Genomic DNA, 72,089 nt, shown 5'->3' on the forward strand with positions numbered 1-72,089 from the left:
CACATATCCAGTATTTTAAGTTCTCCAGGTGCTTCCCAGGAAAGTGGCCCCTATCTCACCTATCTTGGAGTGCTAACTAGACCCAGCATACACTAGACCCTGTGAGGCTACAGAGAACACTGGCAGCAGTTTGGATTACTGTGTAGGCACTTACCACAGTTCCTTCTCTCCAACTCACTGCAGAGCGAGCAGGCAAAAAGCCCCTCAATCCCCAGCTTCTCCCTGGGGAAGGAAAGAATTGGACAGCATATCTAACATCCCAGCTTTTCAAGATGCTGCGTGAGGGACTGGCTTCTGTTTCACCTTTCTCAGAGTGCTATGGGATCTGGCATACATTAGACCCCTGGGGACTACAGATAACAAAGACAGCCATTTGAATTACCATGAGGGCACTCACCACAGCTCCTCCCCCTGCTCAGCACAGAGTGTGTGGGCAAAACCCCCCCAGCTCCCAGCTTCTCCCTGGGGAGGGAAAGAGTTGCACTGCACATCAATCATTACAACTTTTCTGGTGGCTACCTGAGGGACTGTCCTCTGTCTCACCTGTCTCAGAGTGACAGAACTTGGTGTATTCTAGATGCCCAGGGGTCACTGACAACAAAGACAGTGGTTTGAACTAGCACATGAGTACTTGCCACATCCCTTCTACCCAGCCCAGCACAGAGCAAGTGAGAGAAAAGCCCTAGTTCCCAGCTTCTCAATGGAGAAGGAAAGAGTTGGACCACACATCCAATGTTCCAGCTTCTCTGAGTGCTACCCAAAGGACTGGCTTTTTGTCTCACCTCTCTGAGCACTGATGACATACCCTGTCAGAGGACCTGACATACTCTAGATACCTGGGCACAACTAAGAGCAAAGACAGTGGTTTGGACTAGCACAAAGCTTTGAGGGTCTCATAGAATCTCTTACCAGGCTGATTGGTAAAGGTTTTCTCCTGTAAGAAGCCCATCCATGAAGACTGGGAGAGGTGGCATTTTTTTCTAATATGTAGATACCAACACAATGAATCAAGAAAAATGAAGAAACAGGGAAAAATGATCCAAACAAAGGAACAAGATAAAACTCCAGAAACTGACCCTAATGAAATGGAGGTACACAAGTTACTTGACAGAGAATTCAAAATAACTGTCATAAAAATGCTCAATGAGCTGAGGAGAACAATATACATACAAAGTGAGAATTTTGACAAAGAAATAAAAAGTTTTAAAAGGACCAAACAGTAATCTTGGACCTGAAGAATACAATAACTGAACTAAAAAATTCCATAAAGGAATTCAATATGGAGTAGATCAAGCAGAAGAAAAAATCAGTGAACTAAAAAACAGGTAATCTGAAATTATTCAGACAGAGGAGCAAAAAAAAAAAAAAAAAGAAAAATAATGAAGAAAACTTAAGGAACTATGGATCACCCTCAATTGGAGCAATACAGTCACACATCGCTTAATGATGGAATTACGTTCTAAGAAATGTGTCATTAGCTGATTTCATTGTTGTGTGAACATCATAGAGTGTACTTACACAAACCTAGACGATATAGCCTAGTACACACCTAGGCCGTATGGTACTAATCTGATGGGACCACCGTCATGTATGCAGTGTGTTGTTGGCTGAAATGTCGTTATGTGGTGCAGGACAGTCTGTGCGTTGTGGGACTCTCAAAATGAGAAGAGAGAGAAAGGACCAGAAAGTTTATTTAAAGAAATAGTGGCTGAAAACTCTTCAAATCTAGGGAAAGAATGAATGTCCAGATCCAGGAAGCCCAAAAAATTCTAAGAAAGATGAGTCCAAAGAAAGCCACACTGAGACACATTATAATCAAATTGTCAAAAGTCAAAGACAAAGATAATTTTCAAAGTAGCAAGCAAAAAGGAACTTGCCATGGGCAAGGGAACTCTCATAAGACTATCCATGGTTTTCCTTAGAAACCTTGAAGGCCAGGTAAGAATGGGATGATATATTCAGAGTACTGAAAGAAGAAAATGTGCCAACCAAGAATACTCTAGCCAGCAAAGCTGTCATTCACAAAGGAAAGAGAGATAAAGACTCCCAGACAAACAAAAGCTGAGGGAGTTACCACCAGACTTGCCTTACAATAAATCCTAAAGGGAGTTCAAGTTGAAATGAAATGATGCTAAACAACAACACAATAACATGTGAAATTATAAAACTCATTTGTAAAGGTAAATATGTAGACAAATACAGAATACTGTATTACTGTAACCAGGTCAGCTAAATCACTTTTAATTCAAGTATAAAAATTAAAAGACAAAAGTATTGAAAACAATTATAACTATAAAAATATATTAATGGATACACAATATAAATAGGTGTAAATTGTGACATCAATCACGTAAAGTGTGGGGAGAGAGTAAAAGAGCAGAGTTTTTGCATACAATTGAAGTTAAATTATCAGCTTGAAATAGACTGCTATTACTGTAAGATATTTTATGTAAGCTCCATGATAACCGCAAAGAAAATACCTATAAGAAGTTACACAAAATAAAAAGAGAGAAAAATCAAAGAATAGCAATATCAAACATTAATGAAACATAAAGCAAGATAGCAAGAGAGGAAAAGAAGGACAAAAGAACTATGACAGACAGAAAACAATTTAAAAAATGAACATAGTAGATACTTCCCTATCAATAACTACTTTAAATATAAATGGATTAAATTTCCCAACCAAAAACCATAGAGTGGCTGAATGGATAAAAAAAAACTAGATCCAACCATATGTTGTCTACAAGAGACTCACTTTAGATTTCAGGACATACGTAGGCTAAAAGTGAAGGGGTGGAAAAAGATATTCCAAGCAAATGGTAGCCAAAAGAGATAGGGTTGGCTATACTTATATCAGACACAATAGGCTTTAAGTCAAAAACTCTCATAAGAGGGGCCGGCCCGTGGCCAAGTTGTTAAGTTCATGTGCTCTGCTTCAGCGGCCTGGGTTTCCCGGGTTCGGATCCTGGGCGCGGACATGGCACCTCTCATCAAGCCATGCTGAGGCAGTGTCCCACATACCACAACTGGAAGGACCTAAAACTAGAATATACAACTATGTGCCGGGGGGCTTTGGGGAGAAAGAAAAAAAAGATTGGCAACAGATGTTAGCTCAGGTGCCAATCTTAAAAAACCAAAACGAAACAAAAACTGTCATAAGAGACAAAGAAGGACATTATATAATCATATAAAGGTCAATTCAGTTTTGTGGCTGCCCAGGGTCTCTGGCTAGGCTTCCTGGTCAGGCAGGACTGGAGGCCATGCTCTGCAGTTGTACGCAGCTTGTGGCTTGGCTCTCTGCCTGAGCAGAATTGTAGGATGAGCTCTGTGGCCGGTGTGGACCATTAGCTTGAGACCCAAACCAGGCAGAACTGTCAACTGAGCTCTCTGGCTAATTGGAGACACTAGCTTGGTTCTGCAAATGGGCAGAGCCACTGACTGGGGTATCTGCTTGAGTACTGCTGATAGTAGGAATATAGGTCCATCAAGATCTTTGGGCTCTTTCCTGGTAGCCCCACCCCCTTCTCTATCTCTATTTGATCCATACTGGTCCAGTCTCACCAATTCCCCCAGTGATCCCTGTGAGGCAAGACCCAAATGGACCACCTGAGTGTCCTGCAATGCTGGGAAAGATGAATGTCCACCTTGGGCTCTCTTTTTCCCAGTGGAGAAACCATAGGCCCGGGGGCAGGGGGCCTTCTGGGTGCCACACTGTGCCATCCTGGGAGAGGGTCAATGCAGTCAAAGCACATCTGCTCCTCTTACCCTTTTAATACAGTCCTTCTTGGTCTCTGTGGTCCAAGGGGTTGCTTCAGCCTCACCTCTGGGTTCTGGGATTTTCACAAACGTGTCTTGTCTATGGATAGTTGCTAATTGGTCTTTATGTGAGGGAGACTGAAGTCAGGAATGATCTATTCTGCCATCTTGATCCCTTTCTCTCTCTCTCTCTCCCCCTCTCCCTTTCCTTCCTCCCTTTCTTTGGAGTACTTTCTTACTTTCTGGTACTTGTAAGATGCTCCAGTCTCATCTTGAATGTTTCCTGCCCCAGAATTAGCCATTTCTTCAAAGAGCACTGTTTCTTCTTATTGGAGAATGGCGTTAGAAACCAAGATCTGCATGCTGGATGTGCTCTTTGCTACCAGCTTTTTATTGCTTCTTGGCTCTCTGAGCTGACAGAGCAAAGAAATATATGTGTATATACTAACTTCTGTATGTACACATATTGATAAATATTTCCACATGCAATTTGCCACTTCCTGCTTTAATTTTGCAGTCTAGGAACATCAAACTGCCCTAATCTCACCGTGAACTTACCCTGCTGGTTGTTACCTTTGGGCCCCTGTTTATATTATTACTCTGCTTTGCCTCCTCCAGGAAGCTTTTCCTGACATCTTCAGTCTGGGTTCTCTGTTCTTCATCCGTGCATCCATGGCACACGTACATTCCTGTAAGGCTGCACCATTGTGCAGTATTTCAACGATACTCTCTCTCTCACCTCAATCGACTGTGAGCTCCTTGTGGGAAGGGACTGGGTCTTATCAATTATGATATACTCAGCACTTGTCTCAGGGTTTGTATGTTCACTGTCTCTTGCCAAAGGAAGGTGAACATACACTGGCCAAGTGTGACTAGAATTTTGTTAATGAATCAATTCCTTCAAACGAGGAATTGTATTTATTTGAATTAAATGGTTATTAGATTTTGAAAAACAGAGCTGTAAAGTTATTTTGGCATTGCTTAGCTGGAATTTAATTAGAGAATTCTGGCTTTCAATATTAGAAGAAGCAATGTAAAGTTAAAATTCATCTCAGTCAAAGGAAAGAGAACTCAATGGATGGTGTTCCAATGTCCCTCCCCCTCATGCCCTGCTACACACCAGCTAACAAGCGAGAAAACACCAACTTCCTCCCTGTCCTCGGCAGTCAGCCCTAGATGTCTCCCTCTCCTATGCCAGGTCTTAGAGGGGCCTTTGCCTGGATGTTGTTAATGAAAAACATAGATCCTACCCTCTTCCCACAGACTCCCAGAGTTTGGCTTTGCAAGAGGTCTCACTCAGCCTTTGCCTTTTTTACGTCTTCATGGAAATAGAGCTTAACATTTTTTCTTTAATTTTCAATCAGTTTTGTAAAGACTAATACCAATTAATGCAGCAATATTCTGTTATCTGTCATGCTGAGTGCTGACTAGACAAAATAGGAGATGGCTCCAGCCGGTCATTTTGGGTTGAAAGGATTCTTTTAGGAGCCCCCTTCACTGAGGTGAAGTGGGCTGTGCAATTATCTGCTTTAATGACAAGCCCGGGGCTGAGCCGGGTCAGGGATTTTGGTACCTGCCCACTTTCTCACAACAGCATTGGGCTATAATCCTCTCTCGACATGCTAGCATGGATTTCTCCTCAAGTTAGCTTGGCGTAATTACATTTCTCAAAACAAAACATATTGGAGCTATTTTAACTCTAATGCTTGTGTCTCCAGGAATAATTAGAGAAGAGCGTTTTGAAAACCTGTTTTTTGGAGAGTTTTATCATTTGCATAACCAATGTGACCAATTTATAGTTCAAAAAACTTCAGCAATCAAACACCACCAACAGATTTGCTCTAACAGTTCTCTGTGTAAGCCTTTTGTGAGAACTGATAAACCATAGCACTATGTAGGAATCAGCAGTACCACTGAGCAAGAATCAGTTTGTTCTCATTTTTAGTAAAATCAAAAGAGAACTCACTTCTGAAGGATTTACAGATCTGTAAATTATATACCCAAATCAGCAAGATTTTGAAAATGTCAATGTGTTGTTAAATGCCTGGTGCTCAGTAGCTCTGCCAAAGGGGAGGCATATCCACCATCAGGATTTTGTCTTTAAAAGCTGCGTTTTAACTCCTGCTTGAAATAACTCCAGTTGAGGGAAACAGATTGATGTAAGTGTGGGTTGTGTTTTGCAACTGGCCATCATTGTTTGGCCCTTATAGGAATGCAGAAAAAAACCCAGCTTTTTAAATAAAGCATCAAAATCTGTAGGCTTTTGCAGACCAACAGTTGTTGTAATATGAAATGGCCAAGAGGAAGTTTACTCAACCCACATGACTCAGATGGGTTGTGAATTTAATGGAAATTAGATGTCTGTGTGTGTGTGTGTGTATTGAGCAGGAAGGAATGGAAAGTAATTGCAGCAAAGCACAGCATTTCAGTTCCTTCACTTGCGGTTCTCTTCTTAGCCCCTCTAAACGATATCTCACCATGTTCTTCTTTCCATGACTTTACTTGTATTGTTCTTCTCATGGCCCATCATTTTAGATGAGGCCCAATTTACAACTTCTTTACACAACTATGATAATAGGTATGCATATATTGAGCAATATACATGTGTCAAACTCTATGGTAGACAGCTTACACATGTGATAACATTTAATCTCCACAACACATTGTAAGATTGGTGGAGAGTGATAGGAGATGATTTGGAGAAATAAGCAGGACCAGATCAGGCAGGGACTTGTTGGCCGCAGCAAAAATTTGGATTTTATTCTGAAAGTGAATGGACCTCTTTGGAGGGTTCGAGCATAGGAATGATACAGTCTGATTTACACCATAAAGTGAACCCTCTAGATGACTGGTAGAGTGTTACCTGAAAGGGGTCAGGAATAGAAGAATGGAGACCAGTAAGTAGGTTATTGATATGATCTAGACAAAAGAGAATGGTATCTTTGACCATAGAGGTAGTGATGGAAGTAGTGAGAAGTGCCTGGATTCTGGATATATTGTGAATAAGAAAGGGTTGACAGTTCTTATTGATGGATTGGATGTAGGGTGGGCAAGGAAAGAACTTTAAGGATGACTCCAAGGTTTTTTGCCTGAGCGACTGAGTAAATGGTCGTGCCATTTATTCTGACAAGGAATACTGAGGGAGGATTCGGAGTGTGAGTGAAAATCAAGACTTCAACTTTAGGCACATAAAGTTTGAGGTGCCTATCACACGCTCAGAGAAGTCAGTAGGCAGTTGGATATAAGAACTTAGAGCTCGGGAACATTTAAGTGCTACACTTCCTCTCAGTGCTGGGGCTAGAACGTTACAGAAAGCTTTTGGCCCAGGGATTAGAAGACCAAAGATAAACTTTTGTTACAAGGAACTGAATCAAGCTGCCCTTGGCTGTGCTGTGTCTTCAATATCACTCTGTGACAGAAGTCCTGAACATCTGTAATAAGACCTGATTCTGGACTACAGTCCTGGGAATTATGTAGAAACAACACAAAATGCCAATAAAAGGAAGCATGGGACATAGAGAGTGTGGGAGAGAAGCAAAATTATATTCTATTCAAAATGAGCCTCCACACCAAAATTTTAAAACACATGAAAAAATTGACACTAAGAAATACCACTATGGAAATAAATAATCATAATGTGAATTCATTCAGGATGAAATGATTTTATGGAAAGGTCCGTCAAAGATTATTTTCTAAGTATATTGAGGATGCTCAAAGAGGTATACAAACAACTTTCATTAAAAATAGCAGGAAATTATGAAGCAAGAAGAAATTAAAAAAATGAAAGATGAGATCAGATGGATATGAAAAAATCAATTAGAAATCTTGGAAAGGAAAATAAAGTTATTTAAATGCAAACTCAAGAGAATATAAACATATAATTGGACACAGAAAATAGCAAAGTGCAAGACAGCACTGAGGACTTCTAAATGTGCCACAGAAAGAGAAGGATATTTTTTAAAAATATAATATAACAGTGAAGAGATATGGATTATAGATTGAGAGGTTTCAACAAATATCCTACAGGAGTTCCAGAGGTGGTGAAGAAGATTGCAGAGAAATATTATTTGCTCATGTAATAACAGCAAGAATTTCCAGTATTAAAAAAACACCTGAGCCCTCAGTTCTGCAGTGTACTTTGGTAGTGAGCAGGATAAATGAAAATAAATACACAGTTAGATGCATCAATGTAAATCTATGGAACATTAAGGATTAAGATAATACTTTAAAAACTACCAGAAAGAAAAGATTGATTACTTATCAAAGAATGGCAGTTAGACTCACAGTAAAAACAATTATTTTCAATGTGCTAGAGAAAAATAATTCTCAAGGGTGAGGGTAGAATAAAGTATTTTTAGGCATGCAAAGACTCAGCAATTTTAGAGCCCAGAGACCCTTAGTGAAGGAACTCTTAGCAGATGTACTTACCAAGGAGAAAGGGCAGGTGTAGTATACAAAAAGTGGTTAAAACAGAAATAGATAATACATATTGATATATTTAATCAATTAGATGTAAAACCTACTTTTTTTTTGAGGAAGATTAGCCCTAAGCTAACATCTGCCACCAATCCTCCTCTTTTTGCTGAGGAGGACTGGCCCTGAGCTAATATCCATGCCCATCTTCCTCCACTTTATATGTGGGCTGCCTCCCACAGCATGGCTTGACAAGTGGTGTGTAGGTCCACACCCGGGATCCGAATTGGTGAACCCCGGGCCACCGAAGTGGAACATGCAAACTTAACTGTTTTGATGTTTAAGAAAATGGAAAATTAATCCTCTAGACAAAATAAATAATATTAGGGTATTCAGCTTGTAGTTATGCTAAAATCTGATTCATATTCAGTAGGTGATTGAAAATTCTAAATGATTTTAGACTGTGTGAGAAAAGGTGCAGTTTTGTATGTTCTTAAATATCAAGGATAACTGGTTTAAAAAAAAGCTCGAAATAGTATCTATACCTTCAAAATCTGCAGAGAAAAAAATATATAGAAAACTTTATAAATCCAACTGAAAGGAGAAAAATGAAGCAAAGAAAATGATGTTAAGAAAAAGCATGAAAAAGATGAGAGAAATATTTCTAAAAATGTCTAAAATCACCATAAATGTGAACAGATTAAAGTTAGCTATATAGAAGAGATTATCATATTATTTATGAAACAAAGTCAAACTATATGCTATTTACAAGATATATACCTGAAACCAAACCAACAGACCATTGTGATTAAAGAAATAAACAAATATATGCCATGTAAATTCTAACCAAAAAAAAGGCTAGTGAAGGAAAATAATATCAATTTGAAATAAAACATGCTAATAAAGAGGAACATTGCATAAAAACACATCAATTAGATATAATAATCATGCACTTGTATGCCCCTAACAACACAACCTTGAAATATGTAAAGTAAAATTGCCAGATATACAGGGGGTATTTAATAATTTCATAATTATAGTGAGAGATTTTAGCACACCTCTCTTCAAAACTGGAATGATCAATTGGGATAAATGTCCAGGAGGGAATCCAAAATTACTCAGCATATTAAGAACAAGAAAAATTCTCAACTTCCATGGGAGAAGATAATCAACCAATGCCAAATGCCAAGGTGATACAACAGTTGAAATTGAAATTATCTGACAAAGACCTTAAAGCAGCTATAAAATGCTGTAACAAGTAAGGGCAAATGTTTTTGAAACAAATGGAAAGGCAAAAATAACCTCAGCAAAGAAATAGGAAATATAAAGAAGAAACACATGGAATTTTTGGATCTGAAAAATGCAATAACCAAAATATAAAAACTCACTGCCTGGACTGAAAAGTAGAATGGAGATGACAGGAGAAAGAGTCAGCGTTCTTGAAGAAAAATCAGTGGGAATAATCCAATCTGAACAACAGAGAAAAAAAAGATTTTAAAAAATGAGTGGGGGTTCAGGGACTTGTGGAACAATATCAAAAAGTCTAACATTCAGGTAATCGGAGTCCCAGAAGGAAAGGAGTGTGTGGGGCATGAAACATATTTGAAGAAATAGTCGCTGAAAACTTTCCAAATTTGGTGAAAGACCTAAACCTAGAGATTATAAAAGTTCAGAGAACCTCCAGCACTATTTATAAAGGAAAAAAAGATAAATTAGGCTTCATCAAAGTTAAAAATGTTGACTATGAGAAAGATAGTCTTAAGAGAAGGAAAAGACGAACTACAGCCTGAGAGAAAATATTTGCAAGTCACATATCCAACAAAGAACTTGTAGCCAGAATATGTAAAGAACTCTTGGGGCTGGCCAGGTGGTGCAGCAGTTAAGTTCACACCTTCCACTTCACAGCCCGAGGTTCGCCAGTTCGGATCCAGGGTGTGGACATGGCACTGCTTGGCGAGCCATGCTGTGGCAGGCGTCCCACATATAAACTAGAGGAAGATGGGCATGGATGTTAGCTCAGGGCAAGTCTTCCTCAGCAAAAAAAGAGGAAGCTTGGCAGCAGATGTTAGCTCATGTCTGCACCCAGGATCCGAACTGTCGAACCCTGGGCTGCTGAAGTGGAATGTGTGAACTTAACCGCTGCGCCACCAGGCCAGCCCTGCAACCACCTGTTTATCAACAGGTGAATGGACAAACAAATAATGTATGGATAAAAAAATTGTGGAATACTACTTAGCAATAAAAAAGAATGAACCTCTGATAAACATAACAACATGGACGACTCTCAGAATAATTATACTCAGTGAAAGAAGATAGAAAAGAGTACATGATCTGGGATTCCATTTATATAAAATTCTAGAATATGTAAACTAATCTACAGTGCCAGAATGCAGATCAGTGGTTGCTTGGTAATGGAGATGGGGGGCAGGAGGGATTAACAACAGGCATGAGGAAATTTTAGGGGATTGTGGTTGGATATGTTCACTATTTTGATTTCGTGTGATGGTTTACCAGATGTATATGTGTGCTGAAACTTATCAAATTATACACTTTAAACATGGGTGGTTTGTTGTAAGTCAATTATACCTCAATAAAGCTGTTCAAAACAAAAATTAAAACAAAAAGCCTAGAGACTAGGGCCAAATTACGAAGGATTTCAGACAATAAAATATTTCCCTCCCATGGCACAATAGTAGATTTGTCACCTTGAGAGGCATAATGTTTTATCAGTTTTATTGAGACAGAATTCACATGCCATATGATTCAACTGTTTAATGTACAACTAACCATTTAATGTGCATAATTCAATGACTTTTACTGTGTTCATTGAGTTGTATTTTTAGTAATATGTATGAATTAAAACAAATAATTAGATCAGAAAATACAGTGTAAATTTTCTTTTATAGAACATTTTATGTAGATTTATCAAAGTAAAAAATCATAAGGAAATTTTAAGAAGATCAAAACATGTGCCAAAGGTACAGTTTAGGCAACTACTAAAGCATACAACTGATATAAGGTTTGTTTGGTTTTGTTTTGTTTTTTGGTGAGGAAGATTGGCCCTGACATCTGTTGTTAATCTTCCTCTTTTTGCTTGAGGAAGATTGTCCCTGAGCCAACATCTGTGCCAGTCTTCCTCTATTTTGCATATGGGACGCCGCCACAGCGTGGCTTGATGAGCTATGTGTAGGTCCATGCCCGGGATCCACACCCATGAACCCTGGGCCGCCGAAGCAGAGCATACAAACTTAACGACTATGTCACTGGGCTGGCCCTCTGATTTAAGATTTTATTATTTTGATTTTTTATATAATATTAAAATAATGAACAGTTAAAGAATACATTTCATGTTTAAAGATATTGTTCAAATTCAGTAAAATATTTATTTTCAAATGAAAAGTTTCATTACCCCTAAAATTTTCCTCTGAATTGCACACTGTTTCACTGATTTAGACAATAAAAAACAAGTGATTACATAGAATCAGACTGAAGTAACTCAAGTTATTCTTTGTCTTCGTAATCACTGTGCTATAATTTTTAATTTAGAATCAGCTTTTTAAACATGGAATATGTATATTATATATTCCCACAGAGAGTGCAGTCTGGAAGTGTACTCAAAGCAAGCTCAAACAATTCTAAATTGTTAAGAACTTACTTTAACAAAGAACAGCCTGTGTCTGGGGCCAACCATTTAACAAGGATTTATCAAATTCACTTCTTTGTTGACTAAAATGATTATTAAAACATGAATACTAAAAATCAGCTAATTTGGACTTTACATATATATTAAAACTTAATGTTAACCACAGCAATCTTTTAGAACTTAGACCCAAAGAGGATTTTGGGGGGGAAAAATTTAGAAATGCTTGGTTATGGTGCTAATAAAAACATGACTGACTTTTACTGGGTTTTATTGTTCTTAGATTAAAATTTTCTGTGGAAAATGTTTTCTTTTATTGCCTGCAGGTGGGCAGAGCACCACCCCCCCCCAACCGCCCCACCCTTGGTAGGCTACTGCTTCACCCTAAGCTTCTTAAAGATTTTATCTTTTCCTTTTTCTCCCAAAGCCCCCCAGTTCATAGTTGTATATTTTTTAGTTGTGGGTCCTTCTATTTGTGGCATGTGGGACGCCGCCTCAGCCTGGTTTGACGAGCGTTGCCATGTCCGCGCCCAGGATCCAAACCGGTGAAACCCCAGGCCACTGAAGCAGAGCATGTGAACTTAACCACTCCGCCATGGGGCCGGCCCCTTCACCCTAAGCTTCTTAATAGGAGAGTTGCTTAATTGCTGTTGGGTTTGTGGCCTCCAAACACCATTATTTTAGTGTGTGGGGGTGCTGTCGGTGACTTTCTGTAGGGTGGCTTTTTGGTCATTCTGAAGGCCTTTAGTTGCTTACAGCATCGAGTGGGGTACAACATACACAATGACATAAGTGACCTGGAGGTGATTTGGTGACCTGGAGGTGATTTTGTTGTCTGCCTTTTTGGAGAGAGTGTCATTGTCACCCATCACCCATTAAACTCTCTTCCCATCTGGGTTCTAGCGATCTCAGCTCTGACGACGTTGCCGCTGCCCTCCCTTCTCCACCCCAAACACATGGAGAACCACTAAAGCTCTCTTTCTTCTCTCCTGTGGGACAAAGTGTTCAGGAAATTCGTCTTCAATTCTCAGTCCTCACCTCTAATGTCTGGCCAACTGTGGACCTACTTGGCTGGCTCCTGTCCCTCCAGGACCTCACCTCCCTCCCTTCTCACATGCTTGCCCCTTCCCTTCATTTCCTTCCTACCACAGATACACACACATCTCCTTTTCACAACTTGATTTTGTTTTTTATTTTAACCAACATCCATGTGCCCTGTTGGTCTCAGATTTGGTCCCCATGTGTTTCACCATTTCTCCAAGCTGCTTCTGAAGATGCTGCAGCTAGTTGCTGGCCTCTGGCCCAAGCTCTGCATTTCCTGGCTCCACAGGATGTTATTTGGCATTGTTGGATTCTCCAATGCCCCTTGTTCCTTCTCTGCTCATTTTCGTTTTGTATCTTAGTCTGCTCGTGATAGCAGATGAAAATCGTTGGTCTGATTGCTCTTTTGGGCATTCTTGAACAAGAGGAGGACAACTGAGGAGATTCTTTTCTTGAATTCCTTTGAAGGGGTCTTTTGGCCTTCCTGGTTTTCTTTTGCACCTGGAAGGGCAACAGGGTGAGTCAGCAGAACATTGGTTTGGGAGAAGAAGATGGGAATTGATAGGAAGGGGGGCTTCATGAGTAGAGATGTGGGTTGAGGAAGGGGTTTGTCCCAGGCGAGGATAGGGTAAGATTCTTGGGGAGATCTGTGGGGAAGAAGAGGAGCATGGGTAGGGTCATCTGACCTTGCCATTGTCTCTGGTCTTGGATCGACAGGGGATCTTCCTTTCCTTCTTCCCTTTGGTTCTTGGGGGTGGATGTTCTGTGCTTACAGTTGGTTGTTCCATATTTATGCTAGGTTCTTCTGGTGTGCAGATCTCATCAGCCATATCTAAGCCTCCTAGTGGTCTACCCCTGGACTCCTGACCTCCCTATATAGAGGCCCTCTCTGAGGCAATGAGGAGCCACACCCTTCAGCTTTGTTTAGTCATCAAGGATCTCCCCCAGCCAATGGCAGCATTGAGGTGGCTTGGACATCACAAAGTACCACTCCTGACACGTCTGTAGGGGTGGGTAGGCCAAAATGCTGTGGTTGGAGAAAGGGGGCATTTCCTCAATTCCCCCGAAAGATCCATCCCAAAGTGACCTGCTTCCCCTCCTCATTTGCCCATGTTCAATTCTGGTGGGGCACATGGCAGGGAGAAAGTGTTTCCTCCAAGACATTCCCCACAGCCACCCCCATTCAGTGGTTCATTCTGTTCTTGCCCATTCTTTACCATACCTTACCATTTTGGATGTCTTACCTAAAATCTCTCCAAGGTAGTGTGGCCTTATTTAATTCTCTGGGGAGATGTGAATTATTCCACTTCCCTCCAATAAATTTCCCTTTTGTGCCTGTTTTTGTATGGTTCATAAACTAAGAAAGTTTTTTTAGATTTTTTAAATGATTGAGAAAAAAATCAAAAGAAGAATATTTCATGGCATGTAAAAATTATGTGAAATTCAAATTTCAGTGTCCATAAATAAAGTTTTATTAGAATACAGATACACTCATTCATTTAAGTGTTGTCTGTGGTTGCTTTTACCTACCACAGAGTTAAGTAGTTGTGACAAAGACTGTGTAGCCTGCAACACATAAAATATTTACTATCTGTCCCATTACCAAAAAGTTTGCCAACTCCTGCTCTATTCTGTTCCATTAGTCTATTTGCCTGTCCTTATGCCGATACCACACTGTCTTGATTACTGTAATTTTATGAGTCCTAAAATGAGCTAGTGAAGCTTACCGAGTTTTGCTCTTCTTTTACAAGATCGTTTTGGCTCTTCTAGGCCCTTCACGATTTTAGAATCGGCTTTTCTATAAATGTTAAAAGCCTGCTATGATTTTATTGTGATAGTGTTGAATTTATAAATCAGTATAGGGAGAATTGAAACCTTAACAATTTTGAGATTTCTAATCTATGAATGAGTTATATCTCTCCACTTATTTACATCTTTAATTTATGTCTGCAATGTTTGTTTGTTTTTTTGAGGAAGATTGGCCCTGAGTGAACATCTGTTGCCAATCTTCCTCCCTTTGCTTGAGGAAGGTTGTCACTGAGCTAACATCTGTGCCTGTCTTCCTCTATTTTGTATGTGGGATGCTGCCACAGCGTGGCTTGATGAGCAGTGTGTAGGTCTGTGCCCAGGATCTGAACCTGCAAACCCCAGGCTGCCAAAGCAGAGCATGCCAACTTAACCACTATGCCTCTGGGCTAGCTCCTGCAATGTTGTTTAATTTTCAATGTACAGCTCTTATACGGTTTTTGTTAAATTAAGTATTTTATGTTTTAATACTGTTGTAAATGGAATTATGTTTAAATTTAATTTCTGATTTTTTCCAACATCAAGATTGTATAGAAATGAAATTTATTATATATTGACCTTACATCCTGTGACCTTTATAAATTACTTATTGGTTCTGGAAGTGTTTTAATAGAATCCTTTAGATTTTCTACCTTTGTCGTCTGTGAATAGAGTTCTACTTCTTTTTTTCCTGTCTATGCCATTTATAATTTTATTGCCTTATTACACTAGCCTACATCCTCCAATGCTGAATATAATTGATAAGAATTGACCTTTTTGCATTGCTCCTGATCTTGGAGGGAATGTACTAAATATTTCACCATTAATTATGCTATTAGTTGTAGGATTTCTTGTTGATCCCCTTTATCAGATTGAGAAAGTTCCCTTTCATTCCTCATTTGTTGAGAGATTTTATCATGATTGGGTATGGGATTTTGTCAAATGCATTTTCAGCACCTTTTGATCATACATTTTTTCACCTCTATTCTGTTAGTGTGGTGAAATTCATTAACTGATTTTTAAATATTGCAACAAACTTGCATTCCTGGGATAAACCCCACTTGGTCAAGATGTATAATTTAAAAAAAATAATAAATGGTTGCATTTGATTTGCTAATATTTTAAGAATGTTTGAATCAATTTTCATGAGTGATTTTGGTCTGCTGTTTTCTTCCTTTGTAATTTCTTGGTCGGACTTTGATATCAAGGTTGTGCCAACCTCATAAAAGCAGTTTAACACTCAAAATACATTGTTATTATTTTTTGCTTTCAGCATTCAATTGCCTTTAAAAATCTGATGAAAGAAATAAGGACAGTGTTTTATATTTACTACCTATTTACTATTTCCGTTGCTCTTTATTTATTACCTTGTGTCCAAATTTTCATTTCAAATCATCACCCTTCAGCCTGAAAAACCCTCCTTAGCATTTTCATAGGGTGACTGGGCTGGCAACAAATTTTCTCAACTTATGTTTTTATGAAAACGTATTTATTTTGCCTTGATTTTTGCAAGGTATTTTTACTAGATACAGATTTCTACATCAACAGAATTTTTAAAAATATTTCAGCACTTGATATTAGTCTTTGATTTTCAGGCCTCCGTTGTTTCTGATATGAAGCTATCTGTAATTCTTGTTATTTTTTGTTTATAATGTGTCTATTTTCTCTGTTTTTAAGATTTTTTTCTTTATCTTTGAAGCAGTTTGTCTATGGTGTGTTTAGGTGAAATTTTCTTTTGGGGGGATTCACTAATTTTTCTAGATCTGTGGGCTGAAGTTTTTGATCAAACTTTAAATATTTTTTTTCTGACCCATTCTCTTTAGGATTACAGTTGCATGTGTCTTAGAGGCCTTGATTTTGCTCAAAAAGTAATTGAGCCTCTCAATTTTTTCAGTATTTTTTTCTCTTTTTCTATCATTTAGGATGAATTTATTGACCCATTTTCAAGTTCACTGATCCTTATTTCTGTTGTGTTCCAATCTACTCTAAATTTTTAAAAAATCCAATGATTTTTAAATTGAGATAATGTAGTTTTCAATTCTAGGACTTCCATTTGCTTATTTTTGTAGCTTCTGAATCTCTCCTGAACTTCCCTATCTGTTTATCCATTATATCCATCTTTTCCTGTATACATTTTTTATTGACATAAAATTTGCAAAACATAGAATTACCTGTTTTAAAGTGTCCAATTCAGTGGCATTTAATACATTCACAATGTTGTGCAACCAAAACCTCTATCTACTTCCAAAATATTTTCCTTCCCCCAAATGGAACCCCATACCCATTAAGCAGTCACTTCCAACTTCTCCCAGTACCTGGAAACCATGAATCTGCTATGGATTTGCTCAGTGTAGATATGTCACACAAATGGAATCATATATGATGTGACTTTTGTATCTGGCTTCTTTCACTTAGCATAATGTTTTCAAGGTTCATTCGTGTTGTAGCAGGTATTGGCACTTCATTCCTTTTTTTTTTTTTTAAAGATTTTATTTTTTATTTTTTTTTCCTTTTCTCCCCAAAGCCCCCCAGTACATAGTTGTATATTCTTAGTTGTGGGTCCTTCTAGTTGTGGCATGAGGGACGCTGCCTCAGCGTGGTCTGATGAGCAGTGCCATGTCCGCGCCCAGGATTCGAACCAACGAAACACTGGGCCGCCTGCAGCGGAGCGCGCAAACTTAACCACTCGGCCACGGGGCCAGCACCAACACTTCATTCCTTTTTATGGCTGAATAATATTCTATAATATTAATATACCACATGTTGTTTATCTATTCATCAGTTAATGGAAATTTAGATTGTTTCCAGCTTTTGACTACTGTGTATATGCTGCTATGAATATTTGTGTACAAGTTTTTGTTTGAATGCCAGTTTTAAATTATTTGTATTGTATACGTAGGAGTAGAATTGCTGGGTCACATGGTAATTCTATTTTTAACTTCTTGAGGAACCACTAAACGGTACGATTTTACATTCCCATCAGCAGTATATGAGGATTTCAATTTCTCCACATCCTTGACAATGTTGGTTATTGTCTGTGTTTTTGATTATTGGCATCCTAGTGGCTGTGAAGTGATATCTCACTATGATTTGATTTGTATTTCCCTAATGACTACTGATGTCGAACATCTCATGTGCTTATTGGCCGTTTGTATATTTTCTTGGAGAACTGTCTATTCAAGTCCTTTGCCTGTTTTCAATTGGGTTGTTTGTGTTTTTGTTGTTGAGTTATATGAGTTCTTTATATTCTGGTTACTAGACCCTTATCAGATATATGATTTGCAAATATGTTTTCCCATTCTGTGATTTGTCTTTTCACTTTATTTTTTTTCCTTTTCTTTTTCTTTTTCTTTTTTTTTGAGGAAGATTAGCCCTGAGCTAACTACTGCCAATCTTCCTCTTTTTGCTGAGCAAGACTGGCCCTGAGCTAACATCTATGCCCATCTTCCTCTACTTTATATGTGGGATGCCTGCCACAGCACGGCTCGCCAAGTGGTGCCATGTCTGCATCCGGGATCTGAACCCATGAACCCCAGGCCACCAAGAAGCGAAACATGCAAACTTAACTGCTGCACCACCGGGCTGGCCCCCCCCCTTTTCTTAAAGTAACTTTATTTTTTTTAATTCAGTGTCTTGCAATTATTTATTTACATAATCCACTCTAATTCCAGTATAAGCATCTTTTTTATTGCAGTAATCTTGGTTTATAACAGTATATAAATTTCAGGTGTACATCATTATATTTCGATTTCTGTGTAGATTATATCATGTTCACCATCCAAAGACTAAATACAATCCATCACCACACACATGTGCCTAATAACCCTTTTCACTCTCCTCCCTCCCCCCTTCCCCTCTGGTAACCACCAGTCCAATCTCTGTCTTTTTGTGTTTTTTTTTTGTTTTTATCTTCTATTTATGAATGAGATCATACAGTATTTGACTTTCTCCCTCTGACTTATTTCACTTAGCATAATACCCTCAGGGTCCATCCACATTGTCACAAATGGCCAGATTTCATCCTTTTTTATGGCTGAGTAGTATTCCATTGTGTATATATACCACATCTTCTTTATCCATTTGGCCCTTGTTGGGCACCTAGCTTGCTTCCAAGTCTAGGTTATTGTGTCTTTTCACTTTCTTGATAGTGTCCTCTGGTGCACAAAAGTTTTAAATTGTGATAAAGTCCAATTTATCTATTTTTTCTTTTGTTGCTCGTGCTTTTGGTGTTATGTAAAAATCCATTACCAAATCCAAGGTCATGAAGATTTATCACTATGTTTTCTTCTTAAAGTTTTATGGTTTTAGCCCTTATATTTAGATCATTTATCTATTTTGAGTTAATTTTTATATATGGTGTGAGGCAGGCTTTCAGCTGTAGATTAAATTTGCCACAGCTAGTGGTTTACTGGGAGGAAAAAAATTAAAAATCTTGAGAACTGCCACAAGCTCCATCTTCTGCTACTTAATCACTGCTTTGAACATGGTCTCAACCCAGCTGAAGAAAGAATAGCATCAAGAGCTCCCAAACCCCTTAGCTTTACATTTGGCATCCTTAGCCATCTAACACCAACCTACCTTTTCAGGTGTATCTCCTGCCCTTTCTCTGACTAGATCCTCCAAGCCAGGCAAATTGTCCATCCCTACCTCAACCTCAGCAGACCTTTCTTTTGTAAGTATCTTGCTAGAGGCCATATCTCTCTCACTGACCACTGTATCTCCACCATCTAGCATGATGCCGGGCACACATAGTGAAGTCATTCCTTACACATGGGACAGATCCTAAAGTCACTGTGTAAAATGAAAATCACATGGTCACAATTACTTTTGATGATGCCTTAGGAAGATGCCACAATGGAGAATGACATCCTTCTCTCAGAAATTCCAGCATGGCCAGCCTTTTTTCCAGTGTGGATGCACATCACTGGGTTGTTCTTTTTGTTTGACCCCCAGATTAAGTAGTTGGCTTACACTTGAAGTTGGACATACTGTATGAAAAAATATATATCTTTAAACAAAAGAATGGCACTCAGCAAAGTGAGGTGTTCACAGTAGGAGACAGAATCACAGACTCATGCCTCTTATCTCACACTCGATCCAGGGTATATATTAATTGAGTGTAATGGTGGGAGGATTTGCCTGTGCTATTTAAATAATTCTCTCCTGGTTTGTATTGCCAAATTCATATAAGTGAAATATGCCTATGAATGCCAATGTCAGAGACACTCAAAAAGTTTCTTTGCATGAGTGACAATTAATTAATGCTGTTCTCTCTACTTGAATGTCTTTCTTTTGTCTCTGCCTATCAAAACCCTATACATTTTTCAGAGCCAAGCTGATGACCCACTTATCCCCCCAGCAGGCTAATTATTTCATTTATTATGTGTCTATTCTGCAGCAGACAATGCAAAACACCTTATATGCTTTGCCTTCCTTTAATGCTGACAGCAATCCTATGAGAGAAGAATAATGAATATTTTTTCCTGTTTTAGGAATGAGAACACAGAGGTTTAGAGAGCTTAACTGTCTTGCCCAAGGTAGGTGTCATCTACCTTGTTCATTACTGTCTCTCCAGGACCAAGAATAGTGTCTGGCATATAATACATAATCAACAAATATCTATTGATTGCGTAGAATGTCAGATTCCAAGCTTATGTGCTTAGCTCTTCTGCCAGGACTTCTTGACCTCTTTCAACACATGGCCTCAGTCATACTTTCTTATTCTATTATCTGTATGTTGGCCCAACCAAGAATGTATCGTGGATCATCATTTGCTTTAAATTTGTGTTACAAAAACTGTAGGTATCTTAAATGTTTTTTCAAAGTTCATCTGCTCCTGGAGAGTCTGCTATGCTTTTAAACACCTATTCCCTTATCCTTCCTCACAGCTCCCGTAAGATGTAAGGTCTCTACCATCCAAATGGCATTTAACAAAATATTGCTTTTTGTTGCAGGGACTTGAACACACATCTCCCCTTCACTATTAGATAGATGCTGACTGATCAGTATCACTCTCTGAAGCATACATTGCTAAACCCTGGCCTCAATAAGCTAAATGTCTAGAGATAATTGCTCTTCTGCCAACACATTCAATAACTTGACAATCTGGACCAAAGTAGATGTCTGAACCTTGCAGCCCTCCTGGTTTCCCTCATATAAGTGTCCTGTTGCCCATAGTGACAAGAACTGGTCAAAGAATGATCATGGTAAGTCTACTTGATCAGGTAACTGGGGACTTTTGAAGCATCAGAGTTTACAAAATGCATTTTACTGCTGACTGAATGTGCAAAAGAGAAGGTAGAAAGTTGGCTTCTTAAACGTCGATGTGATCTGTTTAGAGCTTCTGATTTATTAATGATGTAGATATGTCTGTTCCCGTGGTTTCATGGAACCCTTGGATCATTCTGAAGTTCTGGAGTAGGAACATGTTTAGCTTTTATTCATCACAAAAAGATAGACACAATGATAATCATCAACTACAAACGCTCATTTTTTTTTAAATAAGCAGGCTTATGGTGAAGTTTGCAAACACAGAAATCTTGGTTAGAAGGGACCATATAGTAAAATTATCCATTCAGGAAATTATGAACAGCAAAATATTGATCTGAACTGTATAGAAATGACTAAACTACACTTCTAACAAAATTTTTCGTAGGCTCTACCTGTATCATTCCTAGGCAATCATTTTGATTATTACAGTGAAGGATGGGGAAGAGTGGGTGGATAGACAGATTTTGGCATTGTATAATAAGTAGTTACTGCATGCCAAGTCCTTTAAATGTATTATCTCGTTTAATTCTCACAACTCTGGGATGTAGGTACTGTTTTCATTCCCATCTTCCAGATGAGGAACTGAGGCCCACAGATTGTGACTTGTTCATGATCATAGCCTATAACGGCAGAGCAGGATTTGAATCTAGATCTGACTTCAGATCCTTTGCTGATTTTACTACACCACACTGCCTCTCGGAGGTCCCTATAATCCTATGATAATGATAGTCAACACTTATTGGAAACTGTAAGAGCGAAAGAATAGAAAACTGGATACAGTCCTTGAGCTTTATAAATAACAGTTACTGTTTACTGAGTGCTAGGCATGGCGGTAAGGGCTTTACTTATAATAGCTCATTTAATCATCAAAGCCGCTCTGTGAGGTAGATGTTACTGATATTCCCATTTTACAGATGAGAGCATTAAAGCTTCAGGGGGGCAGTTAAGTAACTTGTCCACGGTTACGCAGCTAGAAAGTTTCAGAGCCAGATTTCAAGCCTGTCAGTTGCCAGAGCTAGAGCCCATATACCACTAGTTCAAAGTGAATGTGCATAAGAATCACCTGATGAGGCTGTTAAAAATGTGGAGTCCTTGGCCCCATCCCTGAGAGTCTGATTGAACAAGTCTTTTTAAAATAATTTTTTCCAACTTTGTTGAAGTATAATTGACAAATGTCATGTAGTTGGAATCATACAGTCTTTTCAGACTGGCTTCTTTCACTTAGCAATATGTAAACTATAGAGACAGTAAAAAGATCAGTGATTGCCAGGGGTCCGGGAGGAGAGAGGGCTGAATAGGTGGATCATGGGGGATTTTTAGGGTGACAAAATTATTCTGTATGATACTATAATGGCAGATACATGATATGATGCATTTGCCAAAGTCCGTAGAACTATACAACACAAACACTGAGCCCTGATGTAAACTAACAACTTTAGTTAATAATCATATATCAATATTGGTTTATCAAGTTTGACAAATGTACCACACTGATGTAAGATGTGATGTCTTTGAGGAATTTGTTCCTTTTCTTTGACGGCTCTTCTATCTGGTTAGTATTGACCTCATAGACCAAGTTGTGAAGTGTTCCCTAGGGTGGTGGCCCCATAGCCTTCCTGGTTACTCCTCCTGACATGGAACCTACACACTGGGGCAGGGGAGATCAGCTCCAGTGTATTCCATCTGCTGTACCTGGGATAGAAATTCTGCCCTACAAGTGCAGGCTGGGTGCAGGAAGGGAGTGTAGATATCGCTGCCTTGCTTGCCTAAAATAGTTTCTGTAAAACAGAGCTGGGCCTGTTCCTTCTGGGAGAAACCAGAGCCCTAGGCTGGGAGTTGAGGGGAGAGGAGTCCCTATTTTCCTGACTGCACCTGCCTGGATCAGAGCTCTCAGAGTAGTTTCTTCCAAGATGGAGCCGGTGGAGGAGGAAGGGCAGAGCAGGCGATGGCTCAAATGCCAGAGTCACTGTTCTTTCTACGATTTAGTTGATTTTCTTGGATGTATTGTTCTCTATTTGCTGTATGCTCTTAGGAAAATTTCCAGAAATGTTAAATGATTATTTTTATAATTTTCTCCAGATAAATGGTTATTTATTAGAGCAAGTCCACTGCACTCCTCCCTCTACCACTCTGGAAATCTTACATAAGATTTTAACTTCTGTCGTGCTAGCAGATTTTGTTGAAGCAAGCAGCTATGTTGTCAGTTACTCTGTGGCAGAGAGCTATGTTGGCAGTTACCCTCAAGGAATTGAGGGCGGCTCTGACTGACAGAGATAAAGTGGCAAGAAACTGAAACCTTCAGTCCAACAGGGAGCAAAGAAGTGAATTCAGCCAACAACCATGTAAGCTTGGAAATGAATCTTTTCCAAGCTGAGCCTCAAGATGCAGCCTTAGCCCTAGCCCATACCTTGATTGCAGACTTCATGAGATCCTGAAGCAGAGGACGTAGAAAAGCTGTGTCCAGACTCCTGACCAGCAGACATTGTGAGATCATAAATGCATATTGTTTTAAACCACTAAGTTTGTGGTCATTTGTTATGCAGTGATAGATAACTAACGTTATGGCATAAAATAGAATACATGGGATCACACATTATACTGAAATGCAATTATCATAATGTTTAAAAAATACATTTGTGATATAATATTACATGCTCTTATTTATCAATACTTTAAATAACAAGATTTAGCCGTGAATCTAATATTTGCCAATATTTAAAAGTGATTGAGAGCATAAAATATATTTCAAGGTATCTGCAACAACAGTGATGTGAAATGAAAATATGTGTGATTGCTTTCGGTAACTGAGTTACAAGTACTGTGAATACTACTGTGAATAGTTGCCTACATTCATACTTGAAAGAAATGCTAAATTTTATTTAGAGACTATTGAAAGTAAATATTTAAGTTTTCCCTCTCCTAAATTACACAGGCCCCTGCATTCTAACCACATCAAGGTTAAAAACTCCCGATATAGATCCGTTGTTTGCTAGAGTCCTCTGGTATCATCTTTTCTATTCTTGTTTAAGTAGCCTCTCCACTCTGGGTCATTCTGTCCCTGATGTCCTGTTGGAACATGCCATTTGGAGGAAGCCTTTCCTAATATGCCAGCTGGAAGTTTCCTCTCTCTAAAGTTTTTTTAAGGGATGTGTGTATATCAATTAGTTGAAATTCATTACAACAAATTTAATATCTCTCAAATTTCAAATGTACATAACACTTGGTCCATAAATTCTGTGTCTATAATTCAACCTGCAGGCAAAGATATATGTAGAAAGATATTCACTACAATGCTGTTAGTAACGCTAAACAACTAAATGTACATGAATAGAAATATTGTTGTATAAATTACCATAAACCATGAAACTATTAAAAGAAAACAAGAAATTGTATGTACTGCTAAGAAATGATCTCCAGGATTTATTAAGCAAGAAAAAGTACAGATCACAACAGTAGGTGTAGTGTGTTTCCATTTGATTATGAATAGAAATTTTCTGGAATTATATACAAGGAACGTTAATACTGTGTACCCATGGGAAACAGGAAAGAAGACCTTAGGGTCTGAAGTTGAAGGGACGTGTAGTTTTCATTGTATACCTGTGGTGCTTAAATTGTTCACCAAGTTGCCCTGAGGCACTGGAGGATTATTTAAAAATTCAAAGCAAACTGTGATGCTAGAAATTTGCTGTACATTGTGAAAACTGGTAGGTCAAGGTAGTTCATAGTTTCAACATTAGATTATGATATGTTCCTTTCAATGATGTTGTATCTTAGCAAATTTGGATTTTTGGCACTTGCTGTAATAAACAAACAAATGACCTTGTTGGAACATCTAAAAGACACCCCATTACAATTCAATCTATCTTCAGCTTGAACTGACTGAAGAGGCCCTGCTAGTTTAGGTAAAAAGATCCAGAGGATAGTCTCATTACTAAACAAGGAAACGCTTCCCCAACACCCCAGATAGCATTACTATAAGATTACGTAGGTATCATTATCAATTTATATTTTAGAAAATCAGGACTTTGTTAGGCCTTGTTAGTAGGAGGAGCTGACTTGGAAAGATGCTCAGATTATGGTAACAGCATGTGAAGGTTGAGGGAGAACAAAGTCAAGATTAATGTGCATATTTCTATCTTGGAAGCCATTAAGGGCTCATGGCTGCCTTTTGAGCTGGAGTAGTGTTTCTGGTTCATCCTCTTTGACTGAAAGTGCCCTCACTAGACTGACAGGTTTCCTCATTGCTCTGTCCTTGGGCAGAGGCACTTCCTCTAAATATGTTGAAGCTAACTATAGGGAACCAGGGATTATGGTCTGGCTCCTTTCTTCCTTTGAGAGTGGTGTAGGGGCCTTGGTTCCAGGGACTTGACAGAGGTCACCCATTAAGACTGTGGCACGGCCAGGACTTCAAAGTAGGTTCTCTGGTCTGAGTTCAGAGCTTTGTCCATTCCACGTTACTGCCTCCAATGTAAGTAAGAGCATGAGGGACTGAAGTTTCATGCTTTGACTGACTTAAGACTTAGGAAGTCCAGCAGACATAGTGTTAAAGGTCTAGTTGTGAGATTTCTCTAATTCTCAGTTTCCTCACTTGTTTGATGAGGATGAAAATATATAGTTCACAGGATTTTATGACAATTAAGTGAGATAATACGGGTAAAGCACTTAATGTAGTGTCTAGCTCAGGGTAAGTTTTCAGTAAATGTTGGCCCTTGCTCTTGGCTGAGAGCTTGATCTCTGAAGTCAGTAAGGCAGGGTTCCGAATTCCAGTCCCACCACTCACTAGATGTGTGACTTTGAGCTGGTTACTTAATCTCTCTGAGCCTCAGTTTCCTCATTTGTCTCACAGGGTTGTTGTGAGGATGCAATGAGATCATGTATGTAAAGCAGTGAGTACACTGCCTCTCATAGAGGAAGTTATCGACTTTAGATAGTGTTACATGATTATTAATGGTGGGGATACTAAGAAATTTGATGTGAGTTCCCTGCCTGGAACGATCTTGATTGACTAATGGTGAAAGTTTACCATTAGAACCTGGAATTGGGATCCTCCATGTCCTATTTTTCCTCTTCTTCCTTCTCCTGCCCTCCATCCAATCTCATTCACAGATTCTTTCTTCATACTCTGATGTAAAGGGCCAACAGCACAGAACATTACTCCTCTCAGTGGGATTTGCATTTTTCAAGGGACCAAAATCCTAAGCTAGAAGAAGGAAGCCCTAATGGTGCAAGTCTCAGCCCTGGTTTAGAGCAGAGTTTCTCAACCTCAGCACTCTTAAAATTTGGGGCTGAATAATTGTTGTGGGGGACTTTCTTGTGCATTGTAGCATGTTTAATAGCAAATCTAACTTCAATGCATTAGATGCCAGTAGCGCAACAACACCCTTCTCAGCTATGACAACTAGAAATATCTCCAGACGTTGCCAAATGTCCCCTGGGAATAAACCACGCACAGTTAAGAACCATTGGTTTAGAGGATTCTGTGGAGGAAGTGAGGCCTTCCAGGATATCTTAAAATCACACCAGGGGTCATAAGTGTAAATGCCTTCAGGAGCCAGGCAGAGATGGAAATGCAAGGAAGCAGAGGAGTATAATACAATAAGGAGTGGTGGGGCTTATGGCAAACTGGAGAGTGTATGCCATATCTAAAGGCATAAAAAATCCCTGTGAGCCAAACAAAGCACATCTGAGGATTGAAATGGACTGCCAATTTAGAGTCCGAAATGTAGACTGTCCCTCAGGATGCCTCACCTCTGGAACATACTCTCTTCATTTGGGCTATTGATTCCCCACCATAACTTCTGCTCTTTCCCCTTCCTTTCCTGCCTTCAAAATAAGGATGTCCCTAAATAGTCAAGGCATTTTAGGTCATCCTAAAACAAACATAATTTTAACTTCACTAAAACTTTCTAAATATATGTGTGCTATTCAAATGAACAAATTTCAAAGACTATCCATTAGTTTGAAACTGCCTGTATGTTAAGTGGAAAGGACAATAACATGTAAGAACAGTAAAGGCAGGAAAGAAAATGAGCAAAAGAACACAAGAAAAAGAGATCAAAATCTTAACAGGGGTTGTGTCTTTGTGGATTTTTTTCCCTCTTTATTTTTGCTTTCTTATATTTAAAAAAAAAGGTTAATGTTATAGTGGGCAAAGTCTGCACTTGAAAGGATAGCTCTTTGCCATCCAGTACTTGTCCAGGTGGGGAAGGTGTCATGAAATCAAATAAATGATAAAAATTCCAGTGGCTAAGCTAGCCCTCCCTGTCCCTGCACTGTTGGAGGCGTTGTGTCTGATGAATAACAAGAGAACCTAGAGTTCCCCGCATGTGGTTATTAACATTTATAATAATTGGAACACTAATCTCTGCCCACCACGTTCTGTTCTCCACTTGCTTTCTGCTGCTTTTTAATGACGCGCTTTTGCTTTTTCCCGTGTACTCTGCATTATACACATGCTGTACTGCTCTACCTTCCCTCGATTTATGCATGTCTCTAGCAGATGGTTGGGCCAGTCCACCTCCGGTGCTTGTTTAGCATAACAGAGAGCTCAACAACTGGGGCCCCTCACAAGGTTCAGTTTGCATTTCTGGATCCTGGTGGGGTAAACACGCAGGGTTAAGGCCAGCATTTGCCATCTCTGACCTACCTTCACAGCAATTAAGGATGAGTTTTTCCTATTTGCCTTTCAAGAGTTGTTTTTCCTCTCTCTCTTATTCTATCCCCCTAGTCCTTTTCCTTGGTCTTCCCTAGATTTCTATGAGACTTCGCATGGTGGTGATAAGGACAGGGAATTTTCCAGAAAAAAAAAGCCATGTTGAAAATCCAGGATTGCCTAACCTCTGTTTTTGGTGACTGAGTCTTGGTGAGGATTGGAGGGTCATCCCTCACTTACCCGTTCCTTTTCCATGTCTAGAGAAAGGTTTGCCACATCAACCATCCAATCGCCTCGCTATGGTAGGACTTTTGAGCACATGAGGATATGAGCCATTAAAGAAATTGGAATTGACCTCAGATAACACACTTCCAGTCTCTTGAAGCCTGTGGAGTAGTTCAAGTCACCTCCCAGGAGCATGGCCTTCTGGCTGCCTCAATTCAGAGCTATACTTCTCTTCATGCTCTTACCACATTGATTTTAAACTCCTGCGGGTCTAAGGAGTACTTATGGATGCTTACTATGGTAAAACAAGCTTCATTTTTGTCATTTGATCTAGTTCCTAAGATCTTCTAGGCTTTTATGTATGAAGGAAAAATTTCATGGTAAGGACATTTAAGGAGTTGAAGGTTGTTATTGTTCTACGATGCTACAAGCTTTGCCTTAATGACTTAAGATGCACACAGCTTGAGATAAGAGAGCTGTAAAGTGCCAGCCTGAAGTTTACTGCAATATGTTATTTCCATGTGGATGGGAAAAATTGATTTCTAATTCATAAAATATATCCCCAGATGCCAGTCATTACATACTTTTCCAGTTTCAGCTTGAAAGTACTCTGAGCAATGTATTCACAGAAGGCCAAAAAAGGGGATTGCTTTCTTCTCACCCCAGGTGAAGCAGGAAAAAATGGAACTTTGTGGAGAGGAAGCCAAGAAAACAGTTGGGGTGGTGTGATTGTTGGGGGAGGAGCCTGGATAAATGGTGGTCTCCATATATTTTCAGGACGGTTCTTTTCTCTCCAGAGCTGGAGGAAAATCAATATCTTGTTTTCAGATGGGTAAATGGAGTCGTCTCTTTAAAGTGCCCCGGTCAGTTCACCACACGTCGGGCAGCTGCTGCTTTCCAGGCTGCCCCGCGATTCCCAGGCTAGGAGGATTGACAAGGCGATGATAAACTAACGTGCCCCCTCAGCTCTGGGTGTGCGCCATTGTTCCCGCAGCTGAGACCCTCTGCTGCTATTTGCTTTCTCCCACATACATTATTCAACAGCCCAGGAAAAGGCCAAGAACCTCTTTCATTCAGGAATTCTGTATTAAAATAATCAATTTCAAACTGAAGCCGGGAAGGCCAGCTTGCTACAGGGAGAGCCTATTAATAAGCCACCAGTCTTTTCCATTTGCATTGAACTCATGCTGTATTGTGGTAATATGGGATTATTTTTTTTTCAGTTTCCTCCAAGAAACTAAACATCACATTGGTTCTCCTGCTCTTTCATAAAGAGCATGTAGAAGAGCTTCTTCTTTTGATCCTGTCATTAATAGAACACTAGAGGCCATATTTGTGCCTGCTACTCTGCACTGGCTAATTCTGATTTTGAAAGTACTCTAAAAAAGCCATTAACTCTCCATGAAATGTAGCAGGAAGAAAAGTTTTCAAGTGTTTTGTTTTCCATTCATTGGCTTTACATTTCTTGTCTTGCCTCTCCTGCCCCCTGCCTCTAACCATCCCCCTATGCGCGCGCGTGTGCACACACATACACACACACACACAGAAGTTGTGATATTCAAGCACCAAGCCAAAAATAGTAGAAACTTTACATATGTAAGTCAGGATAAGTTTTAAGTGACTTTCAGCAGCACCATGAGATGCTCTCCCAAATGGGTAAGATTTTCCTATTTGGTTAATAAAGGGTTAATCAGAAACTCCCTTTTTGGGGCCGCCTTATTGTTAAAATTGTTTCTAAGTTTACATCAGTCCTTTTTCTTGCATTTAAACAACTCAGTGACCAAGAAGTAACTATTAATAATCACTGTTTTGTAATCAGTTCAACAAACATTATTGAGTGCCAGCTACATATACAGGAAATCCTCAGGGCTTTAACTTGAGGCATCACAATGAGTCAGTTATGATTCCACAAGTGTCCTGTGAAATATAGATTTTTTTAATAGGGTTGCCAGATTTAGCAAATAAAAATACAGAGGACTTAGTTAAATCTGAATTTTAGAGAAATAGCAAATAATTGTTTAGTATAAGTATGTTCCATGCAATATTTGGGATATACTTATACTAAAAAATATCGTTGTGTATCTGAAATTCAAATTTAACTGAGAGTCCTATATTATGTCTAGAAATCCTACTTTTTTTTCCCTAAAGATTGGCACCTGACCTAACAACTGTTGCCAATCTTTTTTTTTTCTTCTCCCCAAAGCCCCCCAGTACATAGTTGAATATTCTAGTTGTGAGTGCCTCCGGTTGTGCTCTGGGGGATGCCGCCTCAGTGTGGCCTGATGAGCGGTGCCATGTCGCACCCAGGATCCGAACCGGTGAAACCCTGGACTGTTGAAGCAGAGTGCGCGAGCTTAACCACTTGGACACGGGGCTGCCCCCAAACCCTGCTTTTTAAGGAAATTCTTGACCTGAACTTGAGGTTTTTGATGTTGCTGGTTTCTACTTCCCCCTCACCTCCAAAGTTTAGAAGAGGAGAGGTTGATTCACCGAAGACTTACTAGAGTTCAAGTTAATCCAAATTTTGCTTTTCCAGGTAAGAAGAGGCTTCTTCAATTAATTTATAGAGGAATCCTCCTTCGTATTTTTTGTTGTTCAACAGGTGACATAGAATAGATATTTTTCTAATTTTTGTGATAAAGTAACTTGTTAAAAGTACTAAACTATTTAAAAGTAATTCTCAAATAACTCTTAAAAAATAAACATTCCTATTCTAGTAGTTGATTGATTTGATAAAAATAAAAGTTACCCAGAATAATTTAATGTGTATCTTATACTGTGCCAAGGACTGCTAGGCGTTAGAGAGACAAAGCAGACATGAATGTGTCCATGAAAGTCCCAGTGCACAGAACTCAATGAATAATAGCTACAGCTGACTAGGAGCCTGTCCTAGCAGAGGAGAGACACACAGGAGCAGACCCTTGCACTCAGTGGTAGGAGTCCATCCCAGGGGACATGGGACTCACTCAGCCTGGATTCTGCAAAGTAGGACAAGTTAAAACTGCAAAGCACATGACTATTACCTACAAGGATAAGTTCTGGTTAATCCTTTATTAATAGCGATCTAGGTGCTGAGGGACCTAAGGCACAGTGACTGCCCTCCAGGAGCTCAAAGTGGGGTCAGAAGAGGCGGGCATAGCGCATACAAGACAGAATAGGTAAGTGTCAAGAGAGCGGCTATAATAGCAACTACCCTTTAGTACGGGCTTGCTGCGTGCCACACGCTGTGCTGAGTACTTTACAGGTCTTGTTTTCTTCATCCTCACAATATCGCTTTGAGGTTACCCATAGTTTTCTTTTGAGGTTCAAATAGGGAGAGAACTCTAAAAATTTGGTCTTTCAAAGTAGCAAGTATATGATTCTCTTTTGTGCACCATTTGTCTAATTTGTCCAGTCCAATGCTAATAGTCTATTGATTTAATTAGATTGCAGTTGCCCTATAATGTGTTTGGATAGCTGGTACTACAAAATGATATTTTAATTTACAGAGGAAAAAGGTGATTTAATGATAATACATCTGACATCTTTCTAGAGGAAAATACCATTGCATGGACACTATCTCTAACCATATATTAAAATGAACTGCAGATGAGGACTTAAATATAAACAAAATAATACAAATCTTTCAGGAAATTCCTGGAGAGTACATGTACAAGACAGGGGACCAGACTGAGTACTCAGAACCTGTAAAAGAAAAGATGGGCTTAATAGGTATTACATGAATTGAAAACTTCTGTATGACAGAATAAATCATAAGCAAAGTCCACAGACAAGTAGTAGATTTAGAAAATTATTTGTAATGCAAAGGACAGACAGAAGGTATATATGCAATAAGCAAAGAGGTCTTGCAAGTTAAATAGAAGGGGACAAACACCCAAAAATAAAAATCAGTAAAGGATGTGAAGAGACACATTCACAGAATAGTAATCCAAAAGGCTAAGCAAACTTAGGACAAGATGCTCAAATTCATTAGTGGTCAAGGAGGCTCAAACTACAGTAATAATGTGATATCAGCTTATACCCAGCAGGCAGGAAAACATTTTAAAAAGTGATACTGCCTCTTCCTGAATGAGTTTTGAATGATCCTGCAACATGCTTTACCTCAGCAATCCTGCTCTTGAGAATATGTCCCATGGAAATAAAAGCACAATACACAAGGTTCTATGTACGAGCATGTTTATTGCAGCATTGTAGACATACACACACAGAGAGAAATGAAAACAAAGAGAATGCTATAAATAGGAAGGATGCTTGAATAAATAGGTAATACATCAGTGCAGTGGAATATTATGCAGACATCAAAAGGAATGAAATAGAGCTCTACCAGGTGATTTGGAAGGATTTCTGCAAGGGATTGTTTAGTATGAAAATAAAATGCATAAACATATGTTTAAATATCTCATTTTTATAAAATACATATTTTAAAGTGTGTGTGTAATTTATATATAATTATTTGGCCATGACGAAAAATATGAAAGGATATGTACTGAGTTGTTAGTATAGGTTAGAAGGGTAGAGTGGAGAGGGAGATGGGGGAGTAAATGTTGTGGGTGGAAGAATGAGCCATGTAAAAAGGGGAAAATATAAAGATTGCACTAAAGAAAAAACCCATGTATGTGTCTATTTTCTTCTTTAAGAAAAGACTAGGAATTTTGTCTGCAACTTCTTTTCTGTATAGCCTCCAAAAAGGTAGTCATTGTTAGGTCTATTGCTGGTGACTACAGCTGTCGGCATGTGTACAAGGCAAGCTCCCTTGCTGAGGAAGAAAATCCCAATTGCTGTGAAGTGAAACCTTCACTAGAGCACAGAGACCATGGCTTTGCCCAAGACCACGAAAATTCAGAGGGTGCATCGACTTTAATGATTCTCAAAGCTTAACTCCTAGTTAACAAGAATCGCTAGCTAAAATGGAAAGCTCCTCCAATGTCACACATTGCAATATAACCCATCTCTGGGTCATGTCATGAATTATGGAATTGATTTGAGGGTTGTTCCTCTCTGCCTCTGTGCCCAAATTGTTCTAATCTCTAGCACTCTGTTTCCTCGAATTTCCTCTGGCTGACAACATTCCATCTCAGTGATAGTCTTCTGGAAACTGTGTGAGCTGTCTTTTAAATAAAACTAACATAGGAAAATATATCCTGGAAGAGTTCTAAGGTATCTGTGCTACATTTCTAATAAGGTGCTTACAGTGGCTAATGGGAAACTTCCCACTCACAGTTCCTACAGCCAGGGAGGAGGTCCACCCCACCAAAACAAATCAATCCAATACAAAGATGGAGAATGCGGCCTTCTTCATCTTTCCAGGAAAAAATGACAAGAGCCCGACTTGAGGCTTTGGCAGTGGGTGTGGAAAAGACAGCCTGCTTTTCAAAGCCATGTGAGTATTCTGAAGGGGAACTTAGATGGTACCATTGATAGAGACAGACAATTCTGGAAGAAGGGTAGGTTTGGGGAGGTGAGAGCTATTTGACTGTTTAGAAGTGGAGTTTACGGTGCAGGCCAGGCATGGGGGTGGAAAAGGTTGAGCAGGGACTTGGAAATGTGAGACTTGAATTTAGGAGAGAGGTCAGGTCTGCAAGAGGTGAAAATAGGGGGCTTAATCACCAAGAGAGTCAAGAGACAGAAGAGAGGAGAGGAAGGGACCATAAATATCACCTCATTTAGGAATGATGGAGGAAGGAGAGCTGGAAAAAGATGAAGGTGTTGGGAGAGGTGAGAGAGGGAAGCCGGAAGTAGAAAGGGGCAATGTGTGTAGCTAAAGCCATGGTTTCATGAAAGAGATTTTGATCAGCACTGGCAAATCCTGCCTAGAGGGTGGAGACATTAAGGACTGGTAGGAAGCATGTCAGTAGAGTAATGGATTTGAAAGGCAGATTGTGAAGGTTTAAGGAGTAGTTGGTAAAGAGACAGAGGAAGTAAATGTAGACTACACTTAAAGGTACTCATGGTGAAAGGTGGGGGTGGCAGAATGAGAACAAGGTTAAGTGAGAGTGAGTTGAGGCTAGTAGAAGTGTGATCATGTGTAAGGATGGAGAGAAAGGAGCCCATGAGAAGGGAGAGACAGAACTTTAAAAAGGACATAATTTATTGATAGAACCATGTCCCTTGGCAACAAGAGAGGTAAGCCTAGGATAGGAGAAGGGATACAGGTTTCTTTAAGACTTGAAGGAAAGAGAGGAAAAAGAGGATGAGTGGGTGGTGGATGGATGGATAGGTGCAGAGAAAAACATTTAAATCATGTTTGTGATTCTTTTAAATTATAAACATAATACATGTCTGTCTTAGAGAAATTGGAAAATGCAGAAAGTTAAAAGGAAGATGAAGGTAACCTGTAGTCCCATCACCCAGGGTTAACATTTGATTATATTGCCATCTATTTTCTTCCATGCAAATGCTTACTTTTATCTTAAAAATTGGCATCACAGTATATAATTTTGAATGCCCTCTCTTTGATTTTTGCTTAATGTATTTGAGCATTTACCCATTCCCCTATATATTCTTTATTTGAGATTTTTCTTGTTTCTTGAAGTAGTCCTGTATTGCTATAAACTTCCCTCTTAGTACCCGTTTTGCTGCATCCCACAAGTTTTGGTATGTTGTGTTTTCATTTTCATTTGTTTCCGGGTATTTCTTTTACTTCTCCCTTGACTTCTACATTGATCCAATAGTTGTTCAGTAGCATGTTGTTTAGTCTCCACATATTTGTGACTTTTCCTGCTTTTTTCTTGTAGGTGATTTCTAGTTTCATACCACTGTGGTCAGAAAAGATGCTTGATGTGATTTCCATCTTCTTAAATTTATTGAGGCTTGCTTTGTTTCCAAACATATGGTCTATCATTGAGAATGTTCCATGTGCACTTGAGAAGAATACACATTCTTCTCATATATATTCTGTGAAAACACCGCTATTAATGGCTGCACAATTGAAAGACTGTGACATGTTTTGCTTAACCATTTTTGTCTTAGTCAGCAGTCTCGTTGTACCCAGTTAGTCAATGTTATAAATAACGCTAGTATTCGTAGGAAAGATTCCAAGAAGATAAATTACCAAATAAAATTGTGAATTAAAAAATGTATTCAATAGATTGCTTTCCAAAAAACGTGTATCAATGTGTACTCCCAAGCAGGAGTATTAAGGATTACTGTTTCATCCCACCCTCACCAAATGTGGATGTTATAATAAAACACATGCACAAACAAAAACGTCTTTCTAATTAATATGCCAAAAATGTACATCATTTTAATTTGTATTTCTATTATTACATATAGAGTTTAGCATTTTAAATATCGATTAGATTTTTATATTTAATTTGTGTAGCATCTATTTATGGTCTTTTCAATTCTTTTTTTCTATTGGGCTGTAGGTTTTACCTATTTCTTTCTACGATCTCTTTACATCCTCAGAATACCTACCAACACTTTGTTATATCATTTCAAAACAAAAATCTTAATTTTTGGTCAGTCTCTTAATTTTGTTCATGTTTGACCTACAAAAGTTTTCAATTTGAATATGGTTGACTATATTATGTGTTTCTCTTTTTAATTTTTTCTATTGCTTTTATGTTAAGAAAGTCCTTCTCTAGCCCTAAGATATTTTAAATATTCACTTTTAGTTTTATCTATGGATTTATGGTTTCATTTTCTCCACTAACTCTCTAAACCACCTGAAATTTATTTTGGTAGGAATATGAAGAAGGGATCCAACTTTATTTTACCATAGTTAACCAATTCACCCAACACCATTTCTACATTACATTTCCTTTTCTCTCTCATTTGGGATACAACCTACTCTTATACTAAAAAATATTTAAAGATATGACAGTCTTTTTCTGGGCTGCCTATTGCATGCCTTTGATCTTTCAACTCTAGTTCTGGTACTGCATTATTTTAATCACTGCAGCTTTAAATTGTGTTTTAATATAAGAAGATTATTATTAGTTTCTCTAGCCCATTGCTTTCTAAATAGAATCTCCCAAGTTCTACTTACAAAAATCCTGCTGGAAAGGTTATGGGGAAAGCGTTAAACTTGTAACTTACTGTGGGGAAAATAAACATCTTGGCACTCTGGTATATGGGGCAGCACAAGGTATTGGTCAAGTGTTCAGCTTTGGGAGTCAAGACTGCTTGAGTTCAAATTCTGGCAGGGGCCGGCCCTGTGGCTGAGTGGTTAAATGAGTGGTTAAGTTCATGAGCTCAGCTTCGGCTGTCTGGGGTTTCACTGGTTCACATCCTGGGCGTGGACCTAGCACTCCTCATCAAGCCATGCTGAGGCAGTGTCCCACACAGCAGAACTAGAAGGACCTACAACTAGAATATGCAACTGTGTACTGGGGGATTTTGGGAGAAGAAGAAAAAAATTCTGGCATTGCTATTTCCTAGCTGTATGACTTATAGAAAGTTAATCTTTCTGTGCCCCAGTTTCTCCATCTGTAAAATGGGGATACTAATAGTACTTAACTTGTAGGGTTTGTATGTAGATTAAATAAATTAACACATGTAAAGAGGAACTTAGCACATGACACATAGTAAGCCCTAAGTAAAAGTTAAGTATGGTATCTCTCCATTTATTAAAGGATATTAGGGCCTTTATGTAAAGTGTAGGCACTCCTCTCTTGCATGGTTCCAATATTCACAAATTTCAGTTACCATGATTTAATTAAATAACACCAGTCCTTCAACAGCATGATTGGAATTTCGGTCACCAGTCACAGCATAGTAACTGTGAGTAATTGTATAAAGTACGAACTTTGGTGCTCTCTCTTCAGGCCACAAATTTACTACATGATAACAGAAGCACAGTGTGAATTAGTAAACAATCACATCACTTCTTTTAGTGTCCGTTGGCGATTGTGGTTGTGTTTCCTCTTTGTCTCTAGTGATAAACTCATGTAACATTTTACAAAAATGGATAATCAGAGGGGTAAATTAGTGAACAAAGATCAAAGCGCAGCAAAGGATTGAAAACTGGTATTGCTAGAAGTGAAATTAGAATCGAGCATAAATGAAGTTACAGAAGAATTAGTTAACTGTGGGAATTTTTTTCTTGCCACCATTCGAGAAAGCCTAGAAATGCAGCCAAGGAATTTTGCGAGGGTGAAGTTATCGAAGTAAATGTTGTTATGAAAATTTGAGGGCTGGCCCCAGGGCCGAGTGGTTAAGTTCGCATGCTCTGCTGCAGGCGGCCCAGTGTTTCTTTGGTTCGAATCCTGGGCGCGGACATGGCACTGCTCATCTAAACCACGCTGAGGCAGCGTCCCACATGCCACAACTAGAAGGACCCACAACAAAGAATATACAACTATGTACTGGGCGGCTTTGGGGAGAAAAAGGAAAAAAATAAAATCTTTAAAAAAAAAAAGTTGATGGGACAAAAAGGAGATGTTGCAGAGACAGCGATGCCAATAAAGACCTACACATTGAAAGAACTCTGGAGATATTTCATGACATTGAACATGCAAAGGATAAAATATTGAATGCTGATACAAGACTTTAAAAAGAATATGATAATTCATCAAGGCATAAAAAATATGCTCACTTGTATTGTAAGTTATACAGGAAAAGAAAGCAAGCGCTGTTAAAACTAACATTGATAAGGTTTTTTTACCAAGTAATACACTTTAATTCTCAATGGTTCTAATCTTTAGATGACAGTGTACTAAATTAATAATTTTATTATTTTTTTCATTCCATGGCATACTTATAATGGAACGGGCAGTAAGAGAATTTTTAGTGTTTTGACAAACGTGTTTAAAAGTCACAGAACAATCATAATTTTTCCCATTGATTATTAAGATTGCTTTACATAGTTTCATCATTTATGGTCTTTTCTATGGTTCTGTACTACCTTGCTTGTATATAATTTTCTTCATATAGCCCGTTCCACACATACGTTTCTTGAAAAAATTATTCTTAGTTGTTTTAAATGTATTGGTGTTGCTGGAAATGGGATTCATTTTTATTTTCTAACAGGATCCTGCTGATAGATAAGAAAGCACTTGCTTTTTGTGTATCTACTTAGTATCTGAATACTTTGTTAAGCTCTTACTATTTCTGACAGGCTCTTGGTTGAGTTGACGCCTGTCAGCTGGGAATTATGGCTCTAGATTTTATAAGAAACAAGTGTGGGGAAAAAAGGCCCTGACTAACTCAGAGAGAGGGTTGCTTGCCTTCCTCTGCTTTGGAGATGGGTCCTTGTTTCTAACATCATAGCTCAGTGGGCTTGTTTCCAAAGCAATCTTGGTGGCATGGCAGATAGCCCTGAGTTCAAATCTCCAATAGCCACATACTAGCTGTGTCATCTAAACCTTTTTGAACTAAACCTCACTAAGCCTGTTTTCTCATTGGGAAGTGGAAATAACAGTATCTATTACATGAGATTATTAGAAGGATTAAGTAAGATATTACATGTAAAACAACTCCCTGGGAGTTAGCACAAAGAGCAAGCTCAATAAATGTTAAGTATTATTATTTTATTTTTAAAAATCTTTTTCTATTGCTATATAATTGACATATAAGATTATATTAGTCTCAGATGTACAACATGATTCAATATATGTATATATTGAGAAATGACACCACAAGTCTAGTTAACATCCATCACCACACATAGTTAAAAACTTTTTTCTTGTGATGAGAACTTTTAAGGTTACTCTCTTAGCAACTTTCAAATAGACAAGACAGTATTGTTAACTGTAGTCACCATGCTGTGCATTACAGCCCCAGGACTTATTTATCTTATAACCAGAAGTTTGTACCATTTGACTCTCTTCGCTCATTTCTTCTTCCCCCCCCGCCGAGCCCCACCTCTGGCAACCACCAATCTGTTCTCTGTATCTATTAGTTCCGTTACTTTATTTTATTTTCAATTCCACATATACGTGAGGTCATACAGTATTTGTCTTTCTCTGTCTGACTTATTTCACTTAGCACAATGCCCTCAAATTCCATTCACGTTGTCACAAATGGCAGGATTTCCTTATTTTTTGTGGTCAAATAATGTTCCATTTTTTACATATATGTACACACACCATCTTTTCTTTGTCATTTTAAAAATTATTACTTAGGGGCAACCTCTTCCTTCCTGGCCCAGCTGTGTTACTTCAGAACCCACCCATGCTTTGCTTAAGGACAGTTCTGCCAGAGCTATGACAAATGGTTGGGGTATGTCGCTGGTTATCGATCTCACTGTATCTCTTTCTCTTTTGTTTTTTAATTCTTGAAATGGCCTAAGAGGTAGCTTTTTTTTTATTTGTTTGTTTTTTGTGAGGAAGATTGGCTGTGAGCTAATGTGTGTTGCCCATCTTCCTCTTTTTTTCTCCCCAAAGCCCCAGTACATAGTTGTATATCCTAGTTGTAAGACCTTTTAGTTCTTCTATGTGGGACACCGCCACAACATGGCTTGATGAGTGTTGCATAGGTCTGTGCCCAGGATCTGAACCTCAGGCTGCTGAAGTCAAGCGTGTGAACTTAACCACTATGCAACTGGGCCTTATTGACTTTCAGGTTAAAAGGGAAGCCACCTTCCTCATGTAAATATGTAAGGAAACCAAGCAATAAAGAGATACAGTGAGGGGGCTGGGTTTTCTTACATATTTAAATAAGGAAGGATCTTACACAGATATATCTTCTCTCGTTCCTCCCACATTTACTTGGTTGACAAGTCCTGTGAGCCCCATCTCCAGTGTCTCTTGTATCCACCATTCCCTTTCCTTTTCCATTCCCATTGTCTTACATCTGGACTTCAGCTTTCACTTGAACTTCTGTAATAGCTTCTAAACAGATCTTTCTGCCTCTCCTCTCTCACTGCCAGTACCCAGACCTTGCACCAGGAAATTCCTTCCAAACCACAGAAAAAATCATGTCATTTTCTTCTTTAAAAAAGAAAGATCTCATTTGTGTCTTCCTTGCTTAGAGGATCATGACTGAACTCCTAAAACTGTAATTCAAGACTCTCTATCCTCTGATCACAAGCAACCCTTCCAGTCACATCTCTAGTTGCTATCAGTGCACAACTCTCCCCTACTTTCTCAACACACTTTCTCACCATCGTTAACACCATTATCAGTGTCACCTCTAGACATGCCCGGTTACTCCTCGTTCCCCAGATATATTCTGTGCTTTTCTGCTTCTATGTGTACTCATATTGTTCCTCTAGCCTAAGATTCTCTCCTCATCCCACCTCCATATTTTAAAACTCTGCTCATTGTCACATGCCTTACCTTTGTGAAACTTTCCTTGATTTTTCTTTTCCCACCCTCTTTCTCAGAAATCAGAATGAATCATTTCTTCTTCTGTGCTCCAAATGTACTTCCTTGTACTTGTTTTCTTATATTGAGTTCATCTTTCTTCTCAGAAGTAGGGTAGATCTCTGCGAACTGAAAGTTTCTCAAGCACAAGAGCCTTGTCTTAAGCATCTGGATGGGCCCTGGAGGACCTCCACATCATATTGTATTTGTCTTCTTCTCTTTCACCCATCTCACTGCTAGCCCACCACATTTGAAGAAGGGTGAGAACCATGTCTTGTTCACCACTGTATTCCAAGTGCCTGACACAGAGCCTGACACATAGTAGGTGCCCAATAAAAAGTTGTGCCATCGAATAATAGCCCTTCCATTTCCTTGACCTCTTTGACCCTGTAATTATGGCCTCCTGTCTACTTCATTATCCACCACTATCACTTATAATTGCCTGATCCACCTCTCAGATCTTGAACTCTGAAATGCCTTCCAGTTACCAAAACTTTCCATCTTTTGGCAGACTTATTCAATCCCATTGCTGTGACTGATGGCCCCTTGACCTCTCCCTATTCTTCCAGTCAGTCCCGCTCTGACTTCCCTCACCTCCCTTCCAAGCTCAACATTCTGTTCTGTTCTTTCCAGAGCCCTGGCTAGGGTGGGGTCACTGGGGCACAGAAATTTAGAGGGCACCACATTTTTCTCCCACCACCTCTCTGGTCTCTGTTGGAAGCCTCACCCTGGCCCCAGGCCAGGCCCCTTGGCAGTCGCAGAGATGGATGGAGTGAGAGGCCCGAGGTCAAGGGCTGGGAGCGCACCAGCCAGCGGACCTTTTGTACGCAGGGCTGCCCCTCCCCCTGTCAAGAGCAGCTTCCATTGAAGAGAAGGCAAGTTTCACGCTGCTTGCCCCAGGCGCCAAAAATGCTAGTTAGGGCTCTGGTTCTGTCCTCCCTTCCCTCACCCCTTGACACTGTGCCAATCTCACACTGCTTTCTCTGCTTCAGAGCCATGGCAAGCCCTGTCACTGCGCTTCCTGGGGCCACCACCAGTTCCAGCTGTCTGCCCTTGGTGGATGCTTGATGGCTGCTCAGCCATCTTTTTAACTGCTGTATGTTGAATCTTGGGGAACATTTATATTGGGGGATATTTGTGTTGCAGAAGACATCATACACACACACACATACACACACACACACACACACATACACACACACAGAAAGAGAGAGGACCTGAGGCTGAGCTGTATAGGACTGACAGAAGAGGCAAGTCCCTTCACCTCTCAGCCTCCTTTGCCTCATCTGTAAAATGGGAATGATAGTAGTATCTACCTTATAGCCTTGTTCTAAGGAATGAAGCGCATAGCAGAGTGCCCGGTACATGCAATAAGCACTCAATAGATGTGAGTTCCCTTTCCTGAGTTTTGAATTATTCTCCTGCATTTACTCTTTCCAAGACTGATGAGACTTAGATAAGAAAACTCGTGAATGCGCCTGCTATAGTAGGTTTAATAAATGTTGGGTAAGACCAAATCCAGAGGCCAGGCAGCAGCTCTTCTCTCCTTAGTGTCCCCCACTGCACCACCCCCCCACCCCACCCCATCAGTGATCTGAAAGCCTGAAGGGCTCTTAAGAGAATTTCCCTTTCAGGACGTAGAAACTCAAAACTTTTTGAGTTGGTGCCAAGAATGTTGACTGCGGTCAACTTTGTCTATCATAAAGAGGCCAGCCTTGGGTTTCAAATTCTGTCACTGACTGTTGGTCCCCTCCTTGAGTGCAGTGGGTGTTTTAAGTACAGTTGAAATCAAAGTCCGTTCTTTCTTCCTATCAGTGGGTTTTAAAAACCCAGGGACATTCTTATTCAAGTTTTTGAAATTGCAACCAAGTCTAAGGTCAGAATTGCAAAAAGTGAGGCTGCTGTAAAGTCCTTTACTTACTTTTACCAATATGTGTTTCTTCTGCAAAGCCCGGCATTCTATGTGCATGTTCTTTATATGTTGTTTCCAGCTGACTTACCCTTTCGAAAAGTCATGGCCACAGGAAATGCGTGCCCTGGAAGTGATTGAGACACTATAATAGCACACATCCTGTGCGCTAAGCTCCGAGGAAAGATGGCCAGTGGGCTCACTACTCCACATAAACTAAACCAAAGAGTCACTATTTGCTGCATCTGGAAACACCTGATCCTGTTAACTTTTGTTTTCAAATGAAAGAATGATGTTTTAAACTAACTCATACCATTTTCAGAGCAAGGTATTTTAATTTTGATGAGGTTCAAATTTTCAGTTTTTTTCTCTTACAGTTTGTGCTTCTGGTGTCAACTCTAAAAGCTCCTGATCCCAAAGATTTTCCCCTATGGTTTTTTTTCTGAAAGTCATACATTTTACATTTAAGTCTGTGACCCATTTTGAGTTAATTTTTGTATAAGCTGTGAGACTTAGGTGGAGGTTCATTCATTTGCCTATGGATGTCCAGTTGCTCCTGCATCACTTGTTGAAAAGGCTACATTACTTCCATTGACTTGCTTTTGCACCTTTGTCAGACATCAGTTGGGCCCATTGGTGTGAATCTATTCCTCAGTTCTCTATTCTGTTCCATTGATCTATGTGTCTGACCTTCTGCCAATACCACACTGTCTTGATTACAATAGATGTCAAGTAACCCTTAATATGAGGTAGAGTGATTCCTCTCTTTTTTCTTCTCTTTTTTAATATTGTTTTAGGTACTCTAAAACTTTCCATATAAATTTTAGAATAAACTTGTCCATGTCTACCAAAATTCTTGCTGGCATTTTGATAGGAATTGCATTAACCTACAGATCAGTTTGGGGAAAAATGGCATCTTTACTACGTTGAGTCTTCCAATCCATGAACATAATATATCCCTGCATCTATTTAGTTGTTCCTTGATTTCTTTCATCAGCATTTTGTAATTCTAAGCATACAAGTCCTGTACATGTTTTGTTAGATTTGCACTTATTTCATTTTCCTTAAAAGTGATTATAAATGGTATTGTGTTTTTCAATTTGGTTTCCAGATGTTCATTGTTAGCATAAGGAATACAATTGAGATTTATGTACTGATCTTATAGCCTGTGACCTTGATGAATTCATTTATAAGTTTTAAGAGTTTCTGTGTAAATTCCTTGGGATTTTCTATTTACACAGTCATATCATCTGCAAATAGCGACAGTTTTATTTCTTTCTTTCCAATCTATGTGCTTTTTATTTCTTTTTCTTGCCTGTTCAGGGTTAGAATTTCCATTACTATTTTGAATAAGAGTAGTGAAAGCTGTCATCCATGCTTTATTTTGGATTTTAGGGGAAAAGCATTCAATCTTTCACCATTATGCATGATGTTAGCTGTAGGTTTTCATAGAAGCTCTTTATCAAATTGAGGTGATTCCTTTTTTTGGGGGTGAGGAGGTTTGGCTCTGAGCTAACATCTGTTGCCAATCTTCCTCTTTTTGCTTGAAGAAGATTGTCCCTGAGCTAACATCTCTGCCATTCTTCCTCTATTTTGTATGTAAGACACCACCACAGCATGGCTTGATGACCAGTGTGTAGGTCTGCACCCAGGTCCAAACCCATGAACCCTTGCCACCAAAGTGGAGCACACAAACTTAACCACTATGCCACTGGGCTGGCCCCCAAGGTGATTCCTCTTAATCTTAATTTGCTGAGAGGTTTTGTTTTGTTTTTTAAATTATGAATGGTGGTTGAATTTTGCCAACTGCTTTTTTTCTAAATCAATTAACATGATCATATGATTTTTCTTTTTTAGCCTGTTGATATAGAGATTACATCTATTGATTTTTTTCCATTGATTTTTGAATATTGAATCAGCTTTGGTTAAATAAATTCCATTTGGTAATTGTTTATAATTCTCTTTATACATTGCTATATTTGAGTTGCTAATATTTTTTAAATCAAAGTTTCTAATAAGTATTGGTCTGCAGTTTTCTTTTCTTTTTTTGGTACTGTGTCTGGTTTTGGTATCAAGGTAATACTTGCCTCAGAAAATGAGTTGGGAAATGCTTCCTCTTCTATTTTCGGAAAGAATTTGTGTAAGATTTGTGTTCATTCTTTAAATGTTTGGTAGAATTCTCCAGTGAAACCTCCTGGGCCTGGATATTTTCTTTTTGGGGGGGAGTTTTTAATTACAAATTCAATTTCTTTAATGGTCATAGAACCATTCAGGATGCCTCTTTCAACTTAGTTAAGTTTTGGTAGTTTGTGGTTTTCAAGGAATTGTTTCTATTTCTTCTAAGTTCTCAAATTTATGCACCTGGAGTTGTTCGTAATGTTCTCTCATTTTTCCTTTAATGGATACATGCTCTGTAGTGATATCCCCTGCTTTATGTTATTTGTGTCTTCTCTCTTTTATCTTTGTCAGCCTTTTTTTCTGAAGAACCTGTGCTTTGTTTCACTGATTTCTCTCTACTGTTTTTCTGTGTTTAGTTTTATTGATTTTTTAATTGCACCTGTATTATTTCCTTCCTTCTGCTGCTTTGGGTTTATTTTGCTCTTGTTTTTCTAGTTTCTTAAGGTAGGAACTTAGATTACTGATTTGAGACCTATCATCTTTTCTAATGTAAGCATTTAGTGCTATAAATTTCCCTTTCCACACTGCTATAGCTGAATTCCACATATTTTGATAGTTGTATTTTCATTTTCATTCAATTCTGTATATTTTAAAAATTTTATTTGAGATGTGCCCTTTGATCCATGAATTATTTAGAAGTATGTTGTTTAATTTCCAAATGTTTGAAGATTTTTCTGTCATTTTTGTGTTCTTGATCTCTAGTTTGATCCCACTGTGGTCAGAGGACATACTCTGAATGAGTTCACTTCTTTTAAATAGCTCATAGTGTTTGAAAATTGTCTGAAATAGCATTTTTCCATATTTGAGGCAGCTGGGGAGCAGAGTGCTGCAGGAAGAGATGTGCAGTTCTTTTTGTTGGAGGACAGGAGGTTATCACTTCTTGAGCACCTATTGCTTGTTCTCTCATTGAGTTCTTTACATACGTAATTTCACCTAAGCCTCTCGATAACCCTTGAGGTCACTACTATTATTAACCCCATTTTAAATATGGGAAACCTGAGGCCGGAGAGTTTAAGTGACTTACCTAATTTCATTTGGCTAAGATGGAATTTGAATTTGAGTCCTTCTATCTCCAAAGCTCTTTCCACTGAAGAGTTACAGATGAGAAAACTGATAAGGACAGGAAGGAATAAAGGGTGGTATGGGGCCATGTCCTAGAAAAGCAACCAGGCAACCAGTTATCCAATGTCCCTCTTGTTGCTGCTTCTCTATGAGGGTGTCTATATACCTACATCAATTTGATATGATTTAATTTTTAAAATTTTAATTCAGGTGATATGGACTTTCTTGGCCGCACAATGTCAAATAATTGTTTTTACTAAAATTTCATTTCTTAACCTAAGTTTATGGAATAATGTAGAGTTTAATGGATAAGTCACTTAGGATGGGTCTACACCATTGATATATCTGTAAAATAGGGACCAAAATGCCTACCCCAAAGAGTTGCTGTGGCAGAGATAAGGGATCTGAAAGTGTTTTTCACCATCATGCACTATACAAATGTATGGAATTATTATGATGATAATGGAGACGATGCTAGCGTTACTCTAGGAGCCCAAGGCCCCTGTCCATCACGTGGAACAAATATTTTCAGACTTGAGCCCACAGACCTCATGGGTAGGCTTCAGGCTTCTCTAAAATTGTATATAAACAATATGGGAAGGTGTGTTTGGGGGAGGGAGACCTATATCATCTCCTCCCCCAAAATGTTTGGAATTGACTAGCTGAATGAATGAATAAATGAAACAGAAATGTCTGACCATGTGATATAGGAAGTAACACACTTCACTGGCTTCTGCATACTGAGGTGGCTTTGTCAGGTGCAGCCAACTTGGACAGCGTTTCTGTTCTTATCCCCAGACTTAAATGGCCTATATACTACTTCCGACCAATGCTGTGCTTAGCAAGAAGCATATTCGCAAGAAAGAGAGTGTGTGTACCTGGATAGGAGGCTTCAGGCATTTTACAGATGTAACAGTTCTCTTGAAGCTTCAGTTTTGAACAGGTCTGTACACCAGCCAATGAGGAACTGGGAAAGCTAGCTTTATAGAACTGACTAAGCTGATTCGATTCTGTACTTGGAGTGCTGCCATGGAACAAGTGAGGACATAGAGACTGCGACGTTTCTGCAATTAGTGTCAGAGCCCCCAACAATAAAGTCGCCTTTAAACTGCAAAACTGGTCTGGACCAAGCACCACATTGTAAGGGGTACAGAAGAGCTCAATGAATGGCTTAGAACCCAGGTGATGAAAGAAGATCCAGGCAGAACTGGGAGAGATGCAATTTCTTGCTACATTTAGCTGAGGAATCTCAGAGTTCCAAGGATAGGAGGTGTTAGAGATGATGTTAGGGCTGACCAGTTGGCATTTTTGAGGCTTGAATGAGCCTAGCGTGACTGCTAGACCTTGAAGGCCTTTGTTGGTGTTGGATCCCAGAACTGTGTCTTTGTCAGACCAGGTGTCTATCTGGGATGCCTTGAAGCACGTGAAATGCAAGAGAGCAGAGTCATAATCCCAGAGGAAAACTGAGATAAGTATCTTTGTAGTATCAAAAATATAAGATGCCAATGCTGCATGGGAAATATATATACTAAATATTATTTGTCATTTATCTGAAATTCAAATTTAACTGAGCATCCTGTATTTTTGTTTGCTGAGTCCAACAACCCTGAATGAGGGAGAAGCCGTTTTCAGGAGACAGGACCTGAGGTGAAGGAGCAGACTAGTGTTTCTCAGACTTTAATGTGCATACAGATCACCTGAGAAGGCAGCAGGTCCGGTTGGGCCCCAAACACTCGCATTTCTAAAATGTTTCTGGGTAATGCTAATGCTGCTGGCCATAGACCATACTTTAAAAAGCAGGTGGTTAGATAGTTGTCTGGCTAATGCTTGAGGCACCCTTCTCAGTCCACAGTAAAATTTCCATCATTATCAGCTAACTCTTCTGTCATTACCCTAAGCCCTAAGTAACAGAATGTCTTCAACTGTGTTGCAGATAGATGTGTAGAGGTGTCTAGAGTAGGTGAAGCATTTGGGGTCCAAACTGGGTGGCCCGGGCAAGCAGAAACTCTAACAGAATGGAGCAATAACAGGACTTATTGCTCTAACTCAGTAGTTCCCCAACTGTCTGCACGTTATTATCTCTGGGAGATCTTTTTAAAAATTCCAGAGCCTAAGCCCTCCAGGACTAATTAAATAACAATCCTTGAGGGGGGAGGGGGGGTAGGAAATTGGCATTGGTAGTTTTTGAAGCTCCCCAGGTGATACTTATACGCAGACAAATTTGGGGACCACTGCTTAGCGCCAATACTGGCAATGAGAGCACCTAGTCAAGAACAAAAAAGGTTTTACAGTTTTAAAGAATGAGCTTTGGAGGTAGAGCCAAGCAGATGGGCCCAAGAACCTTCTTTGGCTTAAAAGAAAGTGTGAACTCTTAAGCAGTTGTCAGAATAGCTACTTCCAAAACCTTCTCTTGGATGTTCTGATCAGACATTTCTGGAAGCTCCAAGGCCTGACTGAATTGTCAAATTTCTAGCCCCTCTCTCAGACTACCTATATGTACTTTACTTATTTATTTATTTATTTTAAATTTTTTTTGGTGAGGAAGATTGTCTCTGAGCTAACATCTGTGCCAATCTTCCTCCATCCTATGTGGGATGCTGCTACATGTGGCTTGATGAGCGGTGCTAGGTCTGTGCCCAGGATCTGAACCTGCGAACCCCAAGCCCTTGAAGCTGAGCATGTGAACTTAACCACTATGCCACCAGGCTGGCCCCTACCTATATGTACTTTAAATTGTCCCTGTCACCCAAACCTTCTACCTGACATTGAGCACAAATATTTGGAGCTGTAGCAAACTATCTGCTGATGGATGTGAAAGCATGTGAAAAAATTCAACACTGTGTACACATGGCAATTATTATATTCTCCCCTCTTGCTAAAACAAAACAAAACAAAAATGTAAAAAAAAAAAAACCCACCTTTGCTTTCTACAGCACTGGCTCTCAAGCTTGGCTGCACATTGGGATCACCTGGGGAGCTAGAAAAATACTGATGCCTTGGTCACACCCCGAGGGATTTTGATTTAATTGATATAAGGTGTAGAATGAGCTTTGGGTTTTTAAAAAGATCCCTAGGTGATTCTAATGTTCAGAACATTTGAGAACAACTGGGTAAAGCAGGGGGGCTTGTGGGTCTTATGTTCCCAGACCAGCAGTATCAACACAACCTGGGGAACTTGCTTTAAACGCAAACTCTCGCGCCGCACCCCAAGCCGATGCACCGGGAATCTCTGGGGTGGGCCCAGCAATCTGCTTTCTAACAAGCCCTCCAGGTGATTCTAATGCATGCTCAAATTTCAGAACCACTAGTCTAGGATTGAGAGGTTAAATGTGCATCTGAAGGCAGCCCTCTTAACCTTGCTTGGCAATTTCAATTTTTTCTAGATGGTAATCAGATGAATGTACACGGTGCTGATTGTTGATTTAAGATCCTCAGTAGTAAAAGAGGAAACCAAGATATATGTGCCATACTACATGAGATAACATAGGGAATATAGCAGGCTTATAAAATGCCTCCACTGCCTTTTGCTACCGTGCTTTCATTTTTACACACACACACACACACACACACACACACACACACACACACACACACACAAATCCCCTGCCATGGGAAAGAGAGTAGCACTGAAAGAGAAGGGAAGAAGGGAGCAGAAGAGGTAAAGACCAAACAGAAAGTTTAGTTTGAAGTATAAGCTCAGAGATGAATTAAAACTGACTTGCAGGAGTAATGCTTAGTAGAAGGTGGACAGAAGGAGCTGGGAATAACCATAATATTTACATGATATGAGTGGACTATCACATTTGTCTCCAGGCCTGGTCAGTTTCTGTAAATGAGAGAGTCTTAGCCATTTCATCCATGTCACTTTTTGGGCCAGGCCCTGGCCTGAATGAAGTGAAGGAATTGTGGGACCTATTTCCCAGTCAACTGCTCCCCAACTCCTGGTATGACTTTTAGGCGAATCTCTTAAGGTGCTTGCAGTTTCCCTGAATTTGAGTATATGAGGGAAACGGATCTCTTCTATTCCTATATTCTGTTCAGGGAAGTATCTCTCCCGAGTCTTTCTGGCACTGCCAATCCTTCCCAGAGTTCCAGGCACAGTGGAGACACGAGACAGATTGCTGCATAAGACAGCAGGGTTCTTTAGCTCCAAGCATTGCTGGAGCCAGAGGAAACCTGAGTCTGGGACTAAAGAATCGCAGATTCTTGGGTGGTGGGGAGAACAAAGGGAAGGAAATGAGTGGAGACATCTTTATCTTCTAAGACTCCTCTTTTTTCCTTGCCCCAATACACATGCATGCTTTTTGTCCTTAAAAAATTGTAACTGAGGGGCCAGCCTGGTGGCGCAGCAGTTAAGTTCGCACGTTCCACTTCTCGGCGGGCCGGGGTTCACCGGTTCAGATCCCGGGTGAGGAGATGGCACCACTTGGCAAAAGCCATGCTGTGGTAGGCGTCCCACGTATAAAGTACAGGAAGATGGGCGTGGATGTTAGCTCAGGGCCAGTCTTCCTCAGCAAAAAGAGGAAGATTGGCAGTAGTTAGCTCAGGGCTAATCTTCCTCAAAAAAAAAAAACAAAACAAAACTTTGTAAATGAGCATTCAACCCTGTTTTGTGCCATTTATGTGAAATACTTGAGACTTTCATATAATTTTTTTATAGATTACATTTTATGTATTTTTTAAAGTAATTTTATTGAGGTCATAATGGTTTATAACATTGTGTAATTTCAGGTGTACACTATTGTTTATCAATTCCTGAATACACTTCATCATGCTCACCCCCAGTCATCTAATTTTTATCTGTCACCATACATATGTGTCCCTTTGTCCCTTATGCCCACACCCCAACCCACGTCCCCTCTGGTAACCACTAATCTGCTCTCTTTGTCCATGTGTTTGTTATCTTCCATGTATGAGTGAAATCATGCAGTATTTGTCTTTAATTTTTATGAATCGTAGACAGGAAGAAACTCCTTTGTAACTATTAACATCAGGCTTGTTGGGGGCCTCCTCTAAGACAGTTTCTACAAAGAAGACAATGTAGAAAGAGAAATTTCCAGCTAGAATAAATTTTAGAGATCTCACTTTAGGGACCAGGATGTTGAGGCTTAAAGTCATCTGTTATTTGAAAATCAAGTTCTTAACCATCCCTTATTCTGGAAGTATCTAATCCCAATACTGACATTTCTCTGAAACTTAATTTTCTTTAAGTTCATTCTTTAACTGTGAGCTAAATATATGCTTTTTGTAATGCTCGAATCCATGACACCAGCTTTGCAAGACACCATCAGGCTGAGGGGCATTTGGGCTGCATGCTTTCCCTTCCTGATCATGGTGAACATGCCTATCAGCTAGTAGCAGTGATGAACCTGAGAAGGGAATTGCTGCAAATCCCTCTACAGTAGTGTGATGAACGGTGTTTGCCATAAGTTTAAACATGCTGTGTTAACTGTTCGAACCAAGTCTGTTGAACCCAAAATTCTAGGATGGTAGCAGCAGACCTCAGAGCAAAGACTTTCCCATTTGAGTGGGAATATGGCTCTGACTCTTGGCACATGGTCCTCAGAACTGTAATCTCGAAATCCTTTCCTCCCATCCTAGAGGCACACTTTTGGGGACTCCTTTTATCATAGGTGGGAGGGGGTGGGTTGAAAGTCGCGTCTGTACGTGTTTTCTGTGCTAATCTGAGAGCTGGACTCAACCCCAGGACTTGGGTCACTTACACACAGAGATCTCATTGTGAGGGGGGAGGAAAATGGCAGCTCCTCAGCTGGACTTTGAAATTCTGCATTTGAAAAAAAAACACTAAGTATTCATAAGCCTCTTATTTAATGAATGAATCCCTTTGTATTTACATCCTTCACAACTCAGGGAACAAATAGGGTTTAGTTGCTAGAAAGTGAAAACTTCAAGCTCATCAGAATAGGGGAAATAGTAGGCAATTTAGATGAACAGTGGAAGTGGCTCAATCCCAATTTCTTGGTACCTGCTCCTAAGGGCATGCCAACCAATGCTTTATTTTTCAGCGCCTCCACCTCTAGTTTAGGGACTCATCCAAAAAGGAGTAGCAAGATGCTCACCAGCATAGTCTGTATTCAGCTGGTGATGGGCTCACCTGAAATCACAAGGGAACAGAACAACTAGTGAGGTTTGGTAATTGCCAATTGCCAGTGAATGGCCTGACTCCTTTCTGTCACGTCCTTTCATCTTGCTCCCTCCTCTTTTATCTCAGATTGGTGTTTACTTCTTTAGAATGAGTAAACCATTGAGGAATCATTTTAAAGATCCAACGGCATCAGAATAGATCCAAAAGAAAATTTTGAGTTGACATGATTTCAAAATGAAAATGGGATAAATTCATTCTTGGGTTCTCCCACTCATAAGGGTAGATTCAAGAAGCTCTTCAATATTAATTAGTAGGCTGTGAATTCAGTTCTATGCAATTATGATGAGCCAGTTTTTGGAGTATGAAAGAGCTAACTTATCGTATTTTTGAATTACTTATCTAGAAGCCTGAATATTTTTGTATTTCCATATTTCTCGAGTAGCACTTAATTTAATCTTAGCCTCATTTCTTTCAATAAACCATTGTTGCATCTCATAAGCAGCACAGCTTCTTCCTCTAACTCATCTCCCCGTGAAATTGGTTTAATGAAGCAGAAAGGTATGAAGCATTAGCAACAGTGGAATCCATGTGGTAGCACTTCATTTTTCAGAGGCACTCACATTTCCACCCTAATTTATAAAATCAGCACACAAATGATTTTTATCACGGCCATTACATCAGTATAAATTATTGCCTTTTCTATAACACGGCAGTTAGTCAAACTGTTGAAATGATATCTATTAGTCAAGGGATGGGGGCAGGGGTGGGGAGAGGTGGGAAAGAGTTAGTGAAAATGAGGGTTGATGGTTGTCTTACAGAAACACTAATATTAATTTACCATAATGAACACTGATGGGGTATTTTGCAAACGTACAGATGAAAATTAAATGCACAAAGTGAAGCAAATGGGTCAATTTGTTCAGGACAAAGAAGGGGACCTCCAATAAACAAACGGTGCTATATAGAGACAGCAGCCATGCAATTAGTCAGGCACTCCTCCTGTCCAGTGGGCAGGGGCCATTGTTGTTCTCTCCCGCGTGGGTGTCTTCATTTATCTCATTGTAGAAACTGTCATCCTGGTTTTGTGCCCTGCAGTCTCACCATGTCAAGTCCATCCTTCTTGGAGAGTACTATCTACTGGCATCTCCTCTTTTCACTATTGCCACCTAGGTCGCTTGTCAGAACCTAGTTGCCCCCCTTTCAAGTTAGGCAAACCTCAGTCATCTGACCTCGCTAATATGGGCCATGCAGTCATTTGGGTGGGATTGGGTTGACGATTCCCTTTGCTCTCGCTGTGAGCAACAGTTTACTAAGCAAACAGTTTACCCATTTGACCGTTACTTTTGGAGAGATGATATGGATGGATGGGTATAGGATGAGTTTGACCCTAAAAAAATAAATTGTTCATGACTTCAGAGCAACATTTAAACGTAAACAACTTGCGTATAAATTGGAAGTCATTCTTATCTATTGAATGGTGTGGTTGCTCTGGGTAGACTTCTGTGCTGTGAATTCTGTGTGATGGTAATTATTGAAAATGTATTCTCTTCTTCATACTGTCTTCACTACCATCTACCAGTCTAACTTAGTGAGAATATATAAAATCTTTATAGGCGATTCTGAGTTCTATATTTATTCAATAATTCATTCTGTTAACAAATATTCATTGGGCATGCGCTATGTGCCAGGGACTAGGCTAGGCGCTTAGGATTCAATGGAAAATGAGCGTTGGAGTGAAGAAAACAATCATCAGACAAGTAAGATTTGTGAGGTTCCTGAGGTTGATTGTAATTCCACATTGGGTTCTCTCCATTAGCCCTCATTACCCTCACCCAGGATGTGTTCAGGGAATACAAATTCATTGATTATAGACAGTGACCATGTCTATTTAGGTCTTGGTAATTTCTGAAAACCAGGTGCATACTGGTTTTTATCAAATTTGGTATACTATTGAATGGTATGAAAGTATAACTTGACATTGATTTTTCTTGTCTCCACCCTGCAATCCAATAGAACCTGGTATTTTCAAAGAAGTAGCTTTTCAGCAGTTGGGAAATAGACTTCAATGAAATGTAGCACCCTGATCAGCATCACAAGTATTTGCTTGAGTGAATGAGGTCAGTAGTTCACAAGTCCACTGATCTTAATATTAGACAAGTCAAAATTAGCGATATCTGATATCGGAAGTCCTAGAATAGAACCTAAAATCTGTTTGTTTTGGTTTTAAGTTAACCATTGTTTGAGATTATATATCTATATCTGCTCCTGATCTTGTTGCCTGCTCTCGTCTAAGTAAGATAAAGGGTCTCTTCTTTAGTTCATGGCCTTAGAGATTTAACTCTATTCTTAATTCCTTAAGTATTCTTTCTTATTCCAAAGCCATGGGAAATATCACATTCTGCCAGTGATTTTAGACCAGGGGCTGGGACACTTTTTCTGTAAAAAAGGGGTAAATAGTAAATATTTTTGGCTTTGTTGGCCATACAGTGTCTGACTCAGCTCAGCTGCTGTTACACAAAAGCAGCCATAGACAATACATAAATAAATGGGTGTAGCTGTGTTCTAATAAAGCTGTGTTACAAAAATAGGAGGTGGCCCTGAATTGGCCCACAGGCCATAGTTTGCCAACCCTCCTTTTAGAGCATAAGAAACTTTTATGGCGTTAGGAAAAGAGACACTAATGGAGGACAGGTCAGCAAAGCGTGGCCATGCGGAATTATCAAGCTACACTTATAAGGAGGTTCCCTTTGCTTAGTTACCTACCCCTTCTCCCGCTCAGGAAGCACAGTTCCTAACTCACAGCTGAACTTGAGCATTATGAAAGACCTTTGGACCCGCGCTTAGTCACTGAGCTTCCTTCCTCTAGTCTTCATATTCTCTTATAATGTCATCTTTTCCTGGTCTTGATTTTTAAATTTTCGGTGCATGGTTTGCTATTATGTTATCTGTTGCTCTTGCTCTTTATGGAGAATGTGCCCTTTCTGACTGGTTCTTCAAACCTGACTCTTGTGCTCCAGTTGAAACTCGTCTTCTGACAGTTCCCCTTTGCCCATAACTCAGATTTCCCAGGCCCTCCAATGGGATATTTGTTTAGCTTATTTCTTTCCTGGGATTCAACCCTGTTCACCCTCTCAGATGTTCTTTCTTCCATCTCCTGCTTTGATTGAATTAACATCCTTCTCAGCCCTGAAGAGTTAAACAAAGATGTGTCTAGTATCACAATGTGTTCTGTACGGGAATCCATGCTCCCAGAGTCCTAGACTGCAGTAAAGAATCACAAGTGACACACGCACATGTATGTGCTCTCTCTCCACATGTGCACATGTGTGTGCACATGCACACACACACACATAGACATACATACATTTATTGAACACTTACTATCTGCCAAGCACTCTGGTGAGTGTTTATATACATTAGCTCATTTAGTTCCCACAGATACTCTGTTAAGGCACGCATTGTACTATTAATATTATTATTGTTATAATTATTTTATCTTCATCATCATCTCCATCTCATCCATTTTACAGATCAGAAAATTGAGGCCCCGAGCAGTTTAATTAACCTTCCCAAGGTCCCACAGTGAGAAGGCAGCAGAGCACAGATTTGTATTCAGTTTGATCTGGACCAGAGCTGGTGCTCTCATCATCACAACAGCAGAGTGGCTGGTTGCTCTGCTACTATAGTCGCCCCAGAGATTCGAAGTAACAGACTTCACTGCCAGAGGGTTGAGACCCCTTCTTGTCTTTCTTTGTTGTCTCGTTTGTTGTCCCTCTATTCCCTGACACTACTTACAGAAGTCCACAGCCCTTAGAGAAGGCCACCCTCCCTTCTTGATCCAAGCCTCAACGATGACAGGATAGCTTCATGTGGACAGCCTGCAATACAGTCATGCAAAAGTGGGTTTGCTATCTGGCTCAGAAGCTTACTATTTGTGTGAAACTGGGGAGGTTACTTAACGTCTCTGAGACTCAGTTTCTTCATTTTTAGAAGAAGGGACAATAATGGAACTTACCTGACTGGGTGTTTAGAAGGAAGAAAAGAAATGATGAACATAAAGCCCTGGGACCAATGTCTGGCACAGAATATTTGCTCGATGCTTGGTGGCTGCTATTGATGTTCTATTTTCCCACCCACCTCAATTAGCACCGTCCCTCTCCCATGCTTTTCCCCTCTCTTTTGCCATCATCGATGGTGAATTTATATCTATTTTGGCTTCTGAGGGACACCCTGACTTTTATACTCCAGGTGACTTTTATAGCCATTTACTTCAGCCATCATTCTTTCAATGTTATAATATTTTTAAATAATATCTTTATTGAGTTATAATCACGTATAATACAATTCATCCATTTGAAGTGTACAATTCAATGGTTTTTAGTATATTCACAAAGTTATATTAGTCCACTTGGACTTCCATGACAAAATATCAAAGACTGGGTGGCTTAAACAACAGAAAGTTATTCTCTCACAGTTCTAGAAGCTAGAAGTCCCAGATCAGGTGCTGGCTGATTCGTTTTCTGGTGAAAGTTCTCTTCTTGGCTTCTAGATGGCCACCTCATCCTCAGGTGCCAGAGAGAGAACAAGTGAGCTCTGTGGTGTCTCTTCTTATAGGAGCACTAATCCTATTGGATCAGGGCCCCACCCTTATGACCTCATTTAACCTTCATTATTTCCTTATAAACTGAATCTCCAAATACAAATTGGGAGTTAGGGTTTCAACATATGAATTTGGGGGGAACACAATTCAGTCCATAGCATTTGTGAAAACATTATCACAATCAATTTGAGAACATTTTCATCAACCCAATAAGAAACCGCATACCATTTACCAGTCACTCCCTATTAACTCCAAATCCCTCAAGCCCTAGGCAACCACTAATCTACTTTCTTTCTCTATAGCTTTTATCCCGGACATTTTATATAAATGGAAACACACACAATATGTACTGTTCTATCACTGGCTTCTTTTACGTAGCATAATGTTTTCAAGATTCATCATTGCTGTAGCTTGTATAAGTACTTCATTCTGCTTTCTTGCTGAATAATATTCCATTGTATAGATATACCACATTTTATTTATCCATTTTTTAGTTCATGGAAATTTGGGTTGTTTATACTTTTAGGCTACTATGAGTAATGCTGCTATGAACATTTGTGTACAAATTTCTGTATAAGCATATGCTTTCATTTCTCTTGGGTATATACCTAGGAGTGGAATTAATGGGTCATGGGTCATATGGAACCTATATGTTTAACCTTTTGAGGAACTGCCAAACTGTTTTCCATAGCAGCTGTAACATTTTACATTTTTAAAAAAATTCCTGAGTGATCTATCTTGTGAACCTAGTTTTTTTTTAACTTTATTTTTTTGTGGGGGAAGATTTGCCCTAAGCTAACATCTGTTGCCAATCTTCCTCCTTTTTTCTTCTTTCCCCCCCTACCAAAGCCCCAGTACCTATTTGTAATTTATTCTGGTTCTTCTATGTGAGCCACCACTGCGGCATGTCTACTGGCAGATGAGTGGTATGGTTCTGCACCCGGGAACCGAACCTGGGCCACCAAAGCAGACTGCATGGAACTTTAACCACTAAGCTGTCAGGGCTGGCTTGACATTTTACATTCTAATCAGCAATGTAAGAGGGTTCCAATTTCTCCACATTCTTGCCAACACTCATTATTATGTCTTTTTGATTATAACCATCCTAGTGTGTATGAACTGGTATCTCATTATGGTTTTGATTTGCATTTTCCTTGTGACTAATGATGTTGAACATCATTTCATGTGCTTATTGGCCACTTTGTAACATGCTTGGATAAATGTCTATTCAAATCCTTTGTCCATTTTTAGTTGGGTTTTTTGTATTTTTATGGTTATGTTGCACATGTTTTTAAATACATTCTGAATCTGAGACTCTTATTAGAGATATGATTTGCAAATATCTTCTCCCATTCTGTGAGTTGCCTTTTCATTCTCTTAATAGTGCCTTTGAAACACAAAAGTTTGAATTTTTTTTTATTTTTGAGGAAGATTAGCCCTCAGCTAACATCTGCTGCTAATCCTCCTCTTTTTGCTGAGGAAGACTGGCTCTGAGCTAACATCTGTGCCCATCTTCCTCTACTTTATATGTGGGATGCCTGCCACAACATGGCTTGCCAAACAGCGCCATGTCTGCACCCGAGATCTGAAACGGCGAACCCCGGGCCGCCGAAGCGGAATGTGCTCACTTAACCGCTGCGCCACTGGGCCGGCCCCTGACATTTTTATTATCTATTTATCCATTTTATCTGTTTTTCTTTGGCTGCAGGTACTTTCACGTCATGTCTAAGAAACCATCGCCTAATCTAAAGTCATGAAAATTTACCCCTGTTTTCCTCTAAGAGTTTTATAGTTTTAGCGCTTACATTTAGATTTATGATCCATTTTGAGTTAATTTTGAAGATTTTTTAAAGATTCTTTTTTCCTTTTTCTCCCCAAAGCCCCGCAGTACATGGTTGTATATATATTTTTAGTTGTGGCAGGTGGGATGCCACCTCAGCATGGCTTGACGAGTAGTGCCATGTCTGTGCCCAGGATCTGAACTGGCGAAACTGGATCTGAACCTGCGCCGCCAAAGCAGAGTGCGCAAACTTAACCACTTGGCCTCAGGGCCGCCCCTCCTGAGTTAATTTTGGTATATAGTGTGAGGAGAGGGTCCAACTTTATTCTTTTACATGTAGATATCCAGTTGTCTGAGCTCCATTTGTTGAAAAGACTATTCTTTCCCACTGAATTGTCTTGGTATTCTCATAGAAAATCAATTGGCCATAGATGCATGGGTTTATTTCTGGACTTCCAATTCAATTCTATTCATCTACATGTCTTTCTTTATGTGAATGCCACACTCTTTTGATTAATGTTGCTTTACAGTAAGTTTTGAAATCAGGAAGTGTGAGCCCTCTGACTTTGTTTCTTTTTGAGATTATTTTGGCTATTCTCGGTCTCTTTCATTTCCATATGAATTTTAGGATCAGCATATAAATTTCTGCAAAGAAGCCACCTAAGATTTTGATAGGGATTGTATTGAATCTATAGCTCAACTTTGCCATCTTAATAATATTTAGGCTTCCAATTCATGAACATGGGATGTCTTTCCATGCAAAAATAGTCCACAAAATATTAGCAAATTAAAATCAGCGATATATGAAAAGAATTGCACACCATGACATCCCAGGAACACAAATTTGTTTGAACGTATGAAAACCAATCAATGTAATACACCATATGAATAAAATAAAGGAAAAAAGTGATCATCTTACTAAACACAAAAACACATTTGACAATATTCAGCACACCTTCCCAACAAAAACACTCAACAAACAAGGGATAAAAGGAACTTACTCAACTGGATAAAGAGCATCTATGAAAACCTGTACCTTTCATCACACTTCACGGTGAAAGACTGAATGATTTCCCCCTTAGACTGCAAAAAATGCAAGAATGTCTGCTCTCTCTACTCTCACATAATTATATCAATCGATTCGGGAAGAAATTTAACTAAATCTAACACATATTCATGATAAAAACTGTCAAAAAGTAGAAAGAGAGGAGCACTTCCTCCACTAGATAATGAACATCTATGGCAGACCTATGGCTAACATCATACTTAATGATGAAAGACTGAATACTTTCCTTCTAAGCTTGGAAATGAGACAAAGATTTATGCTCTTGACACTTGTATGAGACATTATATTACAGGTTCTAGCCAGTACGATAAGGCAAGAAAACAGACTAAAAAGTATCCACATTGGAAAGGAAAAACTAAAAGTGTCATTATTCACAGAGAACTTGTCTTAGTACAAAATATGATGAAATCCACAAAAAAGATGTTAGAAATACAAATTGGCAAGGAAGAAATATTTGCAGATAACCTGATTGTATAATAGAAAATTGCAAAGAATCTACACACACACAGAGAAAACCTTACAACTAATAAATGAGTTCAGCAATGTTGCAAGATACAAAATCCAGACACACAAAAATGAATCACTTTTTTTTTTGGTGAGGAAGATTGGCCCTGAGATAACATCTGTTGCCAATCTTCCTCTCTCTCTCTATCTCCCTTTTTTTTTTTTTTGCTTGAGGAAGGTTGTCCATGCTAGTCTTCCTCTATTTTGTATGTGGGACGCTGCCACAGCATGGCTTGGTAAGTGGTGTATAAGTCTGCACCCAGTATCCAAACCTGTGAACCCCTGGGCTGCTGAAGCAGAACGTGTGAACTTAACCACTATGCTTGCAGGCTGGCCCCTGAATCACATTTTTAAATGCTAACAATGAATATGTGGAAAGTTAAATTAAAAACACAATATCATTTACAATCATTCCAAAGAAAATGAAATATATATATAAACACTTAACAAAACATGTACAGGATCTATATGCTGAACACTAAGATGTGTTGATGAAAGATATCAAAGAACGCCTAAATAAATGGAAAGACATACTATGCATGTGGATTGGAAATATCAGCATAGTAAAGAGGTTAATTTTCCCAAATTCGGATCTATAGGTTTAATGAAATTTCTATCAAAATCGAAGCAAGATTGGATTATAGATATATACATGCACATTCTAAAATGATATGGAAAGGTGCAGGCTCTGGAATAGCTAAAAAACAATTTTGAAAAAGAAGAATAAAGTGGGAGGAAACGCTGTAATTGATATTAAGTCTCACTACATAGCTGGCACAGTCATGACAGTTTCTTGATTGGAAGAATGGTAGACATATAGATTAATGGACCAGAATAGAGGACCCAGAAAGAGACCCACACAAATATGCCAGATTCAATAGAGGAAGGATTGTCTTTCCAATAAGTGGTGCTGGAACAATTGGATATCTCTAGGCAGTAAATAAATAAATAAACAAACAAACAAACTTTGACCTAAACCTCACACATTATACAAAAATTAACTCAAAATGGATCATAAATTTAAATGTAAAACTATAACATTTTTAGAAGAAAAATAGGAGAAAATCTTGGAGAATAAGACTTGGTGCAGAATAGGGATTTAATGTCAAAAGCACAATACATAAAAGGAAAATGATAAATTGGGCTTCATCAAAATTTTTAAAAATTTGCTTTGTGAAAGATCCTGTTAAGAGAAAGAAAAGACAAGTTACAAACAGGGAGAAAATATTTGTAAACCACATATCTGGTCAAGTACTTGAATCTAGAATGTATAAAGAATTCTTAAAACTCAACACTAAAAACACAAACAATTCAATTAGACAGTGGCAAGAGATCTGAAGAGATACTTCACAGAGGAGGATATACAGACAGCAGGAAAACATGTGAAAAGTTGTTCAACATCACCAGCTGTTCGGGTGGCTCAACATATGAAAGTCATTCAATGTAATACACCGCAGTAATCGACAAAGGAAAAAATCATGTCTTAATTAACACAGAAAAGGCATTTGATAAAACCCAATATCCTTTCATGATAAAAATGCTCATAAACTAGAAATAGAAGGGAGTTCCTCAACATGATAAAGGCCATATATGAAAAACCCACAGCTAACATAATATTCAATGGCGAAAGATTGAAAGCTTTCCCCCTAAGGTCAGGAACAAGAGAAGGATGCCCACTATCACCACTTCTGTTTAACATTGTAGTTGAAGTTTTAGCTAGGGCAATTAGGCAAGAAAAGAAAAAACAAAAGATGTGCACATTGGAAAAGAAGAAATGAAACTGAATTTTCAGATGATATGCTCTTATATATAAAAAATCCTAAAGAATCTATAAATTAAATAGAGCTAATGAATGAATTCAACAAAGTTGTAGAATTCAAAATCAACACCCAAAACCCTGTTGAATTTCTATATCCTAGCAATTAGCAATCTCAAAATGAAATTATGAAGACAATTCCATTTACAATAGCATCAAAAAGAAGAAAATATTTAGGAATAAATTTAACAACAGAAATGTAAATCTTATACTCTGAAAACTACAACACAATTTTGAAAGAAATTATGAAGACCTAAATAAATGGAAAGATACCTTATGTTCATGGATTGATATACTTAATATTGTTACAATGGCAATACTGTCCAAAGCGATCTACGGATTCAATGCAATCTCTATCAAAATCCCAATGACCTTTTTTTTTTTTGGCAGAAATGGAAAAGCAGATCGTAAAAGTCATGTAGAACTGCAAGGGACCCTAAATATCCAAAACAGTCTTGAAAAACAGAAATAGCATTGGATGACTCAAACTTCCCAATTTGAAAACTTACTACAAAACTACAGTAATCAAAGCACTGTGGTACTGGCAAATTGATAGACATATACATCAGTGGAATAGAATTAAGAGTCCAGAAATAAATTCATAGACCTATTGTCAGTTGATTTTTGACAAGGGTGCTAAAACCATTCAATTAGGAAAGAATAGTCTTTTCAACAAATGGTACCTGGACAACTGAATAGCCAGATGCAAAAGACTGAAGTTGTATTTCACATTATATACAAAAATTAACTCAAAATGTGTCAAAGACCTAAATGTAAGAACTAATGGTATAGAAGAAAACGTAGGGGTAAATCTTCATGACATTGGATTTGGAAATGGATTCTTAGATGTGACATCAAAACACAAACAATGAAAAAATAAAGTGGAATTCATCAAAATTCCACATTTTTGTGCTTAGGAGGGCACTATCAAGATAGTGAAAAGACAACCTACAGAACAGGAGAAAATATTTGCAAATCATATATCTATTAAGGGTCTTATATCCATAATATATAAAGAACTCTTACAACTCAACAACAAAAAGACAAACTGATTAAAGAGTAGTCAAAGGACTTAAATAGACATTTATTCAAGGAATATAAATAAATGGCCAACAAGCAGGTGATGGGAATGTAAAATGGTGCACTATCTTTGGGAAACACTTTGGCTGATTCCCCAAAATGTTAAACATAGAACCACCATATGAACCAGCAATTCCACTCCTAGCTATATATCCCCCCAAATTGAAAACAGATGTTTAAACAAATATATGCATACAAATGTTCATATTGGCACTACTCACATTAGCCTCAAGGTGGAAAAAACCCCAACAAATTCTATCAACTGATGAATAGGTAAACAAAATGTGGTATTTTTATACAAAAGAATATTATTTGTCCATAAAAAGCAATGATGTACTGATATATGTCATAACATGGATGAACTTCAAGAATATTATGCTAAGTGAAATAAACCAAACAGAAAAGGTCACATATTGTATGATTCTTTGTATATGAATATCTGGGATCAGCAAATCTATAGAGGCAGAAAGCAGATTAGTTGTTTCCAGGGGCTGGGGTGAGGGAGAATGGGTAGTGACTGCTTAATGGCTATGGGGTTTCCTTTTGAGGTGATGAAAATATTTTGGAATTAGATAGGGGTGATGGTTGTACAACATTGGGAGTGTACTAAATACTTTTGAATTGTACATTTAAAATGCTTAATTTCATGTTATGCAAATTTTACGTAAATTTGAAAAGCGATCACTCTAGGTGCCATGAGGAGAATGGATTTGAAAATAGCATGAATGGAAATAAGACTAGTTAGAAGCCTATTGTAGTGGTCCAGATGAAAGGCGATGGTGGCCTTAATTAAAGTTCTGGCCACAGGGATGGAGAAAGGCAAATTAATTCAAGTTATTTTGGAAGCAATGTGTATAAGACTTGGTGGCCCACAAGATGAGGAGTGCATTACACGCATTGAGGTCTCCAAGGTTTTGAGGCTGGACACCTAGGCAAACAGCAACAACATTGGAATCAAAACCCGTTTTACACATGCAAAACTGGAGAGGCCATTGGCTTCCCACTGTCACACAGTGAGCCAGTAAGGGAAATATGCTCAGTACTGCTCTCCTGACTTCTGGTTCAGGAAGCTTTACCTATAATACAGCAAATATGAGTAGTGACTTAAAAAAATCACCTGAGTATTTTCAGATAATTGCATAATTGGCATCTCATTTGCTTTCATTTTAGTACCTGCGTTTGGAATTATAAAGTTTTAGCCATGACCGTATTCCGATGTAAGTACACCTCTCCTCTCTGAGACCCTAGTGTCTGCCACCTCCTATCTAGTACTGACGAGCCTATAAGACCCTTCTCTTATTGACCCCCCCACCACAATGCAGGGAGCATACTCCTCCTCTCTCTGAAGCAATATAGTTGTAATGGACAGAATTTCTGCAGCCTCAAGCCTTCTGGTATTGAAATAGAGATGGGCCACTCAGAGCACCCTAAGTATAGGGATGAGTAGAAGAGGCCTTGGGCTTGGGATTGGGGGCTGGGCAGGGGGAAGGAGACAAAGCATGTGACCCTATCGCGGGGAGCTTCAGTCCCAGGCAGCAGGAGGCAGTGGGGGTGGGGGCACAGCAAAACCTCAGCTGCTGGAGAGGAAGAGCCAGGACCTTTTGTCTCATAATGTATGGAAGTGTGTGTGCATGTATGTGATGATGATGATTAAATGGTACATGGTATCAGCGAAAATTGTCAGCACGGATGCTGATTAGGGAGGCTGAAGAACTAATAGTATGGAAGGAAACTGGAAAAATTGGTCTGAGTGTGGAAAAGTAATACTAATTACAATCATTTATGCGAACTGCTTACTATTTATGACTAATTACCACCCAACACAATAATCATTAGGTATATCATTAAATATGTGTCAGATTAACTTTGTTGTCAGTTTTGTTTGTGATTAGAACAGTAAACTCTGCATGTATGCTTGTGCTTAATAGTTTGTTGCTCATGCAAGCACGGCTGTCAGCTCACAATTTGAAAAAACGTTATGTTAGGGCTGAAGCGTGGCAGGCTTTGAATTCCAGGATAAGTGGTTTATAGTTAATTTAGGAGGCAATGGGGAGCCCTTAAAGAATAATCAACAGGAAAGATACATGATCAGTGCTGTACTTTAGGAATCACAGACTGGCAGGGCTGGAACATTCCTTACAGATTACTCACCCGATGATTGCCAGCCATGGGGCACTGACAACCACACTGGGGATTCTGGCAGAATTGTCAAGATTTCAGAAAGACTAAAGGGAACCATATATTTCTCCATAATAAAGCTGTACAGATCCACTATAAGGTCAATATTATTTGTTTGGGGCAGGAATTAATCAAACTGGGACAGTGATTGGAAGCATTGATTGGCAGTTATGAAAGTCTGATGAATTTTTTTAAAATGGGAAAACAATTTTTTCTTAACAAATGAAAATTTTAACATTAGAAAAATTTTTCTAATCATGGACTCCACAGGTTAAAAACAAACCAAAGTGGTCTTGGATGGTGAAAAAGTTGGCAGCCTCTATTGTAATCCAACCAATCCTCTCATTTACAGATAGGGAAACAGAGGCTGGAGATGGATGGGACTTGCCTTAGAGGAGGATGGATAAATGGCTTGGACCGTACAAATGGAAGGTAGGTGAGACTAGAGACCACAAAATCAGTTCAGCAGCAAATCAAGGTGCCTAGATTAAGGTGGTAGAAATTGATCTACAAAGGAGAATGGCAGATGAGAGAGAATGAAAAGGTGGTGCCAGACAGGACCACCGGTTAGATGTGGGCAGAGAAGAAGAGAAAGAAGTTGAGGATGCTCTGAAATCGCCAGTGTAGCTGAATGGGGCAATGATGGAATCATTAACAGTAATATAAAAAGCTGAAGGAAGAACTGGTTTTGGGGTGGAGGGGATTCATGAGTTTGGTTTTAGACATATTGACCATAACTTGTAGTGTCGCATATTCAAAAAGAGAGTGGCGATAGAAATGAGAAACACTTGGGTTTAGATCCTGACTTCTTTACACTGTGTGGTTTATGGTAGGCAATTTTTCCTTTGACTCTCAGTTTCCATTTCTATAGATCTGGGGCAATGATATCTGCCTTATAGTGTTAGTGAGAGGATTAAATGGGGAATGTATATAAAGTACCTAGCACAATATCTAGCAAGTGGCAAGTGCTCATTTCTCTTCTTTGTAGGAAAGATGGAGATAGAAATGTTTAAGAGGCAGTTAGGAACAAGGGAGAGTTCAGGAGAGATGTTAGATCCCAAGCTGTACTTTTAGGATGTAACTGAAAAATCACTGATACTACTTTCCCAGGGTTTCTGGGAGGATGAAGTCACTAGGACAGAATATAGCAAAAACCACACTTACTGAGAATTTGGGGAGGAATCTAGCAAAGGAAACTGAAGGAATGGACAGAGGCGGGTAGAGAACATACTGTCAATGAAGCCAAGGGAGGCAAAATAATTTGAAAGTAGAAGTTGTGGTCCGTGGGTTCAAATGCAGTAAAGAGATCTGGAAAATGAAAACAGAGATGAGGCCATTAGGAGGCCACTTTTAGAGACAGCAGAGAATTGGGGATGAATAAAATAAGAGGCTCAGTAGCAAGTGAACGTGGGGCAGCAGAGACAGTAAGAAAAAGGCAACTCTTTCAACGTGGACCATGAAACAAGAGGGGTAGAGGTGACAGTACCTCAAAAGAGTAGCAGCTATAAGGGAAGGTTATTTCAGGCTACTTAGAACCTGATTGTGTTGTATGCCAAGGGAATAATACCACTGGAGAGGAATAGACTGATAAGGCAGAAGAGAGAGGTCATATTTGTAAAGCAAGCTCTCATAAGCTATGCACAGGCAGCCCCAGGCTGTGGTCACTTTAAAGATGTGCTAGTGGAGGACTTAATGTTTAAGACAGTATAAGTCACCTGAGGTCAAACCAGAAGCAAGCAAGCCTATTGGAGCTGTTCGCCTAGACTTGTGAACAAATTACCCCAAATAAGGAGCTACTTCTCAGTGTGCAAGGTACATGACGTGACTTAGAGACTCTGAACTCCAAGTATGACTCTCCAAGGCAGGGGGCTCAAAATTCTGTCCCTCAGGACTCTTTGGTGCAATTAGGCTTTAATGACATACAGTCATTAAAATTAAACCTTCTATTCTCTTTGGAGTATGGAATGAGGCCCGAATGTCCACTATTCCTATCCCTATTTAACATTATTCTGGACATACTGGCTGATGTAATTGGATAAGAGAAAAATAAGAGATTAAAAAAATTGGAAGAACAAAAAAACAACCCACTAATTGGGAAAAAATATTTACAGGTTATTTATCTGACAAAGGGTTAATCTCCATAATATATAATGAACTCACAGAGCTCAACAACAAAAAATCAAACAACTTGATCAAAAAATGGGCAGGGGACATGAACAGACATTTCTTCAAAGAAGATATACAGAGGATGGCCAATAGACACATGAAAAGATGCTCATCATCAGTAATCATCAGGGAAATGCAAATCAAAACTACACTAAGATATCACCTTACACCTGTTAGAATGGCAAAAATAACCAAAACAAAAAGTGACAAATGTTGGAGAGGTTGTGGAGAAAAAGGAACCCTCATACACTGTTGGTGGGAATGCAAACTGGTGCAGCCACTATGGAAAACAGTATGGAGATTTCTCAAAAAATTAAAAATAGAAATACCCTATGACCCAGCCATCCCACTACTGGGGATCTATCCAAAGAACTTGAAATCAGCAGTTCCAAAAGTCCCATGCACCCCTATGTTCATCGCAGCATTATTTACAATAGCCAAGACGTGGAAGCAACCTAAATGCCCATCAACTGATGATTGGATAAAGAAGATATGGTATATATATATATATATATATATATATATATATATACACAATGGAATACTACTCAGCCATAAAAAAAGACAAAATTGTCCCATTCACAACAACATGGATGGACCTTGAAGGTATTATGTTAAGTGAAATAAGCAAGACAGAGAAAGACGAAGTCTGTATGACTCCACTCATAGGTAGAAGTTAAACATAGAGACAAAGAGAATTGATTGGTGGTTACCAGGGGAAAAGGGGGGGATGGGGAGAGGGCACAAAGGGTGAATTGGTGCACCTACAACATGACTAAAAATAATGTACAACTGAAATTTCACAAGGTTGTAAACTATCATAATCTTAATAAAAAGTTAAAAAAAAAAACAAGTAAAAACAAAAATTGGAAGAGGGGCTGGCCCAGTGGCGCAGTGATTAAGTTCTCATGCTTTGCTTCAGTGGCCTGGGGTTCATGGGTTCGGATCCCAAGTGCTGACCTACATATGGCTCATCAAGCCATGCTGTGGCAGGCGTCCTACATACAAAAAATACAGGAAGATTGGCACAGATGTTAGCTCAGGGCCAATATTCCTTATCAAAAAAAAAAAATGGAAGAGATACTTCTGGAATGGCAATGTGAAGAACTTGGCAGATATTCTCCCCAGAAAAACAACTATTCAGTTGGTGAAAATTATTTTTTAAAAACACACACACAGACATTTAAAGTCTCTGGAAATTGTCTTAAGGCATAAAGAAAATGGAGAAACATTTATTCAACAAAACTTACTAAATCTTGGTAAGAACAATGAGAGCCTGTGGCTTTTAATCCAAGCCTGCTCCCATCCCCTACCCTACCCCAGGTCAGTGATGGAAATGCTATTCTTAGGTCTAGCTAAGAAGATGAGCGCTCTCTCCACTCCAGCCCTAGTCTAGGACTACTATTTCACAGTTGGAAAGGCAGGCTGGTAGCATCTCTCATTCCCCCTGACCTCATGTTTCAGAACCACTATTCAGAGAGGTGCAGCCAAGAGGACTGGTGTTCCCTCCCCCTACTCAGCTCCCACTTGTGGGGCAAGGGCTCTGCCCTAGTCATGGCGGGATGAGAATACTGGGGCTCCAATGGCCCCTGTTCCAGCTTACTCATATGTTATAGGTTCCATGCTCGGAGGGCAAGCAAGCAAAAGAGATCAGGGGCTATTACCTCCTCCACAGTGCCTGCTTGTAGAGCAGGGGTGTCACTCGTGATGAAACAGACCTTCCAGCTCCAGCAAGATAGACTAAGGTTGAAGAGCTCTGACTGAAGGCATTGTTAAAAACAATGGAAATCTTGGTGGCAAGCTCTTAAAAGAGGGCTGGTAGCTTCATGAGACTAGTAGCAACAAGGGAAATGGCCAACCAGCTAGAACCTAAACATAGAAACAGGGAAAGAGACAACAAGGCCCTCCTATGATCACACTCATCCCTGCGGGCCAAAGGCAATGCACACATGCACTAGGGTGCACCCATTCAGGAGTAATCAGAGCAGGGAATGTGGCAGACTTGAAAACATTCCCCAAGCTTCACACAGACCTGCACAGTTGACCTGGAGTAAAAGCCTCAGTGTTACTAAAGGATTAAGCCCAACCTTTGACCAAACATTAGCTGAAAAATAAGCTATGCTGGTCCAGGGGTGAGTCCTAGGAAGCACGAGGGAATTTTCTCCAATATTCACTGTGAAAATCTTGTAGGGCTCCAGGAGGTAGAACTTCCCAAACTGTGGGGACCCCCATGACTGAGTCCCCTGGAGTTTTTAACTCTCAGAGTTGCCCATACTGAGCCTTCAGCAATTCATCAAATTACAGTTTAGGTTTCCTTACTCCACACTGGTTTCCATGGAGGTTTCTGCTCCAGTAAATTGTGGATCTCTGCATTTCCCTGTCGGTTTCTTCAATTTGAGGGACAGTGGTTTGCCCTGTGACCTCACTTATCTTACAGATCTAAAAAGAAGTTTTGATTTTTCAGTTTGTTCAACTTTTTACTTGTTGTTAGGACAAAGTGGCAACTTCCAAGCTTTTTACATGCCAGACTGGAATCTGGACCAATCTTTGTCTTTTAATTGGTACATTTGGACCATTTACGCATAAGGTAATTATTGATATGTTAGCACTATGTCTGTCACTTTCTGTTTGTTTCCTCTGGTCCTCATTCCTCTTTTTCTCTTTCTTGACTTCCTGTGAGATGCTTGAACACTTCTGAAGATTCTTTCTTGATTCATTTACAGTGTTTTAGAGCCTATTTTTATAGTTTCCTTAGTGGTCACTCTGTATATCACGATATACTTTTGTGACTTATTACAATCTACTGTTATCAACATTTTACCACTTTGAGTATCTATCCAAAGGAATTGAAATCAGTATCTCATAGAGATATCTGCACTCCCATGTTCATTGCAGCATTATTCACAAAAGCTAGGATAGGGAAACAACCTAAGTGTCCATTGACAGATGCATAGATAAAGAAAAGGTGGTATATACATACAATGGAATATTATTTGGCCATAAAAAAGAAGTAAATCTTAGTGTTTGTGACAACATGGATGGACCTTGAGGGCATTATGTTAAGTGAAATAAGTCAGAGAAAGACAAATAATCTATGATCTCACTTATATGCAGAATCAAAAAAAACCCAAACAAACATAGATACAGAGAAGAAATTAGTGGTTGCTGGAGGCAGGGATGGGAGTGGGGTCGGGGATGGATGAAGGTGGTCAAAAGGCACAAACTTCCAGTTATAAATAAATCCTGGTTTGTAATGTACAGCATGGTAAAAAACTGGTATCTTGGGGCTGGTCCCGTGGCCGAGTGGTTAAGTTCGTGCGCTCTGCTGCAGACGGCCCAGTGTTTCGTTGGTTCAAATCCTGGGTGCGGACATGGCACTGCTCATCGAACCACGCTGAGGCAGCATCCCACATGCCACAACTAGAAGGACCCACAACGAAGAATATACAACTATGTACTGGGGAGCTTTGGGGAGAAAAAGGAAAAAGAAAAATTTAAAAAAAAACTGGTATCTCTTGGGAGTTTTAATTTGCATTTCTCTTTTATGTTTTACAGTTTAAATATATTTTAGGATTTCATATGTTTAAATGTGATTTTTCTTTTCTGTCTTTTGCTAATTTTTCTATTGGGTTGTTGGCATTTTATTGATTTGGAGGGATTGTTTATATTAAGAAAAACATCCCATATCTGTTTGTTCACTCTTTCATTAGATATTTATTGAGAGCCTGCTAAGTGTCAAGTACTGTGCTTGGTTTGGGGGAACAGCAGTCAACAAAACAAAGCCCCTGCCCTCCTAGATCTTACATTTTAGTGGAGAGAGATAAGCAATAAAAAAATTATGCCAGGTGATGATAAGTAGGATAAAATAATAAAGCAGTGTAAAAGAAATAGGGAATGCCTGATGTTGGGGGCTTGCTATTTTATGCATGGTGGCCAGGGAAGGCTTTTGTAATAGCGGGACATTTGAGCAGAACCTGAAGGAAATGAGAAGGTAAGCCATGTGGACATTCCTTCCTTCCTTCCAAAAAATATTTATTAAGCACCTACTTTGTGCCAGGCACAATTCTAAACTTGTGGGTTACAGCAGCAAATAAGACAGACAAAAAAATCTTGCCCCTGGGGGCAAGTCGGGGAAGACAGAAACAAACAATAAATGTACTAATAAACTCACTGCATCCTATGTTAGTAGGCGATAGATGCTATGGGCGAAAGAAAAAGCAGAATAGGCTAGGAGGGATCAGGAGTGCCAGATCCAGAGTTTGTGATTTCAAATAGATGACTCCATGGAGGTAATTGAGGGCTGGGTCATAAAGGGCCTGTGGGCCATCTGTATGGATTTTGGCTTTTTACTCTGAAATGGATGGGAGCCACTGCAGGGTTTTCTGCAGGGGGTGATGTGACATAACTTTCATTTCTGAAGGATCAATCTGACTTCTGTGTTGAGAGCAGACTTTGAGATGGGAAGATAGAAGTGAAGAGAATCATTAAAAGGCTATTGTAGTCACCTAGGCAAGAGATGATGGTGACTTGTACCAGGGTGTTGGTAGTGGTAAGGGTGAAAGTGATTGGATTCCGGTTATATTTTGAAGGTAGTGATAAGAGGTTTTCTTGAAATATGGAACGTAGGGTATGAGAGGAGAGGAGTCAAAAATGACTCAAAGAGTTTTGGCCCTAATGCTGGGATGATGGAGTTGCCATCTACCTAGATGGGAAAATTTGTGATAGAGAAGTTTTGGAAGAACGGGAGGATCAAGAATTCAGTTTTGCACATGAGCAGTTTATTGGACAACTAATGTCGAGTAGGAAGCTGGATGAGTTAGACTGATGAGATCACCAAGGGAGTAGTGAATGCAGATCCTGAAGAGAGAACGTCTAAAGACGGCCATGGGTCGGGAGATGAGGAGGAGGCAGCAAGGGAGACTAAGAAGGAGCACTCAATGAGGTAAACATAGCACTTGCCTTTATCCATCTGGGAAAAGAGTATTCCAGTGTCAGGGAACAGCAAGTGCAAAGACCCTAAGGCAGGATTCTGTATGGGGTTAGTGTTTGTCTTTTATTATTTTTTTCTATGCGGAAATTTTTACTTTTATGCAGTCAGATTTATAAATCTTTTCTTTTTATGGCTTTGGGGTGTATGTCAGGCTTTTAAAAGCCTTTTAAAGTCATCTCACTACCGTTTAAGATGGGATGTTTCCTTACTAATTTAAAATACCAAGTTTATCACATACTAAATTCTCATGTGTATTTAGATCTGTTTGTTTTCCATTGATTTGTCTGCATAATCGTGTGCCTGTTCCAAACTGCTTTAATTACTGATGCTTTATAATATACTTTATATGAAGTAGGTCTGTCCTCTCTCATTACTCTTGTCCTTCAGAATTCTTCTGGCTATTAGTGCATGTGTATTTTTCAGAAGAACCGTTGAACTTGATTTGTTCTTGCCCTCAAATCCTGTTTGTATTTTTATTGGGACCATATTAAATATAGTGATTAATTACGGGAGAATTGGTATCTTTATCATATTGAGTCTTTCTAGCCAGGAGTAAAGTATGTCTTTCCGTTGTAAATATTCCTTTATGTACCATAGTAGAATTTACAGTTTTTCATCTACAAA

Source organism: Equus asinus, chromosome X (assembly GCF_041296235.1).
Source record: "Equus asinus isolate D_3611 breed Donkey chromosome X, EquAss-T2T_v2, whole genome shotgun sequence".
NCBI classification, from domain to species: Eukaryota; Metazoa; Chordata; class Mammalia; order Perissodactyla; family Equidae; genus Equus; species Equus asinus.